Here is a 72089-nt window from a genome sequence, read left to right as displayed (position 1 = left end):
AAGTTGTTGTTTTCCTCTGCAAGTACGGATGGGAGCCCTTCACTTAACTATCCGGGATTCCAGTATCTCTGTGTGTTTAATATTAGGCCTTCCAAAATGTCCCCACCATAGAGCGCTAATTGAGGGCAAGAGACAAAGAAAGGTGATTTAAACAAAACAACCACCACCACAACAAAGCACCTTTATTAGTCCCTACAACCACTTATCTTCCCTGAAATGTTAGTATGGAGTTGACTATATTAGTTACATTTGAATTAACTTTTCCATGTTAAGAAATTAAGATCAAGGTAATGACATAATAACCAACCAATTTTTATACAACTTTATTTTTTAAAGGGTGGGATTTATTCTTCCCATTGCAGGTTATATTTCTTTAACATTCATATTAAACAGCCGCTTAGCCCATACCCATCATCTCCTGAAGTCTCCTATAGCAGCAAAATTCTGGAGACATTTTTACAGGTGGAAAATCCAGGCACAGTATCTAGAGAAATTAAAATATGGAACACTGATTCCAAGTTCAGCATTCGAGCTAAAGGTAGTAAGGAATTTGCAGGTGTGTAGTTTTATTCCCCAGTCTAGCAAGAAGAATCTTTTCATGTTGTTAACCAGGGGGTTCAGCCTGGGGCCTTGTTAAGTTGATTTGCGAATGGGGACCCTGAAACATCCCGGGATGGTAAAGTTTAGAGGAAGGGGAGGTAAGTGTGGAAGGTTGCACTCACTTCTGGAATCTCAGAGCTGAAGCCACAATGCATTCCCAAAACCTTTATCCCAAGGGAACGGCCATTGCTGTCGCTGGACTCAGCTAACAAGCCTCTCATGGGGACCGAGGGAGGAGTGATTCCTATGGGGCAAATGGCAGCAGAGAAGGACATGCTGGAGAGAGGGCACCAGAGAACTCTCTGGTCATAGGAATGGCCACAAAAACCATTTTCTGTAGATTCAGAATGTGGTTCTCAGCAATTAGCAGCCTAGCTCCCCTGCTGCTGCATGTTAAGGACACTTCAGGATGTTTTTCCTTAGCATTTATGATGCTGAGGAAAAGAAGTGACTTTGGAAACCACCCTGAGAAAGAAATTAATGGAGGGTGATATGGGGATTCCAGCAAGGCCAGACTACAATCGTCTTGTTTTCATGGTGTGTCAAATTAAATTCGGGCTTTGGCAACTGAGCTTTGTCGTGGGGCCCTCACTCTCATCTGGGGCTAGCATCTCACAGACATTTACCACCAGCTTTGACCTCCAAGGATAAGGGCCAGTTGGGAGAAAGACCAGCAGAGGCTCAGTCCTCTCCTAGTCCAACCTTCCCTTCCTCCCTCCCCTCTTTCTGTAACCTTTGCTCCTCAGGTGGATGTTTGTACCTTTGGCCACGGCCATCCAAGTGCACAGTTGTTCCTGTGGAGTGACAGGCAGAGGGGTGGCCCACTCCAGGATCCAGACGGCGGTGGCCCAGACACTGCTGTGGGCTGGAGAAAGCAGGGAAGGACCTGGCCACGGCAGGGACCTCTGGGGCCCTTCACCTGCACCCTACACACATCTCCTGTGTACCAGGAGGGCAGATCCAGCAGCAAGAGCCAGGAGGAAGCCCATACAAGCAGGAGGAGCAATCTGTTACCTACTGACCTCAAATGACTGCCTACCATGAGCAGAGGGCTATCAAAACAGGAATGAAATAATTATGGAGCACCTACATGTTTACACAGTAGCTACTGGTGGCCAACACTAAGAGTCATCCTCTAATAGGCATTCTTCTCTTCTTTGTCACGGAATGACTGCCCAGAACAGACTACATTTCCCAGCCTCCCTTGCAGCTAGGTGCAACCATGTGACCAAGGTCTGGCTAATGGCATGAAAACAGAGGTTCTTTGTGCACCTTCCTGGGAGGAGGCACATTTTTTTCATTCCCTTCGTCCTTCTTGCTGGCCGAAAGGTGATGTCTTGAGTTTGATCGGCCTTGAACCTTGTGTTGAGGATGTCAAAGCACAAGAGAGGTGGGACCATGAATGCATGCAGACTCCATGAATCCTCAGCCAGCCTGGGACTGTTCAGTGATCAGGTGGAGGAGAGGGCAGGTACCTGGCAAAACAGACCGAGGAGACACTCTGCCACGTCCTCAGAGACCAGCACAACAGAGGGAGCCATGTGCAGGCAGCTGAGCCACCCCAGGATCAGGGGGGTCCCCATCTCCCAGTGAGCAGCTCACCAGAACCAGGGGAGATCCGAGCAGGGCTGGCACTCGGGGGGCTCAGTGCCAACCTGAACCTGACCTTCCCCTGCTTCTGGACAGGACCAGCCTCGGGGGCAGGCCAGGCCAGAGGCTCTAATGGCTTCCACGGTGAAGAACAGAAGCCACAAAGACCAGGACCCTGAGCAGCCTCACAGAACAGCCCCTTCCCCATCCATGCCATTTCCCAAGAGCAGAAAATGTAATACCTGTTGCTGTTTTCTGGTTGTTTTCCATAAAACAGCAATTTCCTTATTAGGGTACTCTATGGGGACCAGTTGGAGGATATGTATTAATAGAATTATAATGTTCAAAGGCAATAACAGGGTTATTAAGCATGGGATTAGACTTGATAACAACAAGCCTTGGTTAAATCCTTGCTGTGTGACCCTGGGCAAGGCAGTCACCTCTCTGAGCAGCAGGTTCCTTGTCTATACTGCAGGATTATTAATCCCTGCATAATTAGTTGTTACAGAGATTATATGATGCATTTAGCTGTGTCTGGTACATGACCCCTACATGGTAAATACAGAGGAATAATCTTCCTTTCTCTGTTGGACCTTGTTTCTCCTCTATTTCTAAAAGCCTTCTAAAACATCACTAATGCTCACCCCAAATTTTGCTTTTCTTTTCTATATTTTCTTACCATTTTTCGGCTGTTATCACTCCATATTCCCTTGCAAGTGTTAAATGTATACATGTGTTCATGCAACTGAAGTAATCTTTTGAAATACATACAAAAATGTTAATAGCCCGTCTCATATTTGTTTTAGCCTTTGAAATTCAGTTGAAAATAAAAACGCGTGAAGTCAGTTATAAAGTGTGATTGCCAGACAGAAATTTCACGAGTGGTTACCAGAGGTTTAGGGGTGTAAAGGGAAATGGGAGTGACAGTTGATGGGCATGGAGTTTCTTTCTGGGATGATGAAAACGTTCTGCAATGAGATAGTGATGACGTTCGTACAACTCTGTGAATGTACTGTAAACCGCTGAAGAGCACATTTTAAAATGGTGAATTTTGTGTATGTGAATTACACCTCAATAAAAAGAAATTACTAGTGCCTGGGTCAAACAGGGGATTGATTGCCTACTTCTATGGTCAATAACTGTTTTGCAAAGACGAGGCACTCACCACCAGACAAGGCTCTGTTGGGGCTTGACACATGGTAGACAATGGTGCCATGATCCCAGGGTCGACCTAGGTGGAACTGGATACGAGCGTAGCACGAATCCAGGAAAAAGCACTCGTCAGCAGGGGCTGGAGTAAATTTCGAGGAGAAGGTGGGACTCGAGCTAAGAATAAAGGGAGGAATGGATGGGCTTGGAGAGGTGGAGTAAAAGACGTTCTAGAAAAGAACCCAGAAGGAGGGAGAGATCACAGCGTTCTCTTTACTTTGTTGTTGTTATTTTAAATTTTCATTTCTTATTGCAGTGTTTTCAAGGGGAGATGCGAAGCCCGGTCTCCAGGGCAAAGGGGTTGGGAGAACAAAGCTTCTTTGGGCAAGGAAGAGTCACATTAGACAGTCCCTTGCCAATCAGATCTTTTCTTGATGTGGGAGGGTGCTGGACACAGTCACCTGAGGCTCTTGAGCCGTGGACAGTCGCACATCATTCATTCTGATGCGTTTGAACACCTGCATCCTAAGTCACATAATTTGAGGTCAAGAGAGCCTGTTGGAAAGAATACCTTTTGACTGGCGGGGCCTTTGCATCCATTCGTGTGTAACAGTTGTCTAAAGTCTGTCTGGAAGAAATGAGTTTTCTTTCTGTCAAGCAACAGAGGGTATTTCCTAGGCAGCCATCTTGCTTTATGTGGGTGTGAAGTGAAAAATCTCTCTTTTTTCATAAGCTGAGCAAAGCTAGGGTGAAGCAGGAACAAAATGAGCTGATACTTGGGCCTTAAAAGCCGCTTTGAAAGTTCAAGGCAGGTTTCTTTGACTAAACCACGTGTTGGGAGGCTTCGGTGAAAATGTTGGCACAAGTCTAGATGCCTCTGTAAAATGCCATGGGGTAGTGGCCAAACTGCCATGCTAGGTCACTGGTAGAGCCCAGGCCATGGAAGACCACAGAAAGATGCTTCATTCCTGGGACCTGGGATGGATCTGCCTTCGCCTCTCAGTGGAACCAGGGATCCAGTGGGGTGAAGCTGTCAGGGATGGTGGGAGAGACCGAAGCAGCCCAGGGACTCCCCGAACCAGAGGCTTCTGCCCTGCTGGCCTGGGCCAGCTACACAAATGGCACTAATATCAATATTCTCATTTTCATTCCATTTTACTGTGAAGTTTTGTAAGCTCCCTCTTTGTGTGATGGAAGTCTGGGGTCCATGGCATTCTTTTAACCTTTAGTATTAACATTATTTTGTTAGGAGTGTAGCACAGTATGACTGCTATTTAAATAGCCATCCCTGTCCCCGACACCCTCCCTCAGAAAATACTGTCTGCCCTGAAAAGAAGTGGTTTGGCATAGTGAAAGTTTTTAAACATCCATTTTCCAGATGGATCACTTTGTTAAATATATTTAAAAAAAAAAGAAAAGAAAAAAAAGCTAAACCATGTGGAATGCTCCTAAGTGAATATTATTGTTTACCAGACTTCTGATTCCGTCTTATGGCATTTTATAATAAAATATCAGCAAGCTCATAAAGAGGGCTTTTTTTTAAGATCCATAATCTTTCTAACCATAACAAAAGGGCGGTAAATATATTGTACAAGAGCGCGATGGAAAAATGTGCTAAAGTATTTCCATAAATCAAATGTAGCACTTTGGCATTGGCTCTAAAGCATTAAATTTAGTAAATTAGAACCAGATGATTTTAAAATAGAAACTTACATAACTTTACGGTGTGATTTTTTTTTTTTTTCCAACACAAGTTTATCTTCATGAAGTCACTTTGGCTGCTACCGTAATAGGTATTTAAGAAGTGAGGGCAGCGTCTGGGTACTATGCATCTTTGTAGCTCCCACAGTGCCTAGAATTATGTTGGGCAATTAGTAAGTATCGGTGGACGGGTGAATGAAATCTCAGCAGGGATTAACAAGTACAAGTTAATTGGCAAGGAAATGTAACATAAATATTTATACGGATCTACAGGTAGACAAAACACTGCTGCCCCACACATAATCGCAAAAATATGTCTTGCTTTTCCTTTCATTGTTAAAGCCATGGATCTAAATCAATGAATTTGAAGTAAAAGCTAGATCTGCTTCTCATTTGGGTCACCATGCTCCAAACCACCATCACCCTGGAATGTTCCGAATGCATAAGTCTCCTTTCTATTTCTGCCATCACAGCAGCCATAGAAAATGCTCCTTTCTGTCACTTCTCTCTCTCCTCTCACACACAATTCCACAATGTAGCTGGTACCTTAAGGACAAGCTTAGGAGTTCAACACAATAGCTTGACTGAGTACCTATAATCTTCAAGACCCTATATGTGGTGCCACATGGGGTGCAGATGAGTAAGGTATAGCCTTTGCCTTCTAGGAAAATACTTTAGTTTTTTGTTGGGACACTGTCGTTACACGTGAAAGAAACCCAACTCAAACTAGCTTAGGCAGGAAAGTGTGTTTATAGCCTTATTAATTGGCTTGTGTAATGTAGACTTCAGGCATGGCTGGATCCAGCAGCTCAGACAAGATTAGGGTTCTCTCCACTCCTCTACTCTAAATGTCTTTCCTTCTTTTTGTATATGTACTCATTCTTTCTTGCTATGAACACTCTCTACAAAGAGGAAAAGATATTCACTGCCAAGCATACATTTACAGCCTATGATCCAAAGAAAGGGAGGTCATCTCTCTTCCAGACTTCATATATAAAATCTATTCTCAGATCAATCACTGCGTACAAGGGGATGCATTCTACAGCTGAGCAGGCCTGAGTAGTGGTTGGGGCTCTCCATTGGTGGATGGAAAGGAGGAGATTTATGTTTTCAATTTTGAGAGTAAAGAATGGACATGGCTTGGCAGCGGATTGGATGTGGAAGTAGGTGGGAGAAAGAAATAAAAGATCAGTCTGAGGTTTTGATTCTAGGTGCCTAGGATAATGGTAGTGTTGTAAGTAGAAAGTGAATAGTTCAAAGCAGACACTGTTACAATGGGATGTCATAGATATGTTAGTCAGGGTTCTCCGGACTCACATACATGCTGCTAGGACGTGTGTGCATGTGTGTATGTGTGTATGGAAGGAGAGAAAGGGGGGGGAGGATTTTTAAAGAATTGACTCACAAGTCCAAAACCTGCAGGATAAGCCCACAGGATGTAGACCCAGGGAAGAGCTGATGTTGCCGCTTGAGTCTGAAGGTTGTCTGGAACAGAATTCCCTCTTCTTTGGGGGACCTCAGTCTTTTTTCTCTTAAGGCCTTCAACTGATTAGATGAGGCCCACCCACATGGCAGAGGGTATCTGCTTTACTCAAAGTCTACTGATTTAAATATCAGTCTCATCTATAAAATACCTTCGCAGAAACATTGACTAGCATTTGACCAAATATCTGAGCACCATGACCTAGCCAAGTTGCCAAGTAAAATTAATCATCCCTATATGTGAACATGAGGAGTTTATGAGATGCCTCTGGAATATTTGTGTGCAGTGCAGAATGAGAGTCTGGGACTCAGAACACAGGTCAGGAGGTGTGATTGTCATCACTGAAGAAGTCAGAGTAGAAGTCATTTGAGAGGATGAGATCGCTAAGAGGGAAAAAATACAGAAGGGAAAAGGGCCGAGGATGGAGCCCTGGGGAAGGTCTCCTGGAAAGAAGACTGAACAATAGTGGCAAAAGAAGTAGAAGAATGAGCAGAGCTCACTGCTGCGGACACAGAAGGAGGAGTCCCTTTCAAGACAGGAGGTAATAGGGCACATCGGGAGCTGAGGGGAGAGTAGGAGTTGGCAGACAGACAAGTGTCCCTGGCTTGGACAGTGGAGGTTGGGGGCTCCCCTGGGCAGGACTCCTCAAAATGTGGCCTGCAGACCTGCACCTGTCACTCGCGGAACAGGCCCACGGTGAGGTCAGGGTGGAAATTGAGAGTAAGGCTTCGAAGCTCTGACAGCAATTAGACAGGGGTCATTTTACTTTGGTTGAATTCAATCATCCTCCTCCTCCTCATCAAGGCTTGTATTTTGCAAGACTTTTCTGTTTCATTTTTCTAGTGATTTCAACACGAGTCCTGTATTGTGGATGGCAGTTGCCCATGGAGTAGGGGCAGAGGCCAAGGCCCGGAGGACTGAGCGTGAGGCCAGGACTCCAGGCCACCCACTCTCTGGCCACAGCAAGTGAAAGCAAGAAGCTTTGTTGGTGTTGGGGAGGGAGCGAGGGCAGAGGGAAGGCCCCGAAGACCTAGGGAATGTATTTGCCGTCGGCGTTCGCTCACCCGCAGCCATAACGTGTAAAAATCTAGAGTCTTTTCATGGCTCATCTGGGAGCTAAACCTTATTGGAATTGGCCCGAGGCTATGCGTATTCTCCCTTTACCCCATTTGGTATGAATCTTTGTACATTCGACTGCAGAAACATGCATGGGTTTGCTTATGGGAGGCGGCCCGCATCCCACGGGGAGTGCTCTGTAGTATGTGGTACCTGCTCTAAATCTCTGTCTAAAATCTGAAATATTCTGAATTCCACATCTCTTCTGGCCTCCAGGTTTTCAAACAAGGAATCTGTTCTCAGGGTGAGGAAGACCTGCGCTAGCTTGTAGAGAGCAGGGTGTGAAAGATCAGGGTGTCCATGAGGAAGGGGTCTTTGGGAAGCTACGTCCTGGAGTGAGCTTGAGAGGGGAGAATACAAAGCCCAGAGCTATCTGGGTAAGGAGGAGGGGCGTTTTTTTTTTTTTTCTTCTGGTGACCAGAACTGTGCAGGTGATGGCTTTTGAAAACGTAGAGTGATTTTGAGATGGCAACATAGAAAGCTGGAGGAACGCATGACCTCTGACACCCAGGGCCAGGAGGGCATAGCCTTGCTTCTCTCCACCCTTCCTAAGACCAGAAGCTCCAAGGGCTCGTTGGAGCGTGAGTCAGGAGAGCCGCAGGCGCTGAAGTTCAAGGAAACCCTTGCAATACCCCCTTGTCTACACCCTCAGGTCTGAAATCACAGGGTGCCACGACCAGCAAATTAAGGGAACTTGTACTTAACATCTGTAAACCTCAGTGGTACCATGAGTAAGACTTAAAAGTCTTGTGCATGCTCATTAGCACGGCTCCCCCTGGGCTCTTCCTATAAAGCAGAGAGCTGCCCTTTATTTCTGGGCTTCAGTGGGCAGAAAGGAATGTGCCGTCCACACTCCGTTCAGCAAGTCAAGGGTGGACGCTGGTGTCTCCACCGCCTAGTCCTCGGCCCACGCTGGGGAGGCATTCCTGTAGCGGACAAAGTAAAAGACTGCTGATAGCTGGAGCACTTTGCTTTCTAAAATGAATCAAACTCTTCAAAAGCTTGGCTTGAACCGTGCAGGGCTTGCTGTGTCCCCACACCACATTCCTCTCACCCCCCTCCACCGGGCCCTGCATTATTCAGATTCCTTTTACCCGCTCATCAGCGCCAGCTGGCGGCTGCCCGGGCTGGCCAGACAGGCCCGAGGCCCTGGGTCGGGGCCTCCAGGACATTTGCTGGCCTCTGAGGATGAGGGCAGTGGGGGACAGGAGGCGGGCTTTCTTGAAGGACCGTGTTGGCTAGGCTCTTCTAGGGCGTGAGGAAGGAAAATGCATCTCCAACACATAAATGGTTTACCTGTGCATTGCAAGTGGTCCTTTGGTGTTTCAAACCTCCCCTCCCCCGTGTAGAATGCCACCCTCACCTCCACCTCCGGAGTCATGCTGGATGCCAGGATGGAAGATGACTTTTAGTGGCCAGTGTGGCCTGGAGAATGACACAGCTCAGACGTAGATTGGAAACAGAACATCCAGTCCCATCCAGGGAGTTTGGGCACACAGTCCATAAGCCTTTTCTGCTCACTCCATCTAGACAGCAGCAAGAAACATGGCGTATGACAGCATCATGTCGTGTATCCATCAATGCCACATATAAAGTGGTAATATGTGTGCAAGAACGCAGGAAGACTTTTCAAATTTAAGAAATTATAGAGGAAGTATAAAGGGTTAGCAAGAAGGAAACGTGGTGCCTTTTTCCTCCTCATTTAATTATTATGCACCAATACTACTGTGTTGGGCGGTGCCTCCAGAAAGAGGTGAAGGCCATTCTCAGTCCAGTCGTGGAATTCCTGTTTATTTGATCTTGGCAGATCGCCTTGACTTTTGTGAAAATCCACAGTCTAAAGTTTCTACTAGCAGGAAAGATTTCCACGACAGTTTCATATAACAAGTTGTTGATTTGGGCAAACGAAAGCATGCAATAACAGAACACCTCGTGGTGAGAGAAAACTGGAGAGAGCTTGTGCCAGGCAGTATGCACAATTTTACTATTAAACTCCTTTTGTTCTACTGAACTTCATGCCTTTGCCCAGCCGAGTGAGTAGAAATAGTAGAAATGTGACTTTTTGCACATTTATAGAGATAAATAAGCCTAAATCTGTTTGTGTTTCTAATTTTTCTTATAACTTCAAGTTTAAGTTAATTTCTCCGAATCCTTCAAATAAGGAAAATACTAAATGCTAAAATGGAGCCTCACAATTGCTTATCATATTTCACTGAGTTGAGTGAATTTATTCAACATGTAATTTAATTCTGTCAACACTTGTTAGTTCTTGGTTGGGAGGGAAGGTAGTAATTAAGTATTCCAAAGTCGTAACAACACTAAACATCAAAACTTCACAATTGAACAGTTTTTTCAAAAATCAAGATATCGCCTACAATCACTCCACTTACAGTGTGTCTGTCTAGGTTGTTAGTAGCATGATAGTGACACGGTATTACACACACCGTTCATGGTTTAGCAAAGACTGAAAGGAGCGTAAGACATTCAACGTCAGCACTTCACCTAAGAGAATTAAAAGCCACCTCAAAGAGTCCGGGATGGAAGGCGGAGGGCATCAGGAAGTGGGCGTGGGGTGGGAGTGGGTGTTTTAAAGGGCTGTGCAGGGACACACTGATTAAGCTTGGCTGAATGAAAAGGGGCAGCAGACCTTGTAAAGTCTCCCCAGTGTCGGGATCCCCCACATCACGGGGTGACCCAGGGGATCTAGAGGAACCGTTTCCGATCTCTGTTGTTCGAGCCCCGGTGGCTTGCCATTGAGTGAGAAATAAGGACTAAGTCAGGGAGGAAGCCAATCAGAAGTAATTCAAAGATCATGACTCAACGAATCTTTTTAGTAGACACCACTCTCCATCTGCAGAAACAAATACTTCTTAATATTGCCTCAACAACTCTTCCAGAAAATAGAATTTATTCCTAGGACATTGTTGCTAAAAGGGGAAATAGGGAGTGAGGTCAGGTAGCCTTCATGAGGTCTCTTCTGCCAAAATATTAATGGAGGGAAAGTGAATGAAAGCTGCGTTTCATTGCACATAAAGAACCAAGCCTTAGAGACTGTTCTTGGAACTTTTCTCTAATAGTAGATTTTCATTCATTCCAAGACTTGACCAGTTCAACAGATAAAAGAGGGTTATTGCCTTGAAGTGAGAGGAGCTCTTTCTCTGGCCGGCTCAGAAGTGGCTTATTTTTTTCCCTCTGTTGACCTCAGGGAAGGCAGTGTGCATGGACGAGACAGAGCTTTGAGAGGACAAAAGAGAGATTCAGTAACCTACACAGGTGCAGAAGGGGATAGAACAAAAGAAAAGACAGAATCCTCTTCTATAAGTTGCTTAAAATCTCATTGTGGAGAAGAAACTCTCACAGATCAAACTGTGTAAGGTAATACCCAAGCATGAAACGGTGTGCTAGACACACAAAACGGACTACAGATCATGTGAGGATCTTTTTAAGTGGATGGAGCCTACTGAATCCCACTTAAAGGAGAGAAGCCCAAGCATTCATAGTTGTTCTTTAACGGAAGCCCAATTTGGGAAGCGTCGACTCAGGCCATGGGTGATGGGACAGTCCAGAGACACAGAGGGGGACTGGAGGAGGGAAGTGACAAGGAAGGGATTTTTCCAGGAGAGGTTTCATGAAGGAGACAGGTGCACGTGGCAGCAAGATGGGGTTCAGGTAAGCAGAGTGATGGGAGGACTACATATACACATGCTGCAAGATGCAAGTAAGGTGCGTGTGTGTGTGTGTGTGTGTGTGTGTGTGTGTAATACACCATTGTATTGACCCTCATCACAACTTAAGGACAATACCTGTTTCTCAGTTAGGCTTGTTCCCACTCAAGTGGAGACTCGACCTTATTGAGCTGACGAGCAGGGGACCAGATAATGAAGTGCATTCATTCTTATGAAGAGAGGAAGCCCGGGCGGGGCGGGGCGGGGGTTGGCTTATAGCTCCATGGTTAGGGCCACACAGACTCAGGAACTGGAAAGCCTGGGTTCCTGCCATCACCTGCCATGTAACTTTGCACAGCTGCAGAACCAGGCTTGGTTTTGTGATGTGCAAAATAAGGATGACACAACCTCTATCACAGGGCTGCTACCTGAGATGAATATTAAATGAAATCATGTTTGTAAATATCGAGCACAGGGACTGGCACCTGGGAGGGTTTCAGTCAAGGCTGAATGACCCAAAGGTCAGTCAGATTGAAGGAGAAAACCCTCAACGGCTGGTCTTTCTTTGGAGAAGTTTCTAGAAACTTGCAATGCAATGGAAAAGTCGCTGCCTCCGATTGGTTTTTGAAATAACTTTTGTATATGTAGATTGTTTTTAAAAACTTGTATCAAGCTAGAAATGGTAAAACATGGCCCAGGAATTGCTATTTTTTTAGGACTGGCTTTGTTCCTCTGACCTATTATTCATTCAGCTTCTGGGTTGTTCCTCTGCAGATGTGGAAGCATCTGTACTTCAGCCTGAACTCAGGGATAGATATACCTTGCATTACTCTAGAGCATGGGTTGGCAAACTTTTTCTGTAGAGGACCAGACAATACTCTTTCTTTGGCTTTATGGGCTTTACCATCTCTGTGGCAACCCCTGGACTCTGCCATTGCTTTCAAAAGATAACTTACAAATGAACGGGGATGGCTGTGTTCCGATAAAACTTTATAGACACGGAAATTTGAAGTTCCCATCACTTTCACGTCTCATGAAATATCATTCTTCTTTTGTTTTTTCCCCAACCATTTAAAAATATAAAAGCTGTTAGATATAATATTAGATAAAAATGTAAAAGCTCATAGCTACAGAACTGGCACTAAGCCTTGAGTTGGTTCTCAAAGGTGCATCCTATTTCCATTTTTAGTGAGTGGAAACCATGCCACTGCCCTCCAGCACACATTGTCCCCATTCTCTTCCTGGCACCAAGCAGAATCTCCAGGTAAACACATGTTCTTTGAAGTTACATTTAACTTCTTCCCTCATTTATTCAGCAAGCATTTAAGCACCTATACGGTGTAAGACTCGACAGGGGACACAGTGATGAACTAGATACCACCCTGTCCCTCCGGAGCACACATCGGAGCTGGGGAAACGGACATCCACAAATCATCATGTACAACGTGGAAAAGCCCTTACAATAGGGCCGTGTTCAAGTACAATGGGGGCATAGCCAAGGGAGGGAGGAATTAGTTCTGAAAGGGCGAGGTGGGCAGGGCGGGGGTTGTTGACAAGGAGACACAAAAGGGTTAGTGTTGAGGCTGGGCTTGATAGCAGAAGGGTGAAGGGGGGACGCTCAGCAGAGATCCCCGCCTGTGTGGGGAGGGTGCAAGCCGGTCTCGGTGAGTTCCCCCCACCCGCCCCGACTCTGAGTGGCTGGAGTGGGGGAGGGGGAAGGAGGTGGAGGGGAGTGAGGCCAGAAAAGGAGGACGGGCTCAGATGATAGTCCATTCACAGTGTCCACAGTTTGCTTTTTAAGGCAACGAAGTGTCACCAGAGCTTTTTAAACAGACTTGTAATGTGATCAGCTCTGTACTCTAGGAATCAAACACTTAGTGAGTGATGTGTAGGGTAGATGAGAGCAGGGAGAAATTTCAGGCAGGGAAACAAAAATGAAACAAGAGACCCAGGGGGCTGACCTGACACAGTATTGTTATGACTCAAGCTGGTGGCGAGGCACCCAACCTCTCCGAGTGGCAGCTCTGTCCTCTCTGTGAGTGGCCGGACTAGGTGGTTTCTGAGGTCGCTTCCTGCCCTCGCATGATCTGGTTCTGTGACTCTGTCTTTCACTCTTAGAGAACAGCCACATGGGTTCCTTCCAAATTGTGAACAGAAGTATTTCTTCCCTCTAGCATCCTTTTGATTTTTGCTGCGTCTCTGCCAGCGCCCAGTGGCAGCTGGAAAATCCTTTGGATGGCATCCGGTGCCATTTCCCTCGCTCCTGCCTGCACCAGTGAACATCTGGGAAGACAGAGCCATTGGTAGACGAGCAGGCAGGTGGCAGGCAGAGATGCCCATGGAAAAGAGTGCTGTGAGTGCAGGCGTAGGGTCCTGGCCCATTGCAGGAGGGTCCTCGTGGGAATACTAGAACTGCTGCATAAATCAATTACATAGCCCAGTTGAAACATCATTTTTGCATTTGACATCTCAGGGAATAGATGGGGAAGGGAATTGTTTCTCTTCATTGAGAGAGCTTGTGTTTCCCCAAAGAGTTTTGAAGGAAACATATTAAGTGCCACTAATAAAGTACAACTATCTGCGTTATTTAAACCACATTAACACCGGGGCATGATATTTTAACTAGTAGCCCTGCTGTCTAAACAAAGCGTTCAAACAAAGGGTAAAAACAGAGAGAAATAGATTATTCCATGCTCAGAACACTCCAGTGGCTTCCTGTTACACCAGGAAAAACTCTGAGCTCCCTGCCACCTGGATCACTCATATTATTTAGATTTCAGCCTAAATATGACCTCCTGATAGGAGGTTCCCTGACCGTTCTATCTGAAATAAGACACTCCCCACCCAACTCTGATCTGTTTTTCCTACTTAATTTTTCTTTATAGCATTTATCACTGCAAATCGTATTATACATTAATTTAATTATTTTTCTCAACTATCACTACTCTGTAAGCCCCAGTGAGGGCAGGAACTTTGTCTATCTGGGCTACTGCTCTATCCTCCCCTAGAAACACACGTGGCACATGCCAGATGCTCTAGTGATATTTGTTAAATTAGAAATTAGAAATATTTGTTAAATTAAAAAGCTGCCCCATGAAAGGAAGGCACACAGAAGAGGGGATTCCTCTATCTATTTCTGAATGCCTACCACATTTATAATATCAACAGTCTAATATTAATAATAGTTATAATTAATATAATAATTAAATATTCATGTAATGCATAGAATATAACAATAATGTTATATAATATAGTAACAAAATAATATATAATAAATTTAATGTTATATTAAAATAATAATGAATAACAACAGTAATAATAGTCATAAGCAACCGTTTTGTTAATGTCTTACACTGTACCAAATACTATTAACTTCTATCCACATTACCTCATTTAATCCTCACTATAACTCTAGCAGGTAAGTATCATTATTTTCTCTATTTTATACTTAAGGACATCAAAATGAAGAGGTTAAGAAATCTGTTGAAGTTCCAACACAGATTTCCCTGATTCTAACACCCTTTTGCCTTTCTTTATGCAACTAGCTATATACTGACCTAAACCATCCTGAAATGAACTTCAGGTAGGATCTAAGTGTCTTACTGTACAAGACAAAAACAGGAAAGCAGGAGGGTGATTTGGCGGGAATCAAGCTTTCTAGCTAGAGAAAGAAATTACAAAAAGCCCTAGCACAGGCTTTGGGAAACTGTTTTAAAACATTAAAATGGAATGGAATAGCGTTCACTGACTTAAGCATACTCGTCAAACAAAACAGAAGGAGGATTCAGCTTTACTGCTTAGGAAGCCAAAGGAATGTTATCTAGATCTCTTGGAGGCCACAAGACTCATCCTACTGATGGAAAGGCCTTTGACTCATTGTCCTGCTTTATCCAAGCAGACACCAAAAACAATTTCCTGCAAGCTAACAACTCTCCTGTAAGTCTGCAGCACTCTTTGGAAGATCCTTGCAATGCAATATGTTGCATGCTTCATTTGTGTTCACAAAGACCTTGCAAAATCACTCAGGCACATTTTTGCTCTAAGGCCAATTGAGGAAAAGCAAAGACTAACAGAGGCCGGAACAGGTGTGTCAACCTCATTATGATGGGGGGGGCGGGTGTCCATGTCCAGGGAATCGGTGCCACATTAAACTGTGAACTAAACTGCAAACCCTGTATCTGGAAGCCACTTTTGTAGGACAGCTGCTCTCATATTCCTTTTGCTTAGATCATAAAAGTAAAGTTTTAATCCATTGGGAATTTGAGGTGGAAAAAAAAAATCAAACTGATTCTGATCCAACTTGGTCAGGAAAAAAAAATAAGGGCTGATTTTTCCATCCGAGTCATGTAGTCTGGTTGGAGTCCACCCCACTTGGGGACAGCTATTGTCTGGATTCACCAAGTCTCAATCCTGAGGCCCAGGAAAAAGGAATTTTTTGCCTCACTGCTCTGTGCTTCATAAGAGTTGCCGAAGGTGACTATTTCTATCTTCTCCTAGGTGATTCTCTTTCTCCATAGAAATCATAAAGTGGAACCTCTATAGAAATCATGTTCTGTGCTTCACTGGAGAAAGACTGGTCTTTTTAACCAGGCTCATCAAACAGTGGGCATTTTTTGTTCCCCAGATAATAAGTGTTGGTGGGTTAATGGGTCATCCTCAGGAGAGAGGTCAGAGGGGAAAAAAAAGTGCAACGCTCAAAGCTGGAGCTAGAAAGGCCAGCTATCAAAGAACACAAAACTCAGTGGATGGTGATGATGTATAGGGCGTGCACCGGCCAGCCCCGTCTGAGAGGTCACATCTGACCTTTATCCTCAGCAAAGCCACCGAAGGTCGCTGAGTACGTGTGACTCTCAACTCTGTGAGGCCCTGGTGAGAAGCTGTCCGGGGAAACCCTGGTGCCCGAGCTAGGGAGTTCCTTTTCACTGGGGGAGAATTGTATTCCAGCTCTTTGCAGACTGACATTGCAAAGTACTTTGAACATTGAAAAGAACAAAAAAAAGCAAACAGCCACCAAAAAAGGGGGGGGAGGGGGTGGCGGGGGGAAAGAGAAAGAGAGAGAGATATCAGCAGGGGTGGTTAGTAAAAAGGGGCCCGGAGACAGAAAACCTTTTGTTCCCCGAGTTCGTTTCATGTAGAGATTGTGAGGTGAATGGCTTTGAAACGAAATGGGTTTATGAAGGAGTTGCTAGGTCACAGGAAGCGCGACTGTCAGACTGCTTTGGGAATTCTGTTTCTTCAAAACTTAGGTTAATCTTAAAAGAATTTATCCCCTTTTCCTGGTCTGTCTTTCTTTCTTTTTTTGTGGGGCGGGGCGGAGTAAAATTCGGGACAGTTCCCCACTTTCTGTTTTATTTTCCACGCTCTTGGATAATGTAAAAAGAAAAGCTCGCATTACAAGTTCTTTGTCAGTCTTTCAGAAGAGTGGGCAGGGCCTCAGCAGTACCTTGCCGCACTGGCCAATGGCGGGGCGGCATGCAAATGAGGCTCTCGGTCGGCCGGCCTCCCCCAAAACAGTGAGCTCAGAGGCTCGGCGGGGGCGCGCTGCGGCTGCAAGCCGGCTCTGCCCGGGACCCTGCTCTCTTTCCTCCAGCGCTGCACTCAATGGAGGGGCGGACACCGCCGTGCTTAATGCTGTCTAACTAGTGCAGGAAAACGGCTCAATTCACCGCTGCCGAAATGAAGTATAAGGTAAGAGAGTGCCTTTTACAAAAGGCTTCCTTGGAGGCTGGAAGCTGTGCCTGCGTGTGCGTATGTGTGTGTTCGTTCGTGTGTATGCATTATCTCCCGCTGTGACACTTCTCTGCACGGACCCCTTCTGACCCCAGGAGAGTTCTGAGATGGGTCTTGCTCACTGAGGTTGGCATGCAAGCAGGCAGAGACCCGGTCTCTGAGACCCGCTCCGGGGTGTTCACAGTACACCGGAGTCCATCTGCTCTGAATGTTTCCGGGGAAATGCCTTGGTGGGAAGTTAGACTTGGTGCCGGTTCACAGCAGCCACTGTGGATCAGAGGGTGTCTAACTTTAATCGCTCTGTGAATTAGCTCAAGTCTCGGCGGCTTCTCCAGGCCTGGCCTCCACTGCCCTGGGGAAACATAGTAAGAGAGGAATCAGAACTGCCCAGTCTCAGACTGGCTTTTGAGGCACTGTTTTTCAGCTTTTGCTTTAAGCAGTTTGGTCTGGGAAGGAGTTTGCCATTTGCACTTTTTGGTGGGAGAAATTAAATGTACAGATACTACCACACAGCTGATGATGGAAAATTTTGACATCCTTAGGTGATGCCGGATGTAAGAATAAGTGAATATGAGTCATTTCTAATACATTTCATTTCACTAAAAGTGAAAACACTTTTACTGGAGTTTGAATGGCCTGGGAGTATGGAAGCTCAGGCCTGAAATCTTGGTCATAATACCTCAGCAGCATTATTTTCCAATGCATTTTGCACCATTGTTTGTGTGTTTATTCTTCTCAAAAGGATTATGATTTGCTCAGCATATCCTATTTTTTAAAAATTCACCCCCCTCTAAGGAGGCAAGCAGCTTTCAGGGGACACAAAGAGTAGAGAAGCAGATTGCAATGAAGTGGGCATGGATTTTTCTTGGATGATAAATAGACATGAATCCTAGTGCTACTATTTTATTTTATGCTATTTTAAACAAAAGTGCTATTATGAAAAGGAATTTTGGCAAGGTTGCTACACTTTTAAATTGACAATTTGTATTAACTGTCTGACCTTTAGGATTGACCTAGCTGGAAGCTACTTTGCTTTCTTTCCGAATTATTTAGCTTCTGGCCCATCCTTTTTTGATTTAAGGTTATAAATACTTGGTCTAGCTGATAGCCACTGGCTAACCTCAGTAATAAATCTTATGTGCAAAAGCTCTAAATCTAAATGTCAAAGTCTTTATTGTAATACATGAGTTACAGTTCTTGAAAAGGTTACAACTGTAGACACAGGTATCAGCTGTCTTTGTACTATCAGTTTCCATTATCTGCATTGTAGGGAAGATCAGAGGAAAGGATCATCCTGAAGACCATTAATATTTGACTTTGGGATGAAACCAGAAACAAATTTCTCTACTGGGTAGGAAAGTTCTTTTTTTTTTTTTTTTTAAGTGGTTCACCCCATATTTCCACAGTTTCCTTATTTAGAACAGTGATAGGACTAGATATTACTCAGCCTGGGGTGATTTTTTTTTTTTTTACTCCTACTGTCCCCTGTTGTTGAACAAAAAACTGGCTTGCAGAAAAAAGAGAAAGTATGTTCATACACATATTATTGGAAGGTATAAATGGCTGAAATTATCATTGAGTGCTGCAATCTAGAAAGTGATGAAAGTGACAAAGTCTAAAGTCACTTTTATTCAGTGACCTCATGTTTAGCTTTCCTCTTTATAGAAAGAAAATCTCACAACCACTGACAATGTTAATTGCAGTTGGCATTCATGGAGAAAACCTGGCTCTTTGCTGGGTCTTACCTGTGTTGAACATCCTGCCAAATGATGTAAATACATGGTTTTTTAGCTTGTGTACACCTTCACGAGCAAAAATGTTGACTTCTCCAGCTGAACAAATGACACATTGACATTCTATGGTGACTATAAAAATGAACCAATAGGGCCAGGCGCGGTGGCTCACGCCTGTAATCCTAGCACTCTGGGAGGCTGAGGTGGGTGGATCGCTCAAGGTTAGGAGTTCGAGACCAGCCTGGGCAAAAGTGAGACCCCGTCTCTACTAAAAATAGAAAGAAAGTATCTGGACAACTAAAAATATATATGTAGAAAAAATTAGCAGGGCATGGTGATGCATGCCTGTAGTCCCAGCTACTTGGGAGGCTGAGGCAGAAGGATTGCTTAAGCCCAGGAGTTTGAGGTTGCTGTGAGCTAGGCTGACGCCACAGCACTCACTCTAGCCTGGGCAACACAGTGAGACTCTGTCTCAAAAAAAAAAAAAAGCCAATAGCTGAAGCAATCCACTTTCCTTTTCTTATAAAGTCTACTTTCTCTCTGGTTAATAACGAACAGCTTTATTTTGAAAGGATTTTGTCATTTTAAGTAGGAGAGATAACACAAAAGTAGTGGAGTGATAACATTAACAGAGACCGTGACAATACAAGCTTGTCATATTTAACTCTACCAATAACCCAATAAAGTGGGTATTATTTTTATACTCATTTTCAAATGGCACAGAGAGGCTAAGTAATTTATCCAATGCCACACACAGCTAGAATGTAATGAGCTGGAATTAGAACCAAGACAATCTGGCCCCAGAACTCATGATTTTAACCACTATTAACAGAAAGAGAAATACTTTGAAGTTCCTGACATATCCTTCTGACTAGTGTTTTCTTCTTCTAGAAAATTCAAGACTCTTTCATCCAGAGTATTCCTGCAAGATAGAGTCTAATTTTTTTTAAGACAGTAACGCTACAAAGCAAAGTGAAATGCACATTTGGCAGTTATTTGTTTAATTTGAGCCACTTACATAGTAAAACCAGATAATCATTAGATTGTAAAATCCCAGAGACAGGAATTATCTCTAAAACACTATGTTGCTCTGTATACTATAAATTTAGCACAGACTTAAAAATGCTCATTGAGACATTTATAAATCAGGCCCTATAAGATTTTTTGGTTATTGTTAACCTGATTATCTGGTTTGGCTGCTTCAGGGAGCTTAGCTACAGAACACCAACCTTTACTCATTTTGCACTAAATATACACAGCTCCAGGCCAGGCAGCCATATATTTGCAATAATCATGAGAACTGTGGAATGTAAGCTACTACGTTGGGCAAACTTTTTTGGTTGGCACATATGTAGTTTATCTTTATTTCATTGTATGTTTTTTATTTGTCCACGGGAAGGCTGCGGTCATTGTCATATGTACTTAATGTTCCATTTCTCTTAATGGGATTCAGCCTGTGTTTATGTAAATTATGGGGGCTTAATTTATTAAGAGTTTTCCACAAAATTCCCTTAATATACAGAGCATGTTCTAAATGGAGGCCCGGAGGGAGTTGCCTCAATGGCTTTGGTTTGCTTGCCCAGTGAAGGCTCCTTCCTGAGGGTCCAGAGGTGGATGGGCACTGAAGGAGGGTGCTGGGAGGGTGTCTGTGTGGCTGCGTTTGAGCAGGAGATCTGGACTCCGCCCCCTTTGTGCAGGCGGGCCCGAGGCCCCGCCCACCTCAGGCTCAGTCCTGGTAGGGTTTGGGCAGGCTGATGCCTGGCCTCCAACCACTGATTAGCTTTTGTGGCTTTGCCAAATTTCTGAACCCTTACGTGCCTACATTAAAATTCCAAATTATTTATCTAGTCTACCATACAACAAATTCATTCTTAAAATTTTGAAGAAAAATTCCAGATGGAACTTACATTACAATTAAGAAAGCTACAGTCTGAAATTCAGATTCTTGTGTACTGGTTGAATGAGGAAAGTCAGGGAAAGAAGGTGTGTACTATTAATATAAAAAAGCTAGCTTGAGAAAAAATGATAGAGGGTCTCTGATTTAGTCAATATGGCCATCTATAACCTATGGAATTTCCAATTCTTTCCATGCTTTGATATTTTGGTTTTAAATTATTTTTCTCTAAATGATTTTTTTGCCCACAGTCTAAATTTGGGGCTACTGCCCCACTCCCTTTTAAATCTTGTATGAGATCTATGAATTTAAAAGTACTAAAAGATGTTTTGAGAAATGCCAATGTGATAATTTATGAAATTTATGCATTTATTTATTTAGCAAACCCATTTGCAGAGCTAAATGACTTACCTACACAGAGATGACAGTCTTTACAGAACTGAAGGTGTTCTGATAATACCAAAGTCAGCAAGTTGCTGGGTGTATAACATACCAGGGATTCCTATAACATCCTTTCCTGGCTGGAATGCACATCAGTCCCGTTCTCAGAATTCAGAGGTTTCCTGTCTGCACACATACCCCCACCCAAGTCTTCTACAAAAACACCTCCTCTGTACTTTTCAAGGTCCTTTGCAAATTCCCTTCCTTTTTTGTGCCCTTATGGCCTCATTGGTTCTCATTTTCTTATTCAAGGGTTCCTTATGCTTTTCTGATATGTTGCTTCTGTAGGGCTCGCCTCCCCCACCCACGTGGAGGTGACACTTTAATGCACGTCCAGTACTCTCACCTTCCGGCTCCTTGGACTCTGCTGTGGGAAATCTTGGTCCCTCGTTGCCCCATTCATTCGGTCCTGTCTCTGTGCCTACGTGACTAGATCATCAGTCACTGCCACTAGCAAAGTCTCCTCATCCATCCTCTCTATAAAACAATCAAAAGCCTAAACCTTTGTCTCCTGGACTATTCTATAATCCCTAAAATAGACGTTTATGTTGTTCACCTCTACCCTACTCTGTTAGCACTACCTTACTTATTAACCCCTTGCAATCAAACCACTATCTAAATGATACCTGTAACTGGCCTACTGAGGCTGCTCAGTTTTAAGTAAACTCCACTGAATATGAGAAACCCACCCTTGTATTCCTTGGATAAAGAGCATGGTCTAGGATCTGTGAAATTTGAGGGGGCAGGGACTTGTCTTTTATGCTCTTGTGTTAGAGGCAAGAGTGTGGGCTTTGGAGAAAGGCATTTCTGCTTCTTGTGGCTTAAAGCTCTGTAACCGTGGGCAAGTTAAGCTCTCTGAGACTCAGTTTTATCTGTAAAATGGAGATAATAACAACTGCCTCATACTATTGTTTGAAGGCCTGAGATAAGATGTGCATAAAGCACTTACCATGGTATTTGGCATATAGTAAGTAATGCTAGCTGGCCCCAGCTCTCCTGGAATAGTAGATGCTCAATAGATGTTCAGAGGACAGTGTGAACTCAAGACTTGGTGACAGGATTATGTCAAAATCCCAGGTACTAGGTTAAGGTGGCTGAAAATCGATGAATAGTCCACAGGCCTAGGATATGTATTATATAGGGCCCTGACAGCATATGGCCCTGCCTGCTAGTATATTAATATATTAATGACTTGCTTTCTTTATTGTTATCAGTAAGACTTTATTCCTGAAATTACAGGACCTTCCCACAGTGGTTCTCAACAAATATCGAATTCAATGTTGAATTACATTATGTGTATATATATATATATATATATATATATATATATATATATATATATATAAATAGCCATTTAAAAGAGTCTTAAAGCTGTATAGCATAGTGGAAAGATATGGCTTTTGTTTCAAATCCCACTTTTGTTACTTTCTAATGGTATAATTGTACACAAGCTACTTTAAACCTCCATCTCCTCATTTATAAAATGGGAGTAATAATACCTGTCTCATCAGATAGTCACAAGGATATAATATATGACGATCATCAGTTTCTAGCAGATAATGGGCATTTAATAAATGACAGCTATTATATGATGGTATAAGAGATAAATATACACACAGATATACAGATATATAGATATGAAAATCTTATGTAGATAAACATTTAAGAGGAAACATTCACTAGAATTGTTTACCCATAACAAAAAATATTAGTGAGGAAAAGAGAAAGTCTTCAATTTTAAAAACCAAAGGTGAAATTCAAGGAAGATGTGTTGAAGAGAACATGAGAGGTCAGGGTAAACGCTATCCCTTACCCTGTTGTAGTCAATTAAAGTGACGTAAATATAAAGTAAGAGGTCTTGGCTATCTACTTTTAGATCATTTTAGGGTTAGAAAGAAACCTAAACAAATCGGTTTGAAATGCCAACCACTAGGACTGAGGCACTACTGCGCAGGAACGTATAGACTTAATTCCAGGCCTCCTTGCCAAGACAAATGAAATAGGGCCATTGGGAAGAAAGACTATATTTCCGCTTAAAATGCCAGAGAATAGCTGACGGTTTCCTAGGCAATAGATGGTTGCGAAGAGTATGGGCATGAAAAGGGGACCAAAAAAAAAACCCTGTTTATACTCCGTCAACAACACCCCCCTCCATCTTATTTACTTTGAACATTCCAGTCATTTCTCTGGAGAAATTCCTACCGGCTAATGAGGACTCCGCACGCACGCGGGAACATTGCAGCCTGCCTGCAAAAGCTATCTTCCTGAAGAATCATCATTTTAAGATAAATGGCTTTGTCGATGATGTTTTCCACCCTTCACTGGAAAGGGTGAATCTTCGAAGGTAGTTTTAGTAAACAATGCATCTGGGTGAATTTGAGGAAGATGGAACAGGCACTCTAGAAAACATGAACAGTGACGGCGGTGACAGCAGTTCTTCATGGTTGAGGTGGGAGTGGAGGCGGCTCTCATGGAGATGTTAAGATTGCCAGTGGAATGTTTTCCAATACACATGCCTGGGCCCCGCCTTGAACTGCTAAATCCCAGTTTATTCTTAAAAAAACAGCTAGTGCCTTTCTCCTCAACCCCCCCACAATCATTAATGGTCCTTAAATGGTGTCTAAGTAGGTGGTTCATGATCCTTATTCAAAGGCTAGGTGCATTGTTTTGGAGGTGACATACTTCTTTGCAAATCTTCTTAGTGTTGCAAATTAGAATTTCCCCTGATATTTCTACTATGTCAAGGTAATAGCTATAAGATGTTACCAAAAATGTCCTTTATGTGAAACGTCGATGTTTATGCTCACCAGAAATAAAGATTGAGCAGCCATGAATATGTAAAAGTTGCAAGCATTGCAAACAACAAAAATGTTTGATAGTTCGTTTTGGAATTAATTTTAATTCCTTTCTTTACTCTTGCATATGTACTGGGTGGGGTGGGGTGATTATCTGTGTAACTCAATAGAAAGCTTGCAGTAACTGGCCAGGCTCAAGTGACTTACACCTGTAATCCTAGCACTTTGGGAGCAAGAGTGAGACCCCCTCTCTACAAAAACTAGAAAAATGTGTTGGACATGGTGGTGCACACCTGTAGTCTCAGCTACTTGGGAGGCTGAGGCAGGAGGATCCCTTGCACCCAGGAGTTTGAGGTTGCCGCGAGCTATGATGATGCCACTGCACTGGGGTGCAGTGACAGCTGGGGTGACAGAAACAACAAAAAAAGAAAGTTACAGTAACCCAAACACATGAGGTTAAGATCTGAACCAGATCTCCTTTCTTCTCATTAAGGCATTATGTATTTAGATGGTGTGATGTGTCATTAATATTTTTCCTAACTTTTTTGTTAGACAGAAACCCTATGCAATCTTTGGGTAATTATGAGCTGGCCTTAATCTCATTGATTTGTGGTAGTCAGTTTGTTACCCTTAACTTAACACCTCACTCCCACAGAAGATGTGGCTAACTCGGGCCTCATCTCAGGGCTCTGCGCTCTGCTGATCAAGAATGAGCTGGACTTCTCTGCCCCTCAACACCCTCACCTCCCAAAATAACTATAACAAATAAAGCCAGCATACCGAAAATGACAGTAAATTGGACTTCTAGACACTGCAGCCTTCTTGGAGTTCAGAGTGTTTAGTGTCAGGACATGTCAGTTATCTGTCGATGAATTTTTTTGTTGTCTTGTCACTAGTCCTTGTGGTACGACTGAGAGCTCGGCAGGAAATGGGCTCATCAACCAGCAGCATTGCTGTCCTAGCACAAGAGCACAGACTCCGTAAGATGCTGAAGCTTCTTTCCCTGGAGTGCTCCCCTGGGGTAGAACTTCAGTGTCATTCTCTGCTTCTCCAACCCTCCTCACTCAGAGCTCCGTATGATGGGCACATCCTTAAGTGGGGGCTCAGGGATGTGGGCAGCCCAACAGCCCTCTTCCTCTTAACAGCCCCAGTCACTGTGAAGCTGGGCTTTGAGACATTCTCACAGAGCCCCAGAGGCCCTGGAATATATCTCGTTCCCTTACAGAGATCATCTTGTCAATCCGAAAACACATACACTGACTGAATGAAAGACTCTCAGCAGTACCTATCTTTTTTTCTCCCAAATCCTAAATTCAACCAAGGCAGATCCTTAGCAAGAAACATACTTACATGACTATCCTTTGCTTTTGGTTTGAAATACATGCGTATGTCTCCGTGTTTTGCAAAGCAAAAAATGGGACATATGGTCTGACAATGGGAAGGATATTTGAAACTGGGGACTGTTTTGGAAAGTTCAAGAACACATGGCCACTCTATAGACAGTCGACAAGAGCTACTCCTGAGATCGATCAGCTGTCAAAGGCATTAGCCCACCACCCTTATGTCCGCCTTTTGCAGGAAACTAAGAGTTTGGGGTTTTTGTAAACATTTACTTGTAAATAATAAGGAGCTCCTTTTTCTTTTTCCTTGCAGAAATAGGCATCTCTAGAAATGAAGGCAAGCCCATTTTGAAATATGGACTTGCTTGGAACACCTGAGAGCGTTAAGCAGCGAGGGGGATTGGATTTCGATTGTTCTTGTTGAGAGGGGGCGGTAGCTGCGTGCCCTCTGCCTGCAGCATCTGCTTCAGGCCTCCTGCCTCCCTTATTAAGATCTTAATTACAGACGCAGCTTAGTTCATCGCTGAAGGGAAAGACTTTCGTTTCTCTGAACTGTGTCTGTTTTTTGGTGAGGCAGGTGTAATCATGATGAGATCATTTCTGGTTTGTTTTTTCATTCCCGGAGGAACTTTTTTTTTTTTGAGGGGGAGGCATACAGTTCTTAAGACATAATTTCATGAGCTCATCATAGTGCAGTAATAACAACTGTGCTTTGATTTTCTAGAGACCCTTTCTTCTGAAGAAAGCCTGAGCGCTTCACATGTATAATTTCATGAGTCCTCATAATACTTTTATAAAGAAGAATATGTTTATTATCCCCATTTTGCAGGTGGGGAAACAGAGGCACAAAAGGCAGGGATTTCATTGTCATTAGTCTTACAATATGAGGACTCAGGCCAGACTCTCCTAATTCAGTCCATCCCTCTGTCCAGGGGTTCTCGATTCAGCACTATTGACATTTAGGGCCAGGTAACTCTTCAGTGTGGGGGCTGTCCTGTGCATTGTAGGACGTTCGGCAGCATCCCTGGTCTCTACTCAACCAGATGCCAACACCACACACACACACACACATATTGTGACAACCAAAAATTGTCTCTAAACATAGCCAAGTGTCTCCTGAAGGGACAAAAATCTCCCCCTGCTCGAGAACCACTGGTCTAATCTCTTCTACTTCTTTCTGCTTAAAAATAATTGCCTTACTGGTTTTATGTGATAGAAGCACAAAAATACCCCCAGAGGACCATTTACCTTAATTTTATGATGTCTGATATTGAGCTTAAGGTAACAGCTCCTAACCAAAAAGTAACTTCCTCTATATGCCTAGCACCCATTTGTTCACGTGAATACCACAAAATACTAGGAAGCACAGGGTTTCACTCCAGTCAAATATAAAACCATCGAACCATCTCTAAGGCAACTTTAATTCTCCAAGCTCTTCCTCTGCCTTCTCTCTCTACATACATACCTAGTGATGTAAAGGAACACACATTTAGAACTGGGCCTTTAAGAAAGCCATTTTATTCTCATAAATTGGTGCATAAAATGTACATGTAAGAGCTTGTCTCTACGCCTAGGCACTGAACGATTCCATTTGGAGGTTTTCTTCTGTTCCCTTTGCTCCCGCCATCTTTCCTCTGTCCCCTAGCTGAGAGCTGCAGCTTCTAAAGGCTTTCCTTGAGCTAGATCAGCAGCTACAATGCTGACGGCATATGACTGTACACACCTCTCAGCCGAGTGTGTGGAGCTGTTTTTAAAAACTCTTTGAGGACCTCGCAAGTGAAGTAGATTACAGCAATCAGGTCAGATGACCCAGGTCAGATGACATCTAAAAAAGTTCCAGCGAAGTGGCATCCTGGTTACATCAACTGACTGGGAGACCGACGAAGGCTGCCGGGACGTGCATGCATCTGTGTTGGTGGATTTAGATACAACCTTGGGCTGCACAGCTTGGTGCAGGAAGATAAGATAGATGGGAATGTAAAAATAGGAACGTCTTTTGCTTCTTTCAAATACTTTATTAGATGTTATAACTTGCGCGTTTTGACTTTTGAGAAATGATATCATTTTTGGAAATATACTGTAATGTAGTGTATTAGTGTCTTCTACCCCATTATAACTTAATTCTCATTTCTCTTCCCTGAGCACCTGGATATTAGAGGATTTGTCTAGACAGGCAGATAGATATGATCCGGTGCCAACACTGTAATGTTGGCCGAAGTCCAGATGGTTGTTTTATTGTTAATAAAACCTATCTTTTGGGTGAGTGGGTGTCAGGCCTTCATCATTATATGGCGCCTGTCAGATTTATCCAGGGACAGGACCCTGAAAAGACTTTGTGCCTGCCCTGTGATTTTGATCCTTTGCCAGCATACTGTGCTGAAATCTATCAAAACCAGGCAACCCAGGACAAATGCTTATAAATTCCAAGGCTTACTAGCAACAGTGATAAATTCTAACATGGAGAAGATTCTCAGGAAGGGCATCCTGGTCTAGTAGGAAAAAATTCTAGATTAAGAGGGGAACCAGATGCTATCCCTGGCTCTGCTGCTAATTTAATATGAGACCCTCTGGGCTTTAAAATAAGGAGATTGGGTTAGAATGGTTCCTTCTTACTCTAAAATCCTACTCTAGTTAATTCTGGTCAAGCTATGGGTGACTTCTGGTTCTAATACCTGTAGAAACCTCGGTGTTTCCCACCTTCTTTAAGACCCTCAGGGATTGCTTTGGTAAATCTCTAAGACCACAGATGAGTGGAAAATTGAACTCCCAAAAACATTTATATTATTTATGATCATCAGAAGTATGAGGAGAAGCTAATTTATTTTTCCTTAATACTGTAAGCAAATCCATCTCTACCACGGGCCAAGAAGTAATAGATGTTGGCTGTGAGTTGTACACACACATACATATATGCACGCCTACCTACCAACCCATTTGTAATTTTTCTTACACAAAGCAAAAGATTTCCTCTAGGCTTTTGTTGTTTTCATGGCAAACAACAACAACAAAAATACATATTCATTAAATGTTTGCTAAATTGAAATGGGTACTGGACTCTGAAATCCCAGCATATGAATGTTTCTGTCCTGCATGAACCTTAAATCAAGGGACAATAGATGGCATTCATTCAAGTGCAGGGAAGCGGAGGAGCCCAGCATTTGAGGAAACACTTTGTAATCTCACAGCTGTGCTGTCCATATCATGTTACCAAATCTGGCCAGATAGAAATTTCTTTGTGAGGTCCAAATATCCAAATTTGCAATGAGTATCGGATCTTTTCAGAAGCTCCCAAGAAGTAATGACACTTTGGTATATGAACAACCGAAATAATGGGGGTTCCAAATAACCCCTCAGCAAATAGGAATAGGCCAGTGTAGAAGAGACGTTGAGATTCCCAAACCCGGAATGGGCAGCCACAAGCAGGGGGCTGCCCCACGGGGCGTGCAGGGAATCTTAATGGTGTCTCATGTCACGTCAAAGAGTACCTTTGGGAGGCAAGTATCTAATGGTACATTTCTTAAACCTTCTCCCACTCAGAAATGCTCAGAAGACAATGACATAGCTAAAGTTCACAAAGCTGGAAAGATCTAGGAACACTTGAGGACTTGGAGCAAAGTGATCGACATAAAATTCAGAGTGGGTCCAAGTTACTCATGTAGGATTTGTGACAATCACAGGGGTTTAGAAAAAGCACTTTCCAGAAAATAAAAATCTTTGGCTGAAAAGCAGTCTAGGTGCCAGAGGAGGAGTCTTTGGTGGGAAACGTTGAACACCCCTCACCAGTGTTTAAAAGTATAACTGGAATTAGTGGGACCTTGTGGGACCCAACTGTTGCCTTTCTGTGGACTAGTTCAGATCACCTAGTGAAAAGTGTGTCAGAATGCAATTGACAAATTACTGGGAAAAAACTGGGGTCATATCATATCAGATCTTCTAATGCCTCTACTTGAAAGCTTCATGTCTGCTACTTAACAATCTCCAGAGGATCCAACTCAAAAAATTCAACATTCCAGATCTTCAGATGCAAGAACCTAAGTGTAAACCAAGTATTCCAAGAATTGAAATCCAGACACTTGTAGACACCCATGTTTTCTCGCTATGGCTGTTTGATTCTTTGCAGAAAGCCCATATCCGCTCTGTCCCAAAGGTGATGATGAGAGGGAGAGGAGAAACATAACCGAAATGGCTTGCAGTCCTGAGGCAGAAGCCGATTTTTGTCAGTGTGCACAAAAGCACATGAGCCCTTCTCTCTTCCCCAGTGTGCCCTGAGACTGACCTTGATGCTGTTCATCCTCAGCCACTTCCTTTAGGACTGATTTCCTTGACAATGGCCATTTCCTCTACTGTGTCTGTTTCTCAGGGTCTGTCCTCTGCGTGCGTGTGTGTGTGTGTGGACATACAAGTCCACCGGAGTCCAGGGCTGACGTTTTGGGGGCTCGGGTACGGGAAAGCCACGTCATTGAGAATGTGGCAGCCCTGAGGCGTTGGCAGGATCTCCCTCATGATAAATATAGAGTGAAGTAAAAATACTAAGAGGAAGCCAGGCCATTGATGATGCTATCAGTCAGTGGGGTGACACACCAGCCACTGTGTCTCATTTCTCTTCAAAAAACGGCATGGATGTTCATGGAAATTACAAGTCACACCTCCCCATATTTGGAAAAGCAGATAGTTTCCCTGACAGTAAGAGGAATAAGCTTTCTTGATATTTTGATAGCATTGGGGGGAAAGGTAGGGAGGAGTTGGGGGGTAGAGCGGTAGAAGTTGCCATGTGACCTTGAGCACTCTGTACTTGCAGTCCTGGCCAGTTGTACAGTACTTTCTTCCCACTCCTCAGACATTGCTGGGGAACCAGGAACAGCAGAACCCAAACATTCTGGCAAAGTATTTGAATGGCGCTCTGTCACCTACTGCCAGAAGCAGATTGCTACGCTGAGGGAGAAAGGCTCTTAAAAGAGACCATTGTGTTTAATCTCACGGGGATGGCCAGTTCCTCTTGGCCTTCCTGTTTGCTCAGTAGTTGTGAACACAGTTTCAGGGGGGTCAGGCCCCCCATCTGCGTCATCATCCTGTTTTAATAGGGAGGGCAGGCACTTTCCTGCGTACTCTCTTCTTTTCTGGCTGTGAGGCTTGAATGACTTGGACAAGCCATTTATCTTTCTGGTTGGTTCATCTTTCCCACTTCCACCTGAAAATTTTAACCAAACGTCTTGCTGAATTCTCTAAGTAAAACAGTTTCACCCTCCCTGCAGAGAACCAGGAAATCAGAGTCCAGTACCCATTTCAATTTAGCAAACGTTTAATGAATATGTTTTCGTTTTTTTTCAGACAGTGAGCTAAAGTTCTGGAAATACAAAAGGAATTAGACAGCATCCCTGAACTTAAGGAGTTCACCGTCTTGAATGGAGCAGTCCAAGCCGTACTGTAAAGAAACAGTACAACAGAGAACTGGGAAGGGAAACGTGCAGACAGGCTTGGGAAAGATAACCATTCTGGTTACATGGAAGACAGGTTTTGAGGCAGGAAGAGGTTGAATGCAGGAAATCCAGTCGCAAAGCAATTGCTGTGCTCCAGAAAAAAAAAAAATTGCTGAGGACCTGAATTAGGGATATCACTGAGGGTCCAGCTGATTGGGTTTCGGGTCATGAAAAGACTCAACAAACCCTGGAGGCTGCCAGTGTGTTCACCAAGCAAGGCAAAGCAGGAGAAAGAGGTTAGTGCACTTGCTCAGTTAGAGATGAAGATGCCCATTAGACCTGAGCTGCGGTCCCCAACCCTGGGGCCGCGGACCGGTACCACCCCACTCCCACTCCCACCCCCACCCCTGTCCGTGGAAAAATTGTCTTCCATGAAACTGGCCCCTGGTGCCAAAAAGGTTGGGAACCACTGCATTAGACAGTTGGCAATAAGAGACTGCAGCGCAGAGGAAAGATGTAGGCCTGAGCTATGGATTTAGGTATACCTGTGTGTTCAGATGCCGTGGCATAGACTAGGTTTCCTGTAGAAGGCAGGCATATAAAGAAGAGAAATGTACAAAGAAAAGATCCCTTTGGACTATGATCACTTAAGGGATGGGGAAAAAATATTGGTCCATAACAGAGAAGGAGGATGAGTGGTCAAGAGAAGGAAAACCAGGAAGTGGTATCATGGAAGCCCAAAGAAGAGAGTTTCAGCTTGGGGCGGGGCTCGATGCGAGACGCTGGTACAATTAGGGTCCCCTCAGACAGGTTTATGATCCTCAATGCCGATTTCTAATCCTGATCAGAGCCACAGCTTTTGTAGCACATGTATTTGACTTTGATAAACTCTCTCCTAATTCTGGACCCGGAGACAGGAGGCCTGAATTCTTGTCCCAGCTCTAAGACTTTCTTGCCAGGTGACCTGGCAAATCATTAACTTCTCGGGCCTCATTTTTGTCGTTTGTAAGGTGGAAGGGTTGGACTTTAATTGTTCAAAGTTCCTTCTGGCTTTCAAGTTCCGCGCCCCAACTGTTTTGGTGCCCTGCCAAGCTCTAGCCGCGTTGCTGACTGCCAGTCTCTGGAGGCCAACCATCCAGCCGGGTATAGAGTTACACCGCTCTCTTACCTCCCCTTGGTTTGTTTCTGTGTTGACCTTCCCTACCCTGGAGATAAATATCCAAGGCGGGTGGGAGAAAGAGATCTTAAATAGACAAACTGCTTCTCTCTGGTGTTTCTAAGATACTCAGATAATCAGCTTCTGACTTCGTGGCCTCCAGGAATCACAGCTTTCCACTGAAGGAGAGGGTCCCTCTACCTCCTTGCCAGAAGAATTAACTCTTGATTTGCGTACTTACGTGCACTTTTGAATGAGATGGTTTGTGTTCCAGCCGAAGTTGATTTGGCTATCTTCTACCGAACTCTTGCCCCAACAATGTTATGTTCAATAGCCAAGCGCCGTACCCATATCTATCCCCACTTTCTGATGTCAGAATCTGTTGGGATTTATCCAGTAATATTATTATTTTAGAAGGTCTCAGAAGGTCTCTTGAGCGCGACCAATAGTTTTATCATTGCTGTTTGTAGGCAAATACTCAACAAGAGTTTGCGGTAACCAGAACTCATTCATAATTCAGAAAAATATTGCTTTGAAAGACAGTTCTTTTGAAATGTTATTGTGAGTAAGAGAAATATCAAATATGTGTAAAAATATATATAATATCATTGGTAGAATAGAACCAACCCTGTACTGAGGGTTGAGAGGACACAGTGTGCAGGGAGCCTGCAGCTGAGGGACCACCCAGTCACGCTGGCTCACTAAGTCTCCGGCGATGTTGAAGTACTTGCCTTGAATGAACACATTTAATCCTGACAGCAAACCCATGGGCTGGGGGCTGTCATTCTCATGCTCGTTGTGCAGGTGAGAAAACTAAGGCACAAAGGAGGGAAGTCATCTGCCCAAGTAACACAGGTCTTGGGGGACCCAAGACCCCAAGAATCCATTTATTCCACAGATATGAAAAGAAGAATTGATCGTCTTCAGAACTTTATTATATAATGGAATGGAGCCCAGTTAGAAGGACACTGTGCAGAGGAACTAAGGCAGCTTAGAGTTCTGGAAAGAGAATTGAACCAAAAAACCACAAATCTATTTCCATCTCTGATTGGCCTCGGGCAAACGATAAACTGGCCTCCCCAGACCTGTTTCCTCATCTGTAAAACAGGAACCTTGTGTCCAGGTGATGCCTAAGTGTCTCTGGAGCTGAAACCTTCTGTTTAGGAGAGTGGCTGCATACACACGTTGGCTCTCTGTAGTTGACACAGATAGTAAACAACTCAAACTCCTGTTCAGCCACAGCTGAGAATGTCTATTAGAGTGTGACCAGGTGTCAGGCTGGGACTGGGGTCCGGGCCACTGACAGCCATGCCAGGCTCTCTGTCTGAGTCCTAATCTCTGCGGGCAGGGGTAGGACTGCGAGGAAGTCTGGACAACCAATGAGGAGAGCTCTTCTGCAGTGCCCACACCAGCACAGGCTGTGGGGCTCTGAAAGTCCCCTGAGAAGCAGCTCTTGAGGCTGGGGCAGAAACGTTAGCATGCTGCTCACCAGGTGCTGGGAGGTCACTGGGGCAGGAAACAAAGGGCCACTCTCACATGGGGGTTTCTATCTGCTGCCAATCAAGCACGCTCCCGCTCTATTTCAGGGCCTCATGGTGTCCCCGGAGTTGGAAGTGACCCAGCTCCAAATGCCATCAGTTGATTTCTGCCAGTTAGGTCTGCAGCCCTTCTACTGTTTTCTGTTTCTCTTCTTTCCCTTCTTTGTAGCCAGTGTAATTACACAGCTATCAACCCTCTGCTCCATGGAACTGGCCCTGACTCTGTTACTTCAGATTTCATCTAGGGCCTTCCTTCCCAACCAGTCCCAATTGTTGAATGGGCCCAGGAGAAAGGGACGGAGACCAGAGTGGTCAGCTCTCTCCCCCACTCCATAATCTCAATAAGACTCTGCCGGAGTTATTTCCTGGAGATCATTTTGGTACAAAGGACCAGACTCGTGTCTTCTGTAACTCTATGACTTTTCTTTTGAATTACAGAGCACCCAAAAGATGGAGGAAGGGAAGCAGAGGAGATTTTAGGATTATGGCACCATCCTTAAAGGGTTCCACAAACCAGGGTAGAATACTACCTGATTTTATCTTTGCATGCGAACTTTTAATTATTAGAAGAAACCCAAAACTTCCTGCTTAGTAAAACCTTCACCTGAAACACACACTCCTCAGTTTCCCTTTAGCTTCCCTGACTGCTCACCTGTCTGCCTCCCATACTTCCTGGATCTCATAACTGCCAAGAAAAAGGACTTCAACCTTATTCTTAAAGAATATCACAAAGCTTCCCCCTTTCCTTAAGTAGTTGACTAAGAGGAGCCAGGCTCACACCAGTAGAATTGGACCCTTCCCAGCTACTGACCAGAGGGCAGAGCCCTCACGTGGCACAGCAACTTCAGGGTGGAGAGTGACACACAGTGCAGGACCTGTGGCTACGGAGCTGGGACAGGGGCCACGATTAACGTCTGCCAGTTATAAAGAAATGAAGAAAGCACGAGGCTGAAAAGATCAAGTCCACATTTCTAGAGAAGAAAACAGGGGTCAAAAGGCCAAATAACAAGAGCCCCAAAATTCCACAAATATATTACGGTGTGAAATAATGTCACGAACCTGCTCCATCCAACCGGCAATCCTTTCTCCCATAAGTGAGCCCCATCGCAATGACAGTAGCACATCCAAACATTTTAATAAAGCACTAGAGAGAGCACTTTGAGTTTTCCAAGTGCTTGCAATGAATTTACAATGTTCCCCGACTCCTCTGTGCTCTGGGAAGTGGGCAGGCATGCGGGAAGGGCTGCCCGCGTGCTGGGAAATATTACTAACGCCAAGAAATGGAATCTTCTGAGCCTTTGACAGGGTTCCAAGAATGTCAGCACATACTGCCTGCCCACTCTCTGCTGAATGCCTGCTTTGGCTGTCTGCTTAGTACTGAATGTGCCAGACAGGCCTTCATACAAAGAGAGAGAGTGTTTTGGGCCCATGAAAGGAGGGGAAGGCACAGCCTTTCGGATGTGAATGGCGAGCTTTAAGAAGTAGGCGATAAAGAAGGGTAAAGGGAAGCCCTCAGCAAAGGTATGAGTAAAAGACCAAAAGTGAAAGAGTTGGCATCTGCCTGTGTGCTAGTAAATTCCTGGTAGCTCCTGCCATCGAATCTGGAGATGTAGACCACTGTCACACTGTCACTCTGTGCTCCATGGTGACTGTTACGGCATGTCCATTGCTTGTAGATTCTCCTCGTATCCAGGGACCTCTTGATCATCTGAGAATAAGATTTTTCAAGCCCCGCCAAGGCACACATAAGTGTACTTTTGTTTACATTTCAACCCCGAATATAAATGCCATTTGTACTGTGTGTTCTTTGAGATTTTCTTTCACTCTTTTTACCTCCGATATATGAAAAAAATTGAGACATGTCTCTTGTAGTACGTCTGACCATCTTGGAACATTTTTCTCCCTTAAGCTCACTTTAAAAAAGGAAGAAAAATGTTTGGTGTAGTGAACCATTCTCTAACTCTTTAACGGTGCTGCTCATAATTCCTTGGCACAGCATCTCCTGCTAGAGGAAAGAACTCTTCTGGTGTTTTGAGCTTTTCCAAGGAGGCAGTCTGATGTCATTGGTGGCAGACACAGTATGTATGTATCTGTCTTTTGTCTGCACCATCTGTTTTTCTCCTGACAGGCCATTGTTCAGATTTACTCTTCTCTTTTTCCAGGAAGTGTGCCTGTCCATAAGAGGATGGTGCTAAAGGGGCTGAGCTAATGTTCTAACATGATTTTCCTTTGTTCCTTCCTTCCTAGAATCTTATGGCAAGGGCCTTATACGACAATGTCCCAGAGTGTGCTGAGGAACTGGCCTTTCGCAAGGGAGACATCCTGACCGTCATAGAGCAGAACACAGGAGGGCTGGAAGGCTGGTGGCTGTGCTCCTTACACGGTCGACAGGGCATTGTCCCAGGCAACCGGGTGAAGCTTCTGATTGGTCCCGTGCAGGAGACCTCCTCCGGTCATGACCAGCCTGCTTCTGGACTGACACACCAGGCTGTTGGCCAACAGAAGCTCTATCAAGTGCCAAACTCACAGGCTGTTCCTCGAGACACCATCTACCAAGTGCCACCTTCCTACCAAAATCAGGGAATTTACCAAGTACCCACTGGCCATGGCACCCAAGAACAAGATGTATACCAAGTGCCACCCTCAGTACAGAGAAGCGTTGGAGGAACCAGTGGGCCCCACTTGAGTAAAAAGGTAAGTAAGTGACTAACCAAATTTTTGTTCCTGTTTTTATGTTCCCAAAATAATAACTTGATACTGCCAAGAAGTAAATATAACGAGTACCCTAGCTCAGGCATCATTTTTGCACGATTTTGCCATTCACCAGTTAGCAAAACTTCCTTGAACCACGACGTGCCAAGTACTGTTGATCCACAGCCATTATAAGTTCTGGTGTCATTCTGGGTCAGATGGGTCATCACATTGTTTCTCTCCCTCTCTCTGATAGATACGCTTCTAGACCTAGACTCTGTGCTCAAGTAGTTTCCCGTCTTTTCTATTTCTTCATTGAGGGATACAGGCACCAAATCTTGTACAAGCACAGTGATGCAGCAAGGGTCCTCCTTTGGCCAAAAATCGGATCATGCCCCCATTGTGCTGGCTGGATAAAGGGCCACCAGGAATAGAGACAGCAAGAAAGCTGGGAGTTGGTCATGCTGGCCAACTTGCTCTGTGGAGTTGTCAGCTTAAAGTTTGACTCATTTAAAACACATAGATACTAGTGAATTTGGAAAGAAGTCATCCTCCTGTCCTTCAAGTAATTCCTATAGCAACGCCTGAGGCAATGGGTGAAAATAGTGATGCATGGAGAGATAGGAAGGCATCAAATTAAAAAAAAGTGTGGGGAGCTCTTCAACACCCTAATCCCAAATACCATAGCAATTTGGGATAAATAGAAATTCATTAATTGACTAATGAATGTTGAGCATCCTAATATGTTTTTCATGCTTGTGATACAGTGAGGAATTAAAGAGCAAACAAAGCCCTGGCAATGCTTACATTGCAGGGGGGGGAGACGTGAGCCACCATGGTAAAGTCAGGTGGGGATTCGTGCTGTAAAGAAAGTAATGTTAGTGGACTCACGGGGAGTAATAGCCAAAACCAAGATGATGCTCCTATGAGTGCTACAAGGGAGGGATTTTCTTTTTCATTTACTGCCAAATTCCAATGGGTCCCACAAGGTTTAGTGTTAAGAATGAACCAATTTAGGGAGGCTGAGGCAGGCGGATTGTTTGAGCTCAGGAGTTCGAAACCAGCCTGAGCAAGAGCGAGACTCCGTCTCTACTAAAATTAGAAAGAAATTAATTGGACAACTAAAAATATATAGAAAAATTAACTGGGCATGGTGGCGCATGCCTGTAGTCCCAGCTACTCGGGAGGCTGAGGCAGGAGGATCGCTTGAGCCCAGGAGTTTGAGGTTGCTGTGAGCTAGGCTGACGCCACAGCACTCTAGCCCAGGCAACACAGTGAGTCTCTGTCTCAAAAAAAAAAAAAAAAAAAAAAGAATGAACCAATTTAACAGCATAAGAAAATATCCATGAATTACAAGAGGAAACATGCAGTTAGATACCAGATAGAGCTTGTTGACTCTTAGAAGACTAACCACAGACTTGCCCTGCCTCAAGTAAATCTATAATAACATAAAGTCTGAATTTACAAACCCATGCAAATTAGGGAATATCTATTTGCATGATATTAAATTCCACTGTTGAAAAACTAAAAAGAAAAAGAAAAGATTTATTGTTGGATTCCTTTAAATAACAAAACCACGAATGCATTTTCAAGTCACCTTTTATATAAAAAGTATGTTTTACAAACACTGCTCAAGAGCACTTGTGTTGCACAAGCCTAGTGCACGTCCGTGAGGAGCCAACGTCTACAAGGAGTGGGGAAGAGTTTTCTGACCCGGGTTGCCCAGGACAACAGTCGATGCCAGGCTAGAGGCGACAGATGGAGTCATGACCTTTCAAAGTCCTTCTTACCCCCAGAGATTTTAGATTCAAAGGGAAAACCAAACCTGGCCTCTATCTCCAGAGGGAAGAAGAACAGTTGAAAGGTATAACTATAATAAGGAAACGTCTCTCATTCTTGGGCCTGGTTGTTTGCACCTTAAAAATAGCTCTCCCTCATTGGAGCCAGCGCAAGGCAGACGGGGAGGCCAGAACAGGAAATGCTTGGCTGAGAGTGGTGGGCTCTAAACTTTCATCATAGTTGATTTTGGCAGCAGGGTGACATGTTTTCCTTTTTAGACTCAACCTTTTCAGTTCCAAGTCTGAGACGTGTAAAACTGCAGACTCCTTCCCATGGCGTTCGCTGCAGTTGCCCTGAGGACTTTGTCTTGGGCTCCATCGGAGGGCAGAGACGTGGACTCGCCTTCCCTCACGTTGATGTCCCGGAGCTAGGGTGACCCTCGGGCACTCAAACTTCATGTTTTGTTTTGGTTTTTTAATTCTATGCTCAGTAAGACATTTCATGTTTAGCAAAAGGCAGGTGAGTCCTGCTTCTGAAAAGGACCTGTGCCAGCCCTTCCAGGGGGTGCCACGGAGCTGGGGCGTAGGGCATACCTGACCGCGCAGTCAGGGGCCGAGCTGGTGACCTGGCCAGGATGGGAGCGGGAGGTGGTCCTGGCTCCCTCCCTGCCAAATGCCAAGCACTCCCCATGCTTCTGACCCCTTGAAAGCATTTTGGTGCCTCTGGGTCTCTATCTGGGCTTCCTTCCTCCCCGCACTGTCCCCAGGGCCACTGGCTCACACCCCCATGGAGTGAGTGTGCCTCTCCTTCCTTTCCCTCCCTCCCTTCCCCACTCTTCTCTCTCCCTCTCTCTCTCCCCCTCCTCCCCTCCTTTCCTCTCCCTCCCTCTCTCTCTTCCTTCCTTCTTTCCTTTCTTCCATAGTAGAGATGGCTTAGCTGCTAAGAGGTGATTTTAACCTTCTAGGCAACTCCTTTAAAAACCTCTGTCAACATTTCCCCGGGGATGGGATCTTCTCAGTGGGTGGGAATCATACCAGTGACTTAAACCAAGGCCCCAGGAGATAATCCCAGTGCAGTGGGGATATGTCGTGGCTTTATCTTTTTTTTTTTTTAGTTCTCATTTTGGCAGTTTTACTGACTTGCTAAATAAAGCAATTTGCTCATTTTCTCTTTTAATTTCCCATCTGTAAAATGGTGGCGAGCCCAGAACTAGCTATTCCTGGTAGTTTAAGCTATGGTGCTTAAAAGCTGTTAAACAAGAAAATGAGGAGGCAGCAGAATCTTGTTCTGAACCGCTAAAGTGTAGTTTTAAAATTTTCATGAACATAGAACCACCCAGAGAGGTAGAGAAGGTGAGTTAAAATGTAGATTCCCAGGTCGTTCCCCTCAGAGGTTCTAATCCAGTAGGTCTGGGCTGGGGCCCAGGAATCTGTATTTGTCAAGCTCCCTGCGTGGTTCTGGGGGAGGGTCCAGGACTACGCTTTGAGAAACACTGCAAAGAGACCTCGAAGGGCTGGGATATGTTCCAATATGATTGTGATTCGGGACTTTCCATAGTTCAAAATTCCCTTGATGTTGCTACAGACTGTGGGCTTCAGAAGTTTTATCCACCACAGCTTTTTTTTCTACTAATGAATCACTTAGGGAAAAAAAAAGAAAGCATAGTAGTGAATTTTGCCTTCTGTCACTTCAACTTTGCTCTCCGGGAAACTCCAGCGCCCCCTACCCACCCTCCTGCATCCCATCCACACTAAGCACATTCGTCACCTATTAAATCAAGATTTAGAGAAAGAAAGGTTCTCATAAAATCACCCTTTTAGGAAGCAAGGAGACAGCACAAGAACTGTGGAAGGAGCGTGGGCTTCATGGTTAGGCTGACTCTGGGTTCTGTTTCTCCGCAACTGTGTATCCCTTGGCAAGTTACCTTCTCCAAGCTTTGGTTTCCTCACCTGCTGAATGGGAATGATCGTAACTACCTCGTAGGGCTGTTGTGAGCATTAAATGGCACAGTGCTTAGCAGCATGGGCATAAAAAATTGAGTTCCCCTTACCTTGTTTTTTTTTCCTTTCTCAGTTTATTTGAACTATTAATACATCAGCCCTGTTTCTAGCTATATGCCAAATGTACAAACACTTCATTACTAGCAATATGCTGTACCCTTTGAGTATATGGCTCTCTCTTTGGTTCTATAAGAATTCTGCAAAGGGTGGAAAAGAACTCTCAAAGTTATCTGGAAACTATATACACTGACAACTTAATTTCATTGGTCTTTTTCACTCTGTGTTTTGTGTGCAAGGCTGTTTTATTCATTAGGCATTGTAGGCAGAATGCCCAGGGCCTACGAGAATGAGAGCTGAATAAAAGGTCTTTTGGCTCCAAAACGTGAAACAAAAAAACTGCAAAATAGAAATTAATAAACATTTAGACAAATGTCTAAGAAACAGTATCATGTCAACCCCATTAATTTTTAAATTCAGGGCTCATAACTATTTCATCCCATTTGAAAATAATTTGTAGGTCAAGTTTTTCTCACTTTGCAAAGCTTTCTAAATATGCATCGTGAGTGCCAAAAACTCACAGGCAATTCTAAATTAAAGGAGTTACTCATAGTCAAATAATTTGAAAAGCTGAATTATAAAAGAAGAAAAAAGTTCTCAATTTTTTAAAAGCAAAAATTCCCCTTAATATGGGAGTATGGTTTGGGGTGAATGAAGCCTCCAAATGGCCAAAAGCTGAAGGCCTCCAAAGTTCTAAAATAGCCTCATTACTCTGCTTCAGAGATCAGTGAAACTGCCACCTGGCTTCATCCATTTCATGCTTGGTCTGCATGGGGAATTATATGTGGTTCTCTGATACTGCTTTTCTTATTAGACCTGTCGCTTTTATTCTAACTGCTGGATTGAGATTTGCTTTGCTGCCTTTGAAGATCAGTGTTGGGGTAAATTGTAAGCTCTGTCAAGGCAGAGGCCACAGCTACCTCTTGACTGCTCTAGGCAGCCCAATAAATAAATAAACAAGGTAGAAGCCAGACTCAGAGTATTACATTAGAGTTAACCTCTACGTAAGCTAAAAGGTGGTTCTGATCTTATCACACATACACCATGGCACAATGTTCAAAGCCCATGGTCCAACTCACTGCCACCTGGTATGAGAGGTGTCAGATTATATACAGTAATTTCCCGCCTGAAGGGCCTTTGAAAATGTCACCACCTGTTTCCTGTAATTGTAACTATCTATACACAATAAATGAGCACCTGAAGCAAAGCGTAACTGATGTAAAGTTGGGCTTGTCTGAGGCTTTAACTTCAGTGTATTTTTCCCAATTTAGACAACAAGACTGGTTAACTCTATGGTCGCCTGAAGAAGAGAAGTAGGCTTTTTCTACTGAGGAGCAGAGCTTCCTTTGCATGTGCTATGATTTACTTAGAATGCCTTATTCCTCTGTTCTACCTGTGGACTCCTAATCAGTCATTTTTTCAATTTCGTTTGTTTGGGGTTTTTTGGAGACAGAGTCTCGCTTTGTTGCCCAGGCTGGGGTGCAGTGGCATCATCATTGCTAACTGCAGCCTCCAACTCCTGGGCTCAAGTGATCCTCCTGCCTCAGGTCCCTGATTAGCTGGGACTACAGGTGCACGCCACCACGCCCAGCTAATTTTTCTATTTTTTGTAGAGACAGGGTCTCACTCTTGCTCAGGCTGGTCTCAAACTCCTGGCCTCAAGCGATCCTCCTGCCTCAGCTTCCCAGAGTGCTGGGATTATAGGCAGGAGCCACCACGCTCGGCCTCAGTCATTCTTTAAAACCCACTTCAAGGTTCATCTCCTCCGTGAAACTTCCTCTTTGCAACCCAGCAGTTTCTCCCTCCTCTGTGGTCCCAAAATATGTTGTACATTTCATTGATCTCAAGGGCGCTCGTGGGCTCTTCAAAAATGTAATGGCCTGCTAGGCTGGGGCAAGTGTCGCCTTGAGGTGGCACTTGGAAAACTCAAGTCCTATTAAGATTTCCCAAGACCCCATGACATCATCGTTAAGGACCATTTCCTACCTTTCAAAATGGAACACAGCCAAATGTTGGCAGGAAATGATTCAAAGATTTTAGCCTGGTCTTTCAGGCCCATTCCTGAAAGGTAACATAAGAACCAGAAATAGATTAGCTACAATGTTTATACCTTCTTAGACACTGAGTCATCACAAACTACACACCCGTACACACACATACATGTACACACATAGACACTCTTAGCTGTTGGCTAAGGAACCAAGGACTTCCTTTCTTGGAATTGGAGGCATTGTGAAATCTGGTTGCCCAGAGCAACGCTCAGATACCAGCCAACTAACTGCTATATATTAGCCGTATGACTTGTCTACCAACAAGTAAAAAATAGATTTAGAGGAAATGAAAGCTCCCATAGAAGATAAACTGTGACTTCATCTCACTTTCTTTTGTTCTGTGCCTCCTACACACACACACACACACACACACACACACACACCCATACACACCTCTAAAAATATTTCCAAGGCAAAGAGTACCTCTGGTGTCTCCACTTACAAACTCAATAAAGTACAACAATGTTCCAGAATTGTGCGTCAGTATATAAAGATAATCCTAGTTTAAATGAATTGTTTTCCTCAATGCGTGGCTTTGGGTGCTATGTGGAGAACTGAACTTTCACCTTAAATCTCTCCCTTGAAGAATCAAGATATATTTTAAACCTTACACAAAATTGGAGGTTATTCAGCACTTGAAGAGCAGGATTTTATGAGCTCACTTTGAAAATGAGGAGTGTCTTTTCCAAGCCAAGTCACCCACACCAATGCAACGATCAAAGTGTAACACCGCCTTAAAAATGAACAAAGGTCCTCTTTGTTTGGTCAATGCCAAAGCTTTCGAACTCAGTTGCACTTTGTTATAAAGTTCATAGATAATGCATATTTCTAAGAGTGCATTAGTAACTTCTTATAAACCCACACCAAAGCAAAGAGAGGTTAATCTTCCTTTTCCGATGATTTCATGCTAAGTGGCTATGCTTATCAGAGTGAATAGGTGAGAGATTGCGTATAGTCTGATGTCTAGCTAAGTGGATAACTCTCTTTTTGTGAGGGAGAGAAAAGAATACATTTATTTACTTTATTTCATAATAAAACTGAGATTTAATGTTGGTTGAACACATCTTTAAATACAGACTTGTTTGAATACATGGTGCGAAATGCAGAGCTAGAGTCTGTCAGCTGTGAAAAGCACTGGCTTCTAAATAGTTGAGCCATAAACCTAGTTGTCACAATAACTTCTAGAGAGGTGTGCTGCTCCTGTTTAAGGAGGACAGGTGCAACTCACATAGAACTGCATGTCTTCCTCAAAAGTTGGATGAAACTCCAGTAACATTAAACAGGATGAAGGAGTCTTCTCTTTAAAGTGTCCCTGCAACACATCGGTTTTTTGAAGCAAAGAAGTCTTTCGCAGTGTCATCTTCACATCCGATTTATTTGAATAATTTTTATAATATTTTGTTTTCTTAAAGCATGGCACACTTGAACCGGTTATTTATAGGAATATAGGAATAGGAATTTGGTTTCAAATGTACCACCAATTGTCTGCGTAGCCGTTAGTGGTGTTATTCAGTTACTTACTGCTTTCATCTCATTCTGCAGGATAGTTTTAGAACTAGAGAGGGGGGTGGCCCCAAGTGCCTTTGAGCCTGGGCTCCACGTCAGGGACGTTAGAGACTTAGAGACGTAGTGTCATCTGAGCCTCTGGACAGCCTCACAGCCTTCCCTCTACAGAAGAGGGAGCTGAGGTCTGACAAGTAAGTTAACTTGCTGAAGAGGCCGGATGGATACTTGAGCCCACGTCTGTCTGACTCCAACGCTGATGATTTTTACATCCCAGCTAATGGGTGATGTTGCCAAGCCCTAAAAGAAGAGGGCATATTTAGACACTTCATTAGCAATTTGGGTGCTAAAAAGCATCCTGTTGGCCAGGAAGGATTAAGTTGCTTACCCAAGGCTCCCACCTCAGATCCAGGGAGTAGCCTGAGGGAATCCGAGTTAAGGACTCTGCAAGTTCCCACCACCCAGCTGTAGTGATCAGTTTCAGAGCAGGCTGATCCAAAAGTCCCGAGCAGGTCATTAGGAGGTGATATCCAGACTGTGGTACCACTGAGAACGTTGCTGTGTTGGCTTTCTCTGCCGTATAGAAAGACCGTCTTTTCAAAGGACTTCAATTTACTTTAAATGGATAACTTCATTTAACCAGATGTAGTTAAAATCACCCAGAATGAGCTTGCAGGTGAATGGAGAACCTTAAAACATAAGTTACTAAGCTTTCAAGTTGTGCTTCTCATTAAGGAAGTAACTTTCTTTGAGACTATTTGTGAAATTGGAAAAGTAGTAAATGCCTAAGTGTGTTCCTAGTGCAGGTCACAGGACATTTAGGAAAGGACACTGGACTGCTGCTGGCCCAGCTAACCAAGGGTCCCCTTCACTTCTCTGCCATTAACGGGCTGAGCAACTCGCTGCCCTTCAGTTCCCTCAACTGTAAAACGTCCAGTTTAAGCTGAATGACCACTAATGGTCTTTGCTAAAATTTTATGATCCGGATATCCTTATCTGATTCTTTCTCTGAATCACTTGAAAAGTTTAATAAAATTACCTGACTTCAAGAGTCTTTTAAAAAAGAAAGAGAAATAAAAGACACTCAAGCATAGACATCAATTTCAACTGGACCCCTAAGTGTTGGCAAATCCTCCCCATCCTTCCGATAGGATCCAGCCCACCTTCCTGTCCAGAAACACAATGTCCTTGAAAAGACAGCCAAGCCCAAAGATGGCAAGAGGAGGCAGGGACACAGGCAGGCAGGGCTCGGGTGTGCTGAGCCAGGAAGAATCGGTGCTCGACAGACATAGGTCCTGCACCCAAGAAGACTTCCAGAGAGTTCCTCATTATGAAGAACTTTTGTTACTGAGAGCTAAGAAAGCACTTCATCCTGGTATTCACTGTTTTCTGCCCAGTTTCTTCTGTTTAATCCTCTTAGATTTTCCAAAGGATTTTGTAGGTCTGGTATCTCTCCACGTGACAGCCACCATGGGAGCTGGCACCCAGTTCTGCCCCATGAGTGGTTTGCCCCTCCAGCCATTCCATTTTTTTCCTCCCAACTAAGCCATGAAAGGTCCCCTATTTAGGAGGAAATAATACCAATAAGCATTTGGGTCCCCAAATTCTCATCCCTTGCCTCCTTTCCATAGTCATGAAAGGGCAATCTGTGGGCATCTCTCTAAAATCCATTTCAAACACGAGATTTAGTGCTCAGTGTCCTGTTGAATTTATTTGGACGTGAAAAGAGCCAAAATGCTTGTGCCTTTTATAGTTTTCATTCGAAGAACATTTTGGTCCATGAGACATAAAAAATGGCTTTGTAGTACCCAACTTGTCACAGGCTGTATCTGGCTTTGTCCTGAGAAAGACCTCAACCACTTGAGGAACCCAGATGTCATTTCCCGGCATGTTCTTTCATGTTAAATGCTCCTAGCTGCTCTCTGGCGCTTGGTCAGTCCATAACTAAATATTGCTTTAGCACTCGCCACACAAAGAGCTTCCTGAGAGCAGCAGGGGAGACATGCTAGGGGCTGAACAATCAAGGCACTGTTTCCGTGGAGTGGTTTGCCTCCCAATGCTGTGTCAAATGAAAGTGACCCAAGAGCACTGCTCCACTTCTGAGCTTTAGGTTGTGTGACTTTTTCCTCGTTTGGGGAAAGAGGCTGGCTGTGATTTAGATGTAGCTAGCACAAGGTTTACTTCTAGCATGAAATCAGGCATCAAAATGATTTCGAAGGAAAGTAAATCACTTCCCAAAAATACAGGGGAAAAAACAATCCTGATGAGCACAAGAGAAGCATTAGGAAGGGTTAACCATGGATGTGGCTCATGAGGGTGTATTTTTAAGGCCAGACTCAGTTTTCATTATATTGTTGCTATGCAAGTAAATAAATGAGCTCACTGCTACACCCAAGCTGGGCAGAGAGAATTTATAGAGAATTAATAAATCCGGGATAGACTTTTCCTCTGGTCATAGAAAAGCAACTAGTAATCGTGGATTTTAAACAGACAAACCTCTATAACTTTACAGTTTCTGAAAATTGGATCCCAGTTCTAATGGGCAGGCAGTGGTAATGGTGATGTTTCTATTCCTTGGGTTTTCTTTAAAGGGAAGGGGTCAAATAGTTCATTTAAGACAAAGAGGTTATTATAAGACCTAATAAATACGGTGGTGGCTCTGTTAATGCTTTTTAAGGGTGTTTAAGTGAAATAAGTCCTTTCCAACAGGCAGGTTTGGAAGTATAAATACTCTTGTTAATGCATGGAACCCAAAGAGAGATAATATAAATAAATCAGGGTCTGCCGGGGGCAGAGATTATAGAGATAGACAGGAAGCAGTCTAAATTTACTTTCCACGTATGCCAAGAAAAATGCAAATATATGACTGCTAATCAGTGAAACGTACTTTTGAATTGAGACATTCCTAGGTCCTATTAATGGCAAGGTTATAAATCTGTAATCATTATGGCACAGGGGCACTTTGTAAGGTCTCGTCAATTACCCGTTATGTTTCCTGAGCACCACCTGGGCTACCTTAGTCCCAACTAGGCCTTAGGGCAGAACACCAGAAGCTGGTTACACATATCCCTGCTCTGCTAGATTCATGGGTCAGCTCCATTGGTCAGTAATCAAGGCATCATCTAGATATTGGAGGCAAAGGATTGTGCAATTCAGAACATTCCAAATGTTGCCTTGGATTGTAGATATTTAGACACAGAATTATGGGACACAGAAATTAGGACAGTTTTATTAGGACAGTTGTAAACTGTCCAAATTCCTGTGTGCTGCAATTCTCTTGGAAGAAAACCCTTCCAAGTAGGATTTCTTACTATTTTTAAAAATTTTGTTAAAATTATAGACAGTTATATTTTTGTGATTTTATAATTTTTGACACAAAGATAGATAGATGGACAGGTAAATAGATAGTCAGATAATGTAGAACTATGAGTAATAATAAGTCACTAGAGCATGACCAATGCTGTTGAAGTTACCAGTGCTCCTCCCCATCCCATCTCTGTCTCTCATCCACTCCACCCAACCCTTTCTTTGAAAGAGTAGGATTTTCCTGTTTGCTTTTTTACTGCTTTGTTCTTGCTTAGGGTTGCTGGTAACCTATGGAAGGAGGGAAGGAGGGAGCTGCTCTGGTGATAACTGTGATAGTGCCAATGCTGATATGAGTGGTGTAAAATCAGAACCCAAGTAACTCTAGGACCAAAGTATTTTATCATTTACTGCTTTGTTTTGAAATTCCATTGCCTTTTCGAGTCAAAACAAGAGAGTGTGGAGGAGAGAGATAGAAGTCCTGACGAGTAGGTGAGCCGCAGGGCTGGCATCAGAAGGAAACATTGCAGAACACAGCAGGAGCCGAGGCTCGCTGGGGGCAGGGGGACTTGCCTCCATGAATGGCAGCAGTCTGCTTCCTTCCCGCTTCCCTTGGTGCTCCATTGAGCTCGCAGCACGCAGCTGAGAAGCTGAAGTTCTGCCAACTGCGCGGCCTCTGCCGCTGCTGCCTGCCCCCGTCCCGGGCACCGAGCCAGTTCTGTGTGAAGATGAAGTGGATGCCCAAGGAAAGAAGCTCCCCAAGTCGACTTGAGGACACTTTGGCTCAAGTGACACCATGTGAACAGAAGTTGCCTTGAGAGGAAATATTTTGCTTCGAAACGTTCCAGAGAGATGGATGTTGTGCCCTACTTCTTGGTGAACCCTGATTGTGGTCTTCCGCTGAAAAGGCCTCATCTGATGAGAATTTCAATAAAGTGTCCTGAGTTTGGGGCCTTGCGATCTTTCTCTTAGATAAAGATCTTTGTCCCTAGGCCTTATAAAAGCACATTTTCTCTGGGGTTTTCCCTTGGAGTGTCTTGAGCTGCTCTGGTGATAATTGTGATAGTACCAATGCTGATACGAGCAGCGTAAAATAAGAACCCAAGTAACTCTAGGACCAAAGTATCTTATCGCTCACTGCTTTGATTTGAAATCCCCATTGCCATTTGGACCTCACTTTGAATACTTTATACATTTGTGAAGATTAATTTCTTTCTGACTTAAATCTAAGAATGATTACATTTTGTTTTCTCCCATGGTTGAATCATGAAACATTTTGAAAGCAAACAGCCTTGAGATCTGTGGTCATTAAGATACAAATAACATCCTTATCATATTAGAAAGCAAGCAGGAATTGACTGTTGTTTGTCTTGTTCCTATTGTCCTGTCTCCTGCATTCCTGGTTATCTTTGATTGTGTGTTGGACATTGTATTTTTAAAATATTTGTAGAAATAATTTAAGGCCTATAAAAATGTTCTCTAGCTCCAGAGAGAATTGTGTTTCCATCTGCCAACCTCATATGCTCACATAAATCTAACTTCACACTTTGAGATGTTCTGGGAAACCTTGACTTAAAGCCTGGCTTCGGCTTATGCAAGGGTGGGCTTGCATCCAGTCAACCCTTACTATTGGATGCAGTCCGTAGGGTCCCGACCCAAAGTGGGGGGTGGTTTATCAAGGTCCCCTACCCTGGTGAGCCCTAAAATCCTAGGTTCCCCCTTATCCTGAGAAGCTGTAAAAAACACAGCATAGCCTCTCAGACTGCTGTTTCAAATCAGCAAATGCCCTCAGGGAAAAATCAGCCTCACCTCTATGCATTTCTTCTCCCTCAAATTTTGACTTAGTAATTCTTTATTATCCTTTAACTCTTAATGCTATTGAGATCTTTTATATCTTTTCTTCATTTTTTTTAAAGTTCTCTTCAGCAGGATGGTTAATCTGAATTACCTAGTCCATGACTTCTGGAAGTCAAACTCCAAAGGTAAAATCTGTATAAGCTAGGTGGCAATTACAATAACAATGGGTAAGGCTTATGGCTTTACTCTACGCCAGGCACTTTATGTACTTCATCTCATTTAATACCCACACTCGCCTACGACATAATGATTACTGTTTCTATTTTGCTAATGAGAAAGGCTCCGAAGGGTCATATTCTACTAGCTAGTAAGTGGTAGAGCTGGGATTTAGCTCCAGTTCTGCCTGGGTCTAGCTTATGTTGTCCATTACCCCCTCTTCAGACCTAATTCTTCTAATGAGCAAAAGACCCAGTTGGCCATGCCCTCTGCTACCTCTGCTTATCAGGCCACAAGCCTGTCACACATCCTCAGAACTAAAGCTGGCATGACTCCTATTCCTTTATACTGTATGTTCCTTCTGATGTCAAGGTAAAAAACAGGGTTTGTTTAGGTTTCTTTTTTCCAAAACTCTCCCCCAGACGTTTCTGGCTTGTGGCTCAGAAGAACCCAGGTGTCCGTGCCATGTGCGGGCTCCACTGGGGAAAAGGAAACCAGATACCACCTAGCTGCCCTCCTTGGCCTCCAGTAGTGGTTTCACCCAACTGGTGGTGCATTCTTCTCTGGTTTCCGATTTCTCAACGTCACCCAACATTCACTCTGCTGTTTTGGCACCACCCTCCCTGGCCCCACGCTACCACGCATGGCTGATAAGGCCCAGTTCTGCTCCTTGTCCCACGTGTCCACTCAACGCAGAGCTGGCTTACCTGGAAACTGAGCTTAAGCTATAGAGGCAGATGATTGTTCGGTACCCTTTCAAGTTCCACACCATCTTGCTTAAGAATAGCCTCGAGTTTTCCTTTAGTCCATCAATGTATTCACTCAATACCTACTATGTTCAAGGTACTGTGCTAGGCCCTGCTGTTTCTATCTAAATGAATAAGAAATGGTCTCTGACTCTAAAATGCTAAGAGAAGAGATGAGATGCACCTCTATGGTCAAACCACAAGTGATAATACCGTTAGAGATGTGTGGATAACAGGCTCCATCAGTTCCGAGGAGGGAGAAGTGTTATCTGTCTGAGAAAGTCTTCACAGGAGAAAGGCATTCAGCCTGGCCTTGAAAACCGAATAAAGTTCGAATGTGAGGAAAGAAAGAAGATCACCTTAGACAAAGACACCGTGAATAAATGCACCAATGTGTGGGTGTGCAGGGCATTGATGAAAACAGCAGTTCAGTCTTGCCAAGGCTTGGAATTGCTGAAGAGTTGGGGCCCTGCCTTCAGAAGCGCTCTGAGTCCTGAGGAAGGGGGCAGAAACACATAGGTAAAGACGAAGACTGGCAGACTAGGGCCCAGAGAGGGACATGTTTAGCTTGGCCAAGATGCTGTTTTAAAAATTTGAGCCGATTTTGAAAACCAGGAGATTTCACATAAAAATCCAGATTTCTGGCTTCCCCTGGAAATTTAAACAATCTGGCGACACAGGCTGCCATGTCTACCTCCTTTCTGTAAGATGTGAGTTCTGTCTCCCCAACACTAAAGCCCAGCTTGTTTCTCCCCTACTCCCACCTGCTAGGCCCTGCGAGCATCTGAGCGTAGGACCCTTGCTGCGCTCCAGGTACACGCCCGGGACCCACACGCGGAAACATCAGTGACGAGCCCCACGGGCCTCTCCGCCGACTGGCCGACTCCCGCACGTGTTGGTTCTCGGTGTTCCCTTGCCTTCCCTGCTCCCCAAACACAGACTTTCATCTTTAAAATTTCAGCACGCGTGGCTCTCACAATTATGAGACATGACGGGATATACAGCATGTCCCCAAACAGCTCCTGCTGCCAGGATCTGAGGCTCGAAACCGTGTGAATCAAACGCCCACTGTCAAAGTGGGGTGGGGCCAGCCGAGTTTGTTTTCTTGTTTTTATGTAAGCAGATTAATGAGAGAACTAACGTAACCCCAGTCTTTGGACTTTTGATCACACCCAACCAGGGCCTAGCCTTGGAGATATATTAAAGGGACTCTCCCGCCTCTAAATGTCCACCGTGTACCCCTCTGTGTTTCACAGCTCTTCTCAAAGTCTCTGTCCTGGGACTCTTCTGTTAGTTGCCGAGAAAGGTATACTAACGTCCGAGGAAGACCGGATTCCTCCTCGGGACAGAAAATCCACATTAGGAAGTGCAAATCCTCTGCTGGGGTAATTGGGGAGGCGGTTGCAGTAGCATTCAGCCACAGAGCCCCAGGAGGCCTCGCCATTCAACCCCCTTCGTGGCAACACTAATGAATGAAGAGGTCAGTTTGGCAATTCCTAAGGCTAAGCCTTTGTAACTATAAATAAACACACAGAATGTAAGGAATGCAGAAAAGAAAAACAAATGGAGGGGAAAAGGAAATGAAAAACCTGATTTGATTTCATTGAGAAAATTAGTTTCAAAATGCCCTTTGTGTAGCAGTTCCTTTAATGCCTAACCGTGCAAATGTCCAGAAGAATTCCTCTAAACTCGAGGCCCCCTTAGCCAGGCCTTGGTGTACATCTTCGGCTAAGGTTCAGTAGTTCTGGGAGGCACAATGAAAAGAGATAGTAGAAAAGTTTTTGTGTACTTGTGTCAAGTAGGAAGAAAAAGCCTTAATAAACCACAAAACCAGAGACTTTGTAAGGTACAGCCTAGTCAGCACTTTCCTCCAAGGAGGAGAGAACACACAGTTGGCATGAAAGTGACCCAAGCAACGGGTTGAGGCAGAGAATGTCCAAAAGTAGAAGACTTCCAGCACCCTGATCTTCCAGATGTTGCAGTGCAGATCACAGTACACCCTGGACGTGTCCGACCAGATGCAAAACGCGGGTCCCATTTAAATGTCCTTTGTGGATCAACGTGAATTAGATGGCAACATTGGGAAGGCTGGAATGGGGGAGACTGTATTTTGTTGGCTTTTTCCCCCTGTGGTTGTCACCATCTGTTTCTCTGAATGCATAAACAAGGAAAATGACTGGTTTGGAATGCAAACTTTTTAAAAACCAGATGACCACAGGCATCCTCTAAATGAGAAAGAAAGAGCAAGTTGGGGTTCTGTGACATTTGTCAGGAAGTGAAATGTTAAATACCAGCAAGCATTAACACTCTCTGCCAGGGAAGATCCACAATGGCAAGGAAAAGCTTTGGCCATGACCTTGCCTTTCTTTTCTGAGGTCGTGCCATATGTTTAAATTTCACCTTGTGCTATTTTCAGACATCAACATCACCCCCTCTACCTCTCTGCCCCCTTCTGTTTTTTTAAACAAAAGATGAACAATTAAGCTGGACTTCAGCATAACTAGACTTAGTTTTCCATTAGCATTATTACTAGGTTGGCAACCTTGGATAAAATCCACTCTTAGAAACTTTAAGGCTGAACAAAAGCTGCATTGTGAGCAAGTTCTATTATAAAGCCAAACAGAGCACTATAAATAGAGGGGCTGATGAGATAGACCAAGGGAAGGTCTTCATTTCTCTCCTGGACAATAGTGAGTGAATTAAAAAAAAATTATATAAGGGTATTAGGAACACAGTGTGTTTTTCTTTAGCAAAGGGCACCCTGCTTTAAAAAGGAAGGTTTGCTATGCACAATACAGTGGCCACTCTATAAAATGGTTCTCTAAGCTCCATGCCAACAAACCTTAAAGCAATAGGTTCTTTTTTTAAACCCGAGACAGTGGAGAGGCTTGATGGAAATGTTCACTGCATACTAATCTCTTTTACCTTCCTTGCAAGAAATGAGTTGTAAGCACTAGGGATTTAAAACCAAATTGAACTCAGGCATTTTAAAGCCCCTGGGGAGAAAGGCATTGGTGCATTTGGCTGAGTTCCACCCATTTCAGCATAAGATGGACGTGGAGCATTTTTCGTATAGTTTTGTAGGAAGCCTGATGCCAGATTCTCACATCAGAGAAAGGATAAAAGATGATGGTTTCTTAGGGAACAACCAACTCTTCCTAATTTGCAATATCTGTTCTCCTCAAAGATGTCTTGGGCAATAGTTGAGGTGGGCTCTGTTCATGATTTGGGGGAGGGGTGGGATTTGGGCATAAACGAGACCCTGGCAATTTAGAAGCCCTTGGAGGATTAAATATATTTCAAAATGAGTTAAGTTCAAGTAATTTCTCTACTGGTGCTTAGGACACCAGTGAGGTATGTAGATATGAGAATAGGCTATTGGGTGAGATTTATTTCACTGGCATTGGTTCCAGATGCCAGAGTCCTGATGAGCATATTTGACTTCTGACATCCCTTGGATGTAGTTACTGTTGGGGGAATGTTTTCTTCCCTGGTGGAAATGAGAAAATGATTAGAGACTAGAGGTCAGGAGACCTGAACTATGTTCTTCGTAGCTCCCTGACTCAGTATTTTGTTTGTTTCATAAATTAGATTCAAACCTCCTAGTAACTTCTAAGGACAGCTCTGTTTGAGCATTGGCTTTGTTTAAAGTACTCTCTTGACCCATGGAATTTTAGTTATAATCATAATAATAATGTCAGATGAAGAGGCATACTGGGGAAGATATGAGAGGAATTTTAAGTGGATAAACTCTATTTGCATTATTCACTTTACAAATAGTTTCAGAGCCTTAAAAAAGAAAAACATTTCAGTATACTGTACTTTGGATGCTCCAGAGGGATCATCTAGGACTTTTATAATTTAAAAATGAGTCTCCCTGAAAGTATATTTTGGGAATTGAGACTTCATCTGATGAACTTTGAGATGATTTTGTTACCATGAAGAAGGGTGATAGAAATATTTCAGGGACTTATTCCTCATTGGGATCCAAGAGGAATTTAAAAAGTTTTCTAACCTGGTGTCTCCTTGTCTCCTTCCTTTTCTCTTTTTCTTCTTTCTTCCATTTTTTTCTGTCTTTTTACTTTGTTATGGCAGAGAAATGAGGGCTGAGTACCTGATTAGAAGGCTAGGAGATTTGCTAAGGACTCAGGCTTGGAATTTTACATCTCTGTGTCTTCTTGCCCACAGGTGATAACCCCAGTGAGGACAGGCCATGGCTATGTGTACGAGTACCCATCCAGGTACCAGAAGGACATCTACGATATCCCTCCTTCCCATACCACTCAGGGGGTACGTACCAGTAACATGGTCACCAGGGGATAGGATCTCTTAAGGCCAGCATTCCTTCAGGGCTATAGAGGAAAGGAAGTTCCCAAATTATGTATGTTTCACATGAAGCAGCTTTATTTAGGTTGTCTAGTGAGTAGCCCTATTAGCCAATATTATTTAAAGCATGTGTTCTGGATTTGCTTGATCAGGGAATTCTAGTCTTTCATCTGATAAACCTTTTGTTGCCTTATCATTTTACTTTGGAAAGTATAAAATTTAAACTATGGTTTAAAGTTACAGTGTAGATATTTCATGTAAGATCACTTTTATATTCAATCTAAATCAAAGAGCACAAAACTTATACAGAAAATTCCGTCAGCCCCTATGACATGGAACATTGCCAAAGATCAGGCCTGTACATAGCCTGATAAATAAATCTATCATTACACACTTAGTAGTGTAACAAGTGACAAGTATAAGACATTTCCATTCTGGGTAACTCGAGTGTTTCTCTTCAGGTATACGACATCCCTCCCTCATCTGTGAAAGGCCCTGTGTTTTCAGTTCCAGTGGGAGAGATAAAACCTCAAGGGGTATATGACATCCCTCCTACTAAAGGGGTAAGTGAGCTACTGCAAAGCAGCAAGAAGGGGGCATGTGTGTGTCTCTGTGTGTCTGTGTGTGTGTGGGGGGGGTTCGTTTGTTGGGCTAAAACAAGAAGGACAAACCCAAAAGGGGAAAAAATAGTCTTGGTGAGACAGGGAAGGAAGGAAGGAAGAAGGAGAGAGGGAGAAAGGAAGAAGGAAGGAAGGAGGGAGGGAAGGAAGGAAGAAGGAGAGAGGGAGAAAGGAAGAAGGAAGGAAGAAGGAGGGAGGGAGAAAGGAAGGAAGTAAGGAAGGAAGGAGGGAGGGAGAAAGGAAGGAAGGAGGGAAGGAAGGAAGGAAGGGCAATAATTAAAGATAACTCTAGGAATTCCATATTTAGGGGCCTCCACTAAAAAAATGGGGAAGCCAGTAAGGAGAGGCAATTGGAAGGGAAGATAATAAGCTCTGTTTAGCAGGTACTAATACATCTTCTATTTACAGAGCGTTTTACAGTTTACTCGGCCCATATGCATGGGTTAACTTCTTTGGCTCCCTCTGTCACCCTCCAGAGCATGTCTGCACAAGAAGTGCAGTTATCCTTATAGATAAGGGCGCTGGGTCTCAGAACATAGTTGTTGTGATGACAGGGACACCAGGGAGAGACCTAGGTCTTCTGACACCGGGTCCGGTGTACTACTCCGTGGCTCCGCCAAGGAGGACACCCAGAAGCTGGTCAGAAACATGGGGCCACGAGCGAGGGCTGAGTGAGCAGCAAGGAGGGTTGCACGTTCGAGTCAGCACCAAGGACCTGGGAGTGGGTCCACTGTGAAAGGGTGAGGGAAGTGAGAACGGCACAGAGGAGAGCCTTGGGAAATGCAAAAGAAAAGGAGCCACAAACAGGACTGAGAATTCTGCACTTCAAGGTCCTGTACTAGTCAGTGTCTGCACCTTCCTCTGAACCAACTGAACAAATAACATTTTGCTTTCTACTCATTCTTCAGGTATATGCTGTGCCACCCTCTGCCTGCCGGGATGAAGCAGGGCCTAGGGAAAAAGACTATGATTTCCCCCCTCCCATGAGACAAGCTGGAAGGCCGGACGTCAGACCGGAGGGGGTTTATGACATCCCCCCAGCCAGCAGCAAGCCAGCAGGGAAGGACCTTCACACGAAATACAGCTGTGATGCTCCAGGAGCCGCGGAGCCAGTCGCACGAAGGCACCAGAGCCTTTCCCTGAACCACCCACCCCCGCAGCTGGGACAGTCCCTGGGCACTCAGAACGACGCATACGATGTCCCCCGAGGAGTTCAGTTTCTTGAGCCGCCCGCGGAAACCAGTGAGAAAGCAAACCCTGAAGAAAGAGATGGTGTTTACGATGTCCCTCTGCATAACCCGCCGGACGCCAAAGGCTCTCGGGACGTGGTGGATGGGATCAACCGACTGTCTTTCTCCAGCACGGGCAGTACCAGGAGTAACATGTCCACGTCCTCCACCTCCTCGAAGGAGTCCTCGCTGTCAGCCTCCCCATCTCCCGACAAAAGGCTCTTACTGGATCCAGACACAGCTATCGAAAGACTTCATAGGCTCCAGCAGGCCCTGGAGACGGGCGTGTCCGGCCTAATGGCGCTGGTCACCACAGACTGGCGGTGTTACCGATACATGGAAAGACACGTCAACGAGATACGCACCGCGGTGGACAAGGTGGAGCTGTTCCTGCGGGAGTACCTCCATTTTGCCAAGGGAGCTGTAGCAAATGCTGCCTGCCTCCCGGAACTCATCCTTCACAACAAAATGAAGCGGGAGCTCCAAAGAGTGGAAGACTCCCACCAGATTCTAAGTCAAACCAGCCATGACTTAAATGAGTGCAGCTGGTCCCTAAATATCCTGGCCATCAACAAGCCCCAAAACAAGTGTGATGACCTGGACCGGTTTGTGATGGTGGCCAAGACAGTGCCCGATGATGCCAAGCAGCTCACCACGACCATCAACACCAACGCAGAGGCCCTCTTCAGACCCGGCCCTGGCAGCTTGCATCTGAAGAACGGGCCCGAGAGTATCATGAACTCAACCGAGTACCCACATGGCGGCTCCCCGATGCAGCTGCTGCATCCTGGTGACCACAAGGCGCAGGCCCACAGCAAGCCATTGCCCCCAGGCCTCGGCAAGGACCAGGCCCCTGACTGTAGCAGCAGCGATGGTTCTGAAAGGAGCTGGATGGATGATTATGACTACGTCCACCTACAGGTAAAGAAGCCAGACTCATCCAACACCTACACTCAACATGCAGGGAGCTGGGACGAACGCCTGTAAGGCTGTTGGGCTGGACTACCAAAGGAGGGAACACGATTAGTGTTAATCCCAGTGGTTCACAAATTTGAGGTGTTGTTGTACAGTAGGAGGAACACTGGACTGAGGCCCTGAGTCCTCAGCTCTAGACCTTTCTCCAGCGCTTCTTATGTGACCAACTTATTTAACATCCCTGGGCCTTAATTTCCTCATTTGCAAAATGAATGATGTACAGGGGTGTGTTAGATCCCACTGATATGCCCCAGGCCAGCAGGACACTCATCAAGTAGGAGAGTGGGCCCCTAATAATAATACCAGAGCCACTTCTATTCGTATTGTAGGATATAGCTCCATATGATATTTTATTTGGGGAAAAAAATGGTTTCACTGTTAAGAAAAAAAATTGAAAACTCCTGCATTACAGAATTTCTAAGGTCCCTTCTAGGTCTATAGTGTGTGTGTGTAACTGCTTACAAACTTAACCCCATCTCACACTTACCTAGAGGATTACTGGGCGTTTGCCAATTGGCCTAGAGCTTAATTTGAGTATGGAACATTGGGCAATCACAGTTGGCCTCCTAGAAGTGGGGATTCTACCAAGTTCCATGTTGACCTGGGATCCTGAAAGCTTGCCCTTCCACTTTGAGGGATTAAAACCCTCTAGCAAGATCCATTATTTAGAATTAGGCTTACTATCTTATTCTGCTATTCTTTTAATATGATTGAAAGCCATGGACTAAACTGAAAACTATTAAACTACCAAATTCTCTTGAGTGCAAGAGAGGGCAAGAAGGAGAACCGAGCCACACCTGGTGTTGAGGAACAGTGTGGGGAGAGTGGCCAGAGGTATTGAACTTTTGCCTGACTGGTTGTCCAACTCTGCACATCGGTATTGAACTTTTGCCTCACTGGTTGTCCAACTCTGCACATCGGGAAATAACTAACTTGGAGTAGAAATCTGCAGATGATCTGAGGCAACCAGAAGTGAAATGCGGACCGCTTTTAGACATGTGTTGGAGGTTTATGGGTTCACATATAATCTCTTAGGAAAGAACCCTGAGAAATAGTGCTGCTTAAGGGGGTTTGAAGGGGACCGTGGGTAGCTCTCCGAAAATGGGAAGGTGAGGCAGATATCGTGGCACCCCACATGGAAATGGGTTTTATTTTTCAGCCTCAGCCTACACAGTGACTCCTAAGTCCAGTAGAGAAGCACGTCATCCCTGTCTGAGTTCACAGGGCCAAACCGGGCATGCGCTAAATTACCAAGGCAGTGGAAAATGACAGAGTATTTACGCGTCCGTTGATGAAATTATTAGCATAAGTGAATCACAATGATGATGTAATGTGTTCTTTATGTTGAAAAATACAGGGTAAGGAGGAGTTTGAGAGGCAACAGAAAGAGCTGTTAGAAAAAGAGAATATCATCAAACAGAACAAGATGCAGCTGGAACACCATCAGGTAAGTTCAATCAGAGCAAAAACTACATGGTGTTAAAAGATTTCCTGCTCAGCAGGGAAGGTGTAACTTCAAAAGATTATGATTTTGATCCTTCCAACACAATGGCATAAATTAGCTCCAACGCGTATAATGGAGTATACGAGCAAAGAGGAGGTCTATGGCCTTGCTAATCCATCTGGGTGTGCCTGGATTACATCTAAATGGCAATTTGTTTTTTAGGCTAAACCTGCATATCTAATATATTAGGACTATTTAAGTTAAGGCTTTTGGCCTCAAGAAAAAAGACCCACTCAAGCTAGCCCAAGCAATCAGGTTTTATAGTAAAGCCATAGTAGGGGAATTCAAGAACAGAAAATGAAGATATAGCCAAGTCTAGTGAAAACTAGGACTGTAAATTCTCTCTCCTTGTACTTCCTTTGCTTCTCTCTCTAAATCTGCTTCATTCTCCCCTATTTTCTGATGTTTCCTCTGCTTACCTACTACTTTGGCCCCTCTGTAACTTTACGTAAATGGCCACTCAAAGCCATCATCCCAGCTCCTGCCCCTGATGGTCAGCTGCCTTCTGTGGTTCATCAAATTCCTAAGAAAGACAATCTGATTGGGCCATTCCCCCCTCCCCATCTCTCTCCTTTCTCTCTCTCTCTCTCTCTCTCATCTCTATCTCTCTATCTCTCACTGACAACATAAGCCTAAGGGTAGGAGGGCAGGATTCAATGTTTTCAAAATATATCCAAGCCCATTTGCCAAGGACCTTGGGCAGGGCATGTCCATTCAGAAGTTGGATATGAGTAGGGTAGATAATGATGGGTGTTGCTAGGACAAGAGTATAAAAATAAAGCAAAATGAACTGAGGATTTTACAAGCCTTTTAAGATGAAGTGAAATGGTGTGTAACATGAAATGGCATGCTGTGTTCAGGAAACCTGAGTTCTAATCCTTGCTTTCTGACCAATCAACTATGTTAAGTCAAGGAACCTCCCTGAACTTCAGTTACTTCTCTATAAAGTGGGAAATTCATCTTGGTGTACCTGGGTTACATCTAAATGGGATTTTTTTTTTAAGCTAAGCCTGCATATCTAACATATTAGGACTACTTAGGTTAAGGCTTTTGGTCTCGAGAAACAAGACCCACTCAAGCTAGCCCAAGCAAACAGGTATTATAGTAAAGCCATACAACAGGGGATTTCAAGAACAGAAAATGAAGATACAGCCGAGTCTAGTGAGAACTAGGACTGTAGGGAAGTTCTACAGTCTAATGGGATGATATATTGATGAACATATTTGCAAAAGCATAAGCCATATGAAATATAATTCATTGTTATTAAATACCTTGGAACGACACCCTGTATCTGTTTATGTTTGCCTTAGTATTTGGCCAGGTAAGGCTGCAGGGCTTTAGGGAACTTGTTGAAATCATAGTAATTTCTAAGAAGAAAGTAGATTCCACAGAAAAGTAAAGCTCACTGTGTATTTCTTGGAGGAGAAGCTAGGTGAGGTTATCCCTGCTCTGACTGATCCCTGCCTCAGGGTGGGAGATTAAATGAGTCCTAACTTCAGGTCACAGATAGTCCTTACCTGCAAAAGAGAGGTCTCTTCTGAGTCTTAGTGGAATAGCTAGAAATTATTATAATTGCAATTTAAATAATACACCAGTTGGGAGCAATGAGGAAAGAAGAAAGTTAATACCCAATGAGTCTAACTCTGGGTGACTCCCTTTTCTTTTTAACAGTTCTGGAGGCTAAATATTATGATGCAAAATTAGCATTCATATTTCCTTAGAAATACTCTTTAACATAAGGGCACATATATTTGTATGCTCTAGTTTTCCCTGTAGTACTGGATTATATCTATAAATCTGGACAGAAAGAGTAGGAGAAATAGAAAAGGGTCATGAATTGTCATTTCATTTGAGCATCTTGAGACAGTCAAGGCTTTCCCCAAGAAGCAGCAAACTATTAATGACTGTCATGTCAAACAGGTCACTACATTTGATTTTCCCTTGCCAATGCTCAACATTTAATAAATATTTACATAGTGCCTATGATGTACCAAACGCTATTATTCTAAGCACTTTGTAAATACCAACTTCTTTATCCTTCATAAAGGTGTAGGTAACAGGGCTGGTTAAACCCCAGGCTGCCATCTAGCCAGAGGGCAGAGGAGACCAATGGTCCAATCATAGAAGGTCTGAGCTGGAGGATTCCTTAGAGACCATCTTTCCCAACATCCACCTTGAACAATTCAGGAAAGCAAGGCAACTTGGCCAAAACCTCGCAGCTAATAAGCATCTGACACTAGGGATTAAAATCCCTGCCTTTTAACTCCAAACCCAAGTTAATTTCCATCACAACACACTCCTTTGCCCTAATGAAATCTACTTTTTTCTTCCTTGCAGCTGAGTCAGTTCCAGCTGCTGGAACAAGAAATCACAAAGCCAGTGGAGAACGACATCTCCAAGTGGAAGCCCTCTCAGAACCTCCCGACCACAAACAGCAGCGTGGGTGCTCAGGACCGGCAGTTGCTCTGCTTCTACTATGACCAATGTGAGACTCATTTCATTTCCCTTCTTAACGCCATCGATGCGCTCTTCAGTTGTGTCAGCTCAGCCCAGCCCCCACGGATCTTTGTGGCACATAGTAAGTTTGTCATCCTTAGTGCACACAAACTGGTGTTCATTGGAGACACGCTGACAAGGCAAGTGGCTGCCCAGGACATTCGCAACAAAGTGATGAACTCCAGCAACCAGCTCTGCGAACAGCTCAAGACTATAGTCATGGCGACCAAGATGGCCGCCCTCCATTACCCCAGCACCACTGCCCTGCAGGAAATGGTGCACCAGGTGACAGACTTGTCGCGGAATGCTCAGCTGTTCAAGCGGTCTTTGCTCGAGATGGCAACGTTCTGAGAAGAAAAAGGAGGAAGAGGGAACTGAGTCAAGGGTTACTAAGGAAAACTGGAAATACTATCTGGTTTTTGTAAATGTTATCTATTTTGTAGATATTTTATATGAAAATGAAATATTTTAACATTTTCTGGGTTAGACAACTTTCAGAAATTCAGGGAGCTGGAGAGGAAAATCTTTTTCTTTTCCCTGTGTGGTTCTTATGTATACCTATAAGTATCTCAGACATCAACTGTACAAAAACTTGTCCACGTGCTTGTGTTTACCTGTGTATTCATGTGTGTTTGTAGATGTTCGTCTGACACATTCCATTTTAAAAACGTGAATTAAGAAGCACCTTAGTAAGCACCTCCAAATGCTGCATTTTTTTTTTTTCCTAGAAAACATCCCAGCTGGTTATAATATTGCTCTCCATGTCCTAGTGATGCTTCTAAGCCTGGCTCTCCCAGATCTGGGAAGCATAGTATATTTGCAAGTGTTCACCTCCCAAACAGTGAACATGCTATGGTTTATTCTTGTTTCGAAACCCTTTCCAAAAGTGACCATCTTGAACACATTTGTGGCCCAAAATGCACACTTCCCACTGAAAAAGGCCTCTTGAAGAGCAAATTTCAGAAAGTATATGTTAATGCAAGCTCTGACATTTCAGGTGCTGGAGAGAGGAGAGAGTATGATTAGAGGCCACGTTCACAGTTAGGATTGGGTTATTTCAACACTGAGAGGAAGCTACAATAAAAGGAAAGCACTTGTCTCCCTGGGACTATTTGATCTGCATTTGTGAATGATTCAGCCAAAGTTTTCCAAAGGATGTTTTTAGAATTGTAAAAACCATATTATCTGCAGCAGGAATTCACAAAGACACATCAGACTATAATTGTCCACAAAAAGGAAGGGACGGTTCCATTGGCCAGTTGTAGTTCAGAGGCATTTCTGACTCTTAACTTGCACTCAGGTGCTACTACCCCCATTACCAGAGGGAAACTGGCCAGTTCCTTCCTCATTGAATTTTAGAGCCATCAGGCCATATCCTGCTCTCTAAGAGAATTTATTGCTTGGTCTTGCACCCTCTTTAAAATTCACATATGCAGACTTGGCACTCAGAGCAGGTGTACGGAGTCCATCTAATTTTTACAACTTTGCGTGGCCAATGACCTTGTGTATAAGGCCAAAGGAACTAACTATCTATTCCGTAGTCTGTCTCCTTATAGCTACTTGTGTTAACAAAGCACAGACACCACAAGCCATCAGACTCATCATAGGGCAAATGCAATACTCCTTACACAGTGGGTAAATGTATTCACATGTTACCAAGTCGAAAAGAATGTTATCTATGATCTTTCAGACCAGCTCTTATTTAATGGTTTTATTCTAGCCTATTTGCAAACACGTTTTTATTTGCAATATATGCCTTGACTGAATTAAGCTTACTTGTTTTGAACATTCAAATCACTGGAACAGGAAAGGGTTTAAGAAAGAAAAATGAATGATCTCAGTAGGATTAAAAAAAAAGTGGTAATAAATTATCATAGAAAGTGCTTTTCAAAACAACTGCTATTATAATTCTCGAAGTTCTACTCTGCCAAAAGAAGATTAAAAGTTGTCTGGAGGAAGGGGGTTGCTGAAGATAAACAACACTTGAAGAAGTTAAAAAGTATGTCCTTATAGATTTCAATGTATAACGTGTATTTCCTAGGAGATGGCAGACTCGATCCAAGCTACATGGTGACATTTCACATTTTTAAAACCAAAATGTTCAATTTGTATTACTCTTTTTGCCATCTTGTATGTAGAGGCTATTTTTAAATCATTAAATTTTTAGATCTCTGTGTTCATAGTCACTGGGTTTTCTTTTCCATATTTCTCTCTTTGCCACAAAATTAAATATTAGCTTATTTTGGCACTCCTAATATAGAAAGTTAAATTATTATTTTATCAATACTATAGGTCTAGAATTTTTTTTAAGGAAAATTGAGGAGGTTTTTTGTATGTGTGTCACTTCCGAGTGTATTTTCATTTAAAGAAAATTCTGGAATCTATGGGCATTATCAAATTCAAATATCTGGAACAAAGCCTATCTTCACGAGAAAGCCTATACGCTGAATCATGGGTAGGATGATTTCTGTTTCCATAATATGGATATTACCATTCATATGGTTTTAGAATCAAAGGAAATTGCTTTTTAATGCTTAACTCTTGTCATTCAGATATGCCAGTGAGATTTATAGAGTATTTATAAATTTATGGTATGATTAATATTTATAAATTTATTGATATTTATGTGTAATTTTGCCCAAACATATAAGTATTAATAGATTTTTGACAAAAATGTCAAGGTACTTCAATAGGGGAATGAAATGTCTTTTGAAAAAATGATGCCAAAACAACTAAATCTCTCTAAGGAAAAAAAAATGAATACTTACATCCTACACAAAAATTAAAATTTGGGTCTGTGATCCACAAATAAATTACAGACCTAAATGTAAAACTTAAAACTCTAAAATATCTAGAAGAAAACGTAAGAGAATATCTTTGTGATCTTGGGTAGACAAAGTTCCATAGGTGGAACACAAGAAAAGTATAACTCATAAAAGAAGAAAATTGATAAACTGGACATTATCAAAATTAAAAACCTTTACTCTTCTAAGGAGACCATTAAGAAAACCAAAAGTCAAGCCAGAGACTGGGAGAAAATATTTGCACATATCAGCTAAGGACTTGTATCAGAATGAGGAGATAAACAATTAAATTTTTTTAACTGGGCAAAAATTTTGAGAAGAAATTTCACGAAAGAAGAGGTATATATAAATGGACAACGAGTAAACGAGATAAACATCACACCAAATAGAATCACTAAAATTAAAAAGACAATCCATACCAAGTGTTGGGGCAAGAAAGGGGAACAAATGTAGCTCTCGTACACTGCTGGTGAGAATGTTAAATGGTACACTTTGGAAAACAGGCAGTTTCCTAAAAAGTTAAATCTATGCCTACTATATGACTTAGCAATTCCTTTCCTTGGTATCTAAGAGAAATAAAAGCACACATTCATACAAAGACTTATATAAGAATATTTATAGTGGTTTTATTAATAATAGCAAAAGCTAGGAACAATCCAAATGTTCATCTATGTGAATGAATAAAACATTGTGGCATATCCACTCAATGGAATACTATGCAGAAATAAAAAAGAAAAAAGAATTGAAACAAAAAAACAACATGAATGAATTTAAAAATCTAAAAATCCTTATGATATGAAAAAGAAGACAGACAAAAAGAGTACATACGGTATGTTTCCATTTATACAAAATTTTAGAAAATACAAACTATAGCAACAGAAAGCACACCAGTGGTTGCCTAGGGAGAAAAATGGTGGGAGAAATGGATTCCAAAGGAGCCCAGGGAAACGGGAATGAAGGAAAAGCCCATTTTCTTGATGGTGATGATGGTTTCACAAATGTATGCATGCCACAGCCATTAAATTGTACACTTTAAATATGTACAGTTTATTCTTCATCGATTTTTTTAAAATAAATGGTCTAGACACTCCCACTGAAAGTCAGAGATTCTCAGACTAGATTTAAAAAGCAAGACTAAACTGTATGCTATTTAAAAGACATGGATGGGCGTGGAGGCTCGCGCCTATAATACTAGCACTTTGGGAGGCCAAGGCAGGAAGATAGCTTAAGGCCAGGAGTCCAAGACCAGCCTGAACAATAGCGAGACCCCAGGTCTCTACAAAACATAGAAAAATTAGCCCGGCATGGTGGCACATGCCTGTAGTCCCAGCCACTTGGGAGGCTGAGGCAAGAGGATCACCTGAGGCCAGCAGTTTGAGGTTGCAGTGAGCTATGATTGACATGCCACTGCATTCTAGACTGGGCAACAGAGCAAGACCCTATCTCCAAAAAAAAAAAAAAGGACACTCACTTTAAATAAAAATACATAAATAAGTTAAAAGCAAAGGGATAAAAAGAGATATATCATGCACATTCTAATTTTAAAAAAAACTAGAGTAGCTATATCGTTAATAGAGTAGAATTCAGAACAGGGGCAAAGAGGGACATTGCATAATAAAGGAATTAATTCATAAAGAAGACAAAATATTCCTAAATGTGTATGCACCAATCACGAAGTCTCAAAATACATAAAGCAGAAACTAATATAACTGAAAGAAAAATGGAAAATCTGTAATGAGAGGTGGAGATTTCCACACCCCTCTTTTAGTAATTAATAGAACAAGTAAACCAAATATATCAGTAATAATTGGTAAGAATGGAACTCTCCTACATTGCTGGTGGGAATGTAAAATGATAGAATCATTTCGGCAAGTAGTTTGGCAATCTCCAATAAAGTTAAAAATACACTTTTTATATTACACAGCAATTCCAGTCATAGATATTTACCCAAGAAAAATGAAAACAATGTCCACATAAAAAGCTAATTGCTTTATTCAAAATTGTACCAACTGGAAACAACCCAAATGTCATCAACAGATGAGTGGATAAATAAATTATGGTGTATTCATACAACACAATACTATTCAGTGATAAAAGAAATTAAACTAATTGTACATGTAACAACATGAGTGGATCAACCTCAAAAACATACTGAACAAAAGCCAAGCAAATAAAGAATACTTATGTATGAAGCTCCAGAAGACATAAATCTAATTTGTAGTGACAAAAATCAGATCTATGATTTCCTAAGGCCGGGGTAAGGGTCAGTGATTATCTGGGAAGGAGCACAAAGGAACTTTTTGGTGTGACAGGTCTGTTTTATATCAGTGCTGTTCAAGATTGCAGAACTTTCTGCAATGGTGGAAATGTCTTATAATTTGCACAGTCCAATACGGTGGACAATAGTCACTTATGTGGCTACTGAGCATTTGAAAACTGACTAGTACAATTGAGGAACTGTTTTTTTCCTTAATTTTATTTTAGTTCATTCGAATTTAAATAGCCACATGTGGGTTGTGGCTACCATATTGGATAGCACAGTATCTATATCTTGATTGTTATAGCGATTATGTGAATGGATAAATTTGTCAAAACTTATTATAATATATGCTAAAAATAGGTGCATTTTATTGTATATAAGTCTTACCTGAATAGAATGGATTTTTTGAAAGAGGTAAAGCATTTCCCAACTAACCATAATGTTCCACTTTTTCCAAGTCAGTATTATCATCAATTCACAGAAACACTGGAGGGTCCATAGAAAAGGGTCCAATTGGAAAGTTCAGCTTTTGAATCTGTAATAAGCTATTGCTTTAGAGTTAATAGCTCATTCATCACCCACCAGGAAGACAAGTGTGGTTTCCCCAACCCCTAGTTAGTAGAAGTCTGTCTGCGTTTTAGATGTTTTCCCATAAACCACATTTACATTCTTCATATTTTTTGAGAAATAGGAAGAAATATCGTCGTTCACCAGAGAACATGAAAAACAACGAGAATTCACTTTTTCATTGAACATTGCTGCCTGGCCAGCCAGAACAGGCAAATGTGCCCTGCCCATCAATCGGCAGCAGCTGTCCCAGCCAGAGGAGCCCTCCCAGCCGCACAGCCGGTGTCTCTGTGTGCTCAGCCACGCGCTGTGTACCCAAGGGGCAGGAAAGAAAGGGAAGGCCTGGGTTCTGCCTTTCTTTGAGAAAAAAAAGTAAATATGTCTTTTAAAAAATTTAAGGCAGACAAATGCTCACCCGAAAACTACAGGCAAAGAAAGACTTCAAAGTACAAAGAATGAGAAAAATCAAAGTGGTCTAGGCTGGTTAGAGACAGCCACATGCAAAGGGTGGGGTTGAAGACATGGATCGTAAAGAAAGATGTCTTAGTCTGTGCTGTGTTGCTATAATAAAGTATCACAGGAGTGGGTAATTTAAAAAGAAAAGAAATTTATTTCTCACAGTTATGGAGGCTGAGAAGTCCAAGGTCGAGGGGCTCGTATCTAGTGTGGGCCTTCTTGCTGTATCTTCCCACGGCGGAAGGTGGAAGAACAAGAGGATACAAGAGAGCGAGAGATTGAACTCACAGCCGCAAGCCCTTTTATAATCGGCATTAATCCTTTCATGAGGGTGGAGCACCTAATGACTTCAACACCTCCCATGAGGTCCCACCTCCCAGCACTGTCGCATTGGGGATTAAGTTTCCAACATGTGCTCTGTGGGGGACACATTCAAACCATAGCAGAAGAGCTAACTGGATGGAAGAGGAAAGCCTGGCACAGCCTGGTGGTCAGGAATGAGCCCTGCAGAGGCAACGAGGGTCTCGCTAGAATTCCACCGCACAGGGACTGAGGCTATGCATGTCTGCACCTTCAGAGAATTGTTTAAGTCAGAATAGTCATACCAAATATTTGCTGGCTTGAAACTGGGCATCAGACAACATCACATCCTTTCAAAGAAGAAAAAGAAGAGGGAGCAGGAGGAGGGGCCCAGATGAGATAAAGGAGATAATAAAGACAATGAACACTGTAAAAGGATAAAAGCGGGTGGAGAGAGGAGGGGAGAGCAGAGAAGATGACAGGAAGAAAGACACCAGACACAGCAATTAGAAAAGAGTCAGTGCAACAAATAACGGCTGCCAAAGATGTACAGTATATTCTAAAGCAATGTTTATTTAATACTCTTTGATCCTCCAGGCTCTCAAGATATTGTGAGTAACAAATTGTTAGTACATATTCCTTGAAAACAGGATTCGTGACATGGTCATTTTGGAAAATACCACATAGTAAATCACTCTTTTGGAGAGATACAATACTCATGAGCATATATAAGGCTCTAAAAAGTCTTGGGATAAAGAAACCTGCCTTGTCCACTGTTTCCCAAAATTTTTTGACCCTAAGACCCATTTTCTCTCAAGATTTATGAAAACCTGGTCTAGGATATTCAGATAGTTTGTCTTTGTTTTCCTCCCCTCACAAGAGGGTGAGGCCTGCGAGCTATGCTCATCTCACAATCATCACTGGTCTTGTCCCTGTTTATCCGAGTCAAGCCCTCTGCCTTCTGCTGCTTTTTAGGACCAACAGGCTATGGGGTGGCATCTGTTTTGACCTTGAGCACCCACACTCAACCTGATCTATACAGGGATTCTAAATAAGTACATGAACATACTTTACTCTTTCCTCAATTCATGTCTCATCATCTCAATGTCCGACAATAAAAATGGAGAGTGCAAACCAATGATTAGTTTGGAGGAACTTTCCCAAACGATCGACTCCTTTGGACTATGATGCTTTGGGTAGAAATGTTTTGGAGAGGCCAATTTTATAGGAATAACTTTAAAGTAAAAGTACCTTTCAGAAGAGAACTAAGAACATGAAAGGAAAGTAAAATACATCTAGATGGGAAGAGAAATGGAGTTAGAGACATACTGTCTGACCTATCCAGGAATCTAATCTAAGAAGAAGAGGTGCTTGATACATGAAAAGGCTTCCGAAGGTGGCACCAATGATAGAGACAAACACGTACTTTGAGTAAAGAACCCTGGCTCTGCTAAGGCACGAGAGCGATAGGGGCGCTGCTGTATAAACGGCATCAATAGCCACCATTTACAGGGTCTAGTTAGGGTCAGCAGACACGACGTCAAGCACATTATCTTTCTGCTCGTAGCAAACCTCTTAGGTAGTTCTTATTTTCATTTTATAGACGAGGAGGCTGAAGCTAGCAGGGATTAAATAACTTGGTCTGAGTTTCGCAGTTTGAAGCTAGCAGGGATTAAATAACTTGGTCTGAGTTTCGCAGTTGGTAAATGGAAGTGGCCTTTGCCCGCACTGCGCTGAGCACTCTGAGAGCCGCAGGTAGGAACATGTACGAAAAGGGTGTTCCTTGGTTACCTGCATTGACAGTCATGACCCGAGGGGGATTTGGTTGGTGCTTTTATCCAAAACCAGGCAAGAGGCACGGACAAAAGATATTTGCATGCAGTTTTGAATATGACTACATTTGTACATGATTTTGAATACGGCTCTCTTTGCAATGAATTTTCATGAAAAAAATTTCACATTATTTACCAATTCATATAAGTAGTCTCTTCCTCCCCCTGAAAAGACTAAAATGCATACAATATTTTCTTTTTAGAAGAAGACAACTGGATAAAAAGACAAGAAGGGCAGAAAAATAAGACAAAGCTGTTAATGTAGTTCATACACAAAATGCATGCTGTAAAGGCCTATTAACTTTGGCCTTGAGCTTTCTGGATAGCCAATGAAATAAAGCAAATGAGATCAGTTATGTGATTTACAAGTGCCCATGAATTGAAAGCAAGCCCAGGGGCTTCATAGCAGTTGCTGCAATACAGCGAATAAAGCCGCATCCTGCTGTGTCATCCTTATACGGTGACCCACAGGCTTGTTGCAATTAGTATTAACATTCCTCCACTTACACCAATGGCATTGCTTACGTGCTGTTATTCCTTCTCTGATGTCAAGCACTTTAGGTGCATAACGTGGGTTTAAGGCCCGCCATGATATAACCCCAAATGGCCCCTCCGCTCTCATTTCCTACTACATCCTTCCACGAAGCCTCCGGAACAGCCTGTCTGGACAGCTCGACCTTTCCCGAGCGCTTTGATTTTTCTCTCCTTTCTTCCTGTTCACTCACTGTTCCTCGCCTTAATCTCTCACATTCAGAATACAGGGCAGAAAAGGCAGAGAGGAGATTACACACACCTGGTCGGTGGTATCTTTGGAACAGACTTCATTAGACTTCCTCTGAGCTTGCACTATTATTAGTACAACTTCAATCATTCGTTTGTTCTGCAAATATTTACTGAACACCTGAGGGTACAATAGTACGCAAAAAAAAACCCCCTAACACTTTTTATAGAATTTACAATCTGGTGAGTAGGAAAAAAATAATGGTTTAAAAAATCAAAGAATAAAAAAACACTTGCAACTCTGTGAAATGCTCTGAAGTCAAGATACACGGCACTGTCAGAGGCAACACGGGCGCACACCAGCCTACCTGGGGGCAGGGACGGCTTCCTTCTGGAGAAGACGTTTGACCTGAGATCTGGTAATCGAACAGCAAAGAGGGGAAAGGACATTTGAGCAGAGGAGGAGCAGGGCCCAAAGCCCTGAGGACCGGGATCCTGCCTTGCTCAAAGCCCTGGCGTCCAGCAGGGAAGGGGCAATGGTGGGAGATGCCGCTGAAGACGTGCCAGGTACCAGCCCATGCAAGGCCTTCGAGGCCTTATTCGGGACTTGGGTTTTATCCTGAGAGCAACTGAAGCATTTTAAACAGAGGCATGATGTGATCATATTTTTGTTCTGAAAATAGCTGTCTGGCTGCAGCGTGGAGCATGGTGAGGAGGGGTCTTGTGGATCCTGGGAGCTTAGTCAGGAAGCTGTTGAATCAGTTCTAGTAGAAGCGGCAAATGTAGAATGGAGGAGGGAAGACGGAGAGAAGAGGGTAGGTTCCAGCCATGTGGGAGGACAAATCGACGTGAGTGGTGATAAACCGCACACGGGCCACGGGAGGGAGCAGCCAGGGAAGGGTTTCTGCCTGGGCATCTGGATGGATGCAGATCGGTCCATGGGCCCAGGCACACCAAAGGTGTCTATATTACTCCAGGGAACAGCCTGCGGGGCAATCCGTACTCATGCCATCCTCCCCACCCGGCCCTGAGCACAGCGCCAGGCAAAGAGCAGGAGGGAAGGACCAATACTGAGCAAGAACCCCAAATTGTATCGGGAGAAGGCTAAGCCCACCGTACTTCCTACTGGGTTCTGGACATGTAGGCACATGCTTGTTTTATGGCTGAGAAAAGAAAAGAAAAGAAGAAAAGAGGGGAGAGGAGAGGAGGGGAGGGGAGGGGAGGGGAGGGGAAGAGGGGAGAGAAGAAAGAAAAGAAAAGAAAGGGAAAGAAAAGGAAAGAAAAAAAAAATCTTGAAAGGGTTTAACACGTAGAGGCCAGCATGCACGGGAAGAAACCTCTAGAAAAAAGAAACTGAAAAACTTCAGCACACGGGCTGACTTTATCTCAGACTTAACCATTACCAGTCTCTAAAAGAAATTCCTCTGCAGCCTCAGGGGGTACAGGGGCACCACCACCTCACCTTACAACATGATTTGAGTCATCTCCCAACAACTATAATTAAGAAAACCAAGTTAACAGAAAGGGCACCTTATTTCATCTCCTAACGGACAATTTTCCAGGGAGACAAGAGTCAGCAAGGAATGATGTTAAACGAAAACATACCCCTAATTTTCTCTGGCCTGCCTGGCACTCAGGAGACCACCAGACACTAGACACCATCTATCGCTCCCCACCACCGTCATCATCCAAAAGCAGTTTACAAGGCTTCTTTATGACGGGGCAATCTAACGGGTTTTTGAGAACCGTCTGGGCCCTTTGTGACTTAAATCCCTACTAAGGAAGGTGAAATCTCCAGTGGTTGTGAATGGGACATTTTAAACATTGGTCTGAGAAGCAACTTACTTTGGAGTCTTGCACAATGTTGAAATGCCAGGACAAAGGACTGGTGTGGGTATATTTTTAGGAGGATGTAAAACTGTAAATGGACGACTGAGTTAAGGTTGTCCTTGCCCTGGGGCAATTATTTCTACCGGTCTGTCTAGACATCCAATCAACACTAGAGAGAGCCTAGGATTTGACAAAAGAAGGTTTTCATTAAAGAATGGGTCCCCCAATCCTGTTTGCAAAAGGAAAATCAACAAGCAAGAAAACAAAAGATCCGCAGGGAACACGGAGAAGGGGGCTTGCAGGGGCCTGCTGTGAGGAAGAGAGCTTTCTAGAGAGAAGTTATTATGTTGCTTGCAAAGGGGAGTAAACTTGTGGCTGTTTACACATCCCGGGTGGCTGTTGTTGGAGGAGGGGCCCCAAGCGTCCTTTATTGCTCTGCCAGTGCAAATGGCCAGCACCCATCCAGCCCAGGTAGCAAGGTCTTTGGGCACCTGGGATGTTTCCAAGCTCTCAGTGCTCAGCATTTTGCCTTAGGTCAGCTGCAGTCATTTCAGGAGGACCCCCCCCCCCTCGCACAGCTCCCTCTTGTGGTCTCATGGGGAAACTAAAGGCTGTGGGAGACAATTTGGTTTATATAACTGATCCCACCACCAACTCGCCTGGGAAAGAAGGACGCTAA

The 72089-nt window shown here is 43.5% G+C and overlaps 1 protein-coding gene across 1 annotated transcript; it reads left to right on the top strand.

Moving 5' to 3' along the window:
• The first annotated feature begins 16812 nt into the window (after positions 1–16812).
• On the top strand, positions 16813–62823 carry NEDD9 (neural precursor cell expressed, developmentally down-regulated 9). The gene is made up of 7 exons (XM_012653177.1): positions 16813–16992; positions 35596–36042; positions 53680–53781; positions 54279–54380; positions 55346–56587; positions 57999–58088; positions 60483–62823. The coding sequence occupies exons 1-7, from the start codon at positions 16981–16983 to the stop codon at positions 60990–60992; spliced, it is 2505 nt and encodes an 834-aa protein (XP_012508631.1). The 5' UTR covers positions 16813–16980; the 3' UTR covers positions 60993–62823.
• Positions 62824–72089: the final 9266 nt, after the last annotated feature.

The sequence above is a fragment of the Propithecus coquereli genome, unplaced genomic scaffold, assembly GCF_000956105.1.
Source record: "Propithecus coquereli isolate 6110/MARCELLA unplaced genomic scaffold, Pcoq_1.0 Scaffold416, whole genome shotgun sequence".
NCBI lineage: Eukaryota > Metazoa > Chordata > Mammalia > Primates > Indriidae > Propithecus > Propithecus coquereli.
This window is presented reverse-complemented; position numbering and strand designations above follow the sequence as displayed.

What these genes read in the sequence shown, in the direction of transcription:
- NEDD9 (XM_012653177.1), top strand. An exon ending in GGCCCCACTTGAGTAAAAAG is followed by an intron (nt 36,043 to 53,679) that starts GTAAGTAAGTGA and finishes TCTTGCCCACAG; the next exon opens with GTGATAACCCCAGTGAGGAC. An exon ending in ACATCCCTCCTACTAAAGGG is followed by an intron (nt 54,381 to 55,345) that starts GTAAGTGAGCTA and finishes CTCATTCTTCAG; the next exon opens with GTATATGCTGTGCCACCCTC.